We start from the raw sequence: 72,089 nt of genomic DNA, 5'->3' as shown, positions 1-72,089 counted from the left end.
AAGTGGAAGAGATTCTGCCATTGGTGTGTGGCAGCCAATGTCCATCCCATCCATTCCACTCCAGAGCAGCTTCTTCCATTCTTCCTAAGCCTTGCTCAGTCAGGACTCTCTCATTCTACCCTGAGAGTTTTCTTAGTTGCAATAGCTCGTTTCCGACACGATGGCTCTTCTTCCTTCTGTTCATCCAGAATCATACGTCAATTCTTCAAAGGGCTTTTGCGCAAGTTCCCACCTGTTCGGCGCCCTCCTCCATCTTGGCACCTCAATATTGTACTATCTCAACTTATGAAGTCACCATTTGAACCTATCCATAAAACAGATATTATATTCCTCACCCGGAAGGTTGCGCTTCTTTTGGCTTTGACCTCATCTCGTCACGTGAGCGACCTTCACGCTTTCACTATCAAACCACCTTATCTTCAGTTCAGGCCTAACGGAGTGGCGCTGCGCACCAACCCCTCTTTCCTACCTAAAGTACCTACAGACTTTCATTTGAATGAGCCTGTGTTCCTGAGAACTTTCTTTCCGGATCCTAAGTCTCCGGAGGAGCAGCGCTTGCACTCTTTGGACATCAAACGATGCCTTAAATTTTACAGTGCCAGAACTGCCTCCTTCCGCAAGTCCGACCAGCTGTTCATTGCCTACGGACGACTTCGTAAGGGACATCCAGTTTCCAAGCCAACTATTGCTCGATGGCTTTCCTCAGCCATTGCCTTCTGCCACCAACAAGCTGGTAAACCATTGCAGTCTTCATTGAGGGCTCATTCTACGAGGGCGATGTCTTCATCCACCGCCTTGTTTGCTGGTGTGCCTCTTCATCAGATTTGCCGTGCAGCGACATGGTCCAGCAGGCACACTTTCACCAAGCATTACTGTTTGGATGCCATCAATGAAGCGGATACCGCAGTGGGACAGGCAGTGCTTCGCCATCTTTTTCATCAAGGTGAGCCTCTGTTCCCCCCTGCTTGATGTTTTACTGTGATTGCTATGATGTGTAACATGTCTGTATTATTCTAGTACTGTCTTGGTTTTCTTCCATACATTTGCCTAGCAATCTCAGTTCTCGGAGGTTACTGCTTTCTATTCTATTCAAGCATGTGAATCTATGGAAGACACCCCTAATACTGGAGAAGAACAATTGTTACTTACCTGTAAACAGGTGGTTCTCCAGTATTGGTGTCTTTCATAGATTCACATGCAACCCACCCTCCTCCCCTCAGAGGCTCTCTTCTCCTCATGCACTCTTTGTTACTTGTGCTACGAAAATCTGAGGGCTTGAGCTTCTGAGGAGAAGGTTCTAGAGGGTGCTGACGCCTGGTTGGCTGTAATTTGGACTAACATAATGACACTTATGTGTTACAAGTAGTTTTTTCTCTTTTCCATGCATTCCTATGTAGGAATAGTTTTTTGAGTTTTCTGTTATGTTTTCCTCTTCTTTATCATGTAGTATGGGTACATATATATATTTATATATATTTAGCATTATTGCTATTTTATTTACCGTGGGACTCCCACTTCGACAACGGGGAATATTCAAGCATGTGAATCTATGAAAGACACCAATACTGGAGAACCACCTGTTTACAGGTAAGTAACAATTGTTCATACAGGGCCTCATTCATGAGGCCATGCGTCACTTTTACGACGCTGGTGCGTCACTTTTGTGACGCACTAGTGGCATAAAAAATGCACCTTGTTGCGCCATATTTACAAAGTGACGCATCTAGGTAGATGCGTCACTTTGTAAACCCCTGTGCCGTATTATACCTGCGCCAGGTATAATGTATGCAAGGAGGGGGGCGTTTTGACGCAAGAAAGGGTCATGGAAGTGACGCATTGAAATCTATAAGATTTCACTGCGCCATTTCTTAGCCGCTAATGCCTCAAAATCTTACGCCTGCTTCATGGCAGGCGTAAGACTGGCACAGGCACTAACAACATGGGACTTGCCCATTTGAAAGTACACATTGCTGGAGTTGCGTCACTTTTGTGACACACTCCAGCAATGCGTCACTTTTGCACCGACAGATACGTCAGAAATACTGACGTATCTGTAACTCCTTGTGCCATGATGCATCATATTATTAATATGACGCATCAATCATGACGCAAGGAGTGCGCACTGAGAAGTGACACATCGCTGCTTTCACGCAGCATTGCGTCGTTTCTCATAAATTAGGCCCACAGTGTCCGGTTTAGTATTAGGTACGTCTACTGTCTACTAATGTTGGTAGATAGGGTTTAGCATCAAAAAGAATGGGTAGTTGCATGGGAACACCTATGTACCACCCATGTAACGCACTCTTGACGCAAAACAATGCAAAGCAATATTTCACGCTGCTTTGTGTTACTTTTCCATAAAAACCAATGATAATACCAATTAGTGTTGGTTTTTTAATCCCCAGAAAGGTTTAGCATTACGTTAGCATTAAAAAAGTAACTTTAACCCTACGCTGAACATTTGTGAATCTGGGCATTGGTATAAATGTGAAGCCTGGGAAATTATGAGACCTCCTTTGAATAATGTGAACTTGACTTTTGCACTTGTTTATCTCTCGTCTTTGGCCTGATAGTGTAATTTATCACTCCTCAATGCACTGTTTTGTACATACACACGCACCCTGTAATAAAGAAGGAATGTATCTTTTTATGGTCTAGCTTGACAGTGCAGCTCAGCTGTCGCCTAACAATTATGTGAGAATCCCTAGGAGAAGTTTTTTTTGTCTCAACCTAAAAATGGGGAGGCAGGAGTACACGTTTGTTAACACGTGTTTATGTGTTTTTCCTTTGGCAGCAGCACAGATGGAAGAAGGGCAGTCACTAACCTATGGATTATATGATTTTTTAGGTTTTGTTTGACTGTGCAGCTGTCATTTGACCTTTTGCCTACACAAATATTATTCTTTAGTTCTTTGGTTCCACATACCTAAATATCCATTCACACGCTATCTACTTGTAATGCTTCATATTACCAGAAAGCATTCCTTTAAAGACAGACCTGTTGGCATTGCCAATGCTTTTATAATCATTGTATTGCTCTGTCACTCTTCGTAGTGTGCCTGTTTTTTGCCTCTCCTCTCTGCTGCCACATCGTGACTTTGGGTCTGAAGTCAGGACCACAAGACCCAGGCCCCCAAGCGCCTGCTCTGCCAACGTAATCTTTAGCCCCAGGAGGCTCTTTAACCCCTTCACTGAGGAGGCAATTCCGCCGCAGTCCTAGGGGGGAGGGGGGGCCGTGCGGTGTTCCCATGCTCGTGACAGAATCGCTCCGTCACGAGCCTCGGTCGCGCTGTGAAAAAATCATCATATGTTCCCGGGCGGGAAGTCCATTCTTTGCATCGCCTCTCTGCTGCCACATCGGCACGCTGGGACTGAGGTCAGGACCACAAGACCCAGGCCCCAAAGCAACCTGCTGCTGTCAACGCCATCTTTAGCGCGGATCACTGACAGAATATCGACCTCCAAAATATCGACCTACAGGAATATCGAGTCAAAAATATCGAAGGCAAGAATATCTACATCCTATCTGCAACATGGTAAGTACAAATATATCGAAAAAATAATATAGATGTTAAAAATATTGTTTTTTTTTCTTTTAAAATATAAATGTAAAATAAAGTATATAACACTAATAAATAAAATCTACATAGTTAAAAGTATCTAATAATGTTTAAAATTAATAAATAATACATATATAATAATAATACATTAATTAAATATATACAGTAAATATATAATATATATGTACTGAACAATAAGGTGTAATAATTATTTTACTAATTTATAAATTAATAAAGTATATTCTAAATTACAAATACATTTACAAACATAAAACAATAACATAAATAAAAAATTAAATATACTTTTAATATTTTTACAATTAATTATATAAAACGTTGGATAGCGTAAGGGTAAAAATTACTATTCCCACTCCAGAGAGTCCAACAGTAGGGAAAGAGTTGGATACCGTAGGAGTATAAATTACTATTCCAACTCCAGAGAGTGCAACAGTAGGGAGAGCGTTGGACAGCGTAGGAGTATAAATTACTATTCCCACTCCAGAGAGTGCAACAGTAGGGAAAGCGTTGGATAGCGTAGGAGTATAAATTTATATTCCCACTCCAGAGACTGCAACAGTAGGGAAAGCGTTGGATAGCGTAGGAGTAAAAATTACTATTCCCACTTCAGAGAGTGCAACAGCAGTGAAAGCATTGGATAGCGTAGGGGTAAAAATTGCTATTCCCACTCCAGAGAGTGCAACAGTAGGGAAAGCGTTGGATAGCATAGGGGTAAAAATTACTATATCCACTCCTGAGAGTGCAACAGTAGGGAAAGCGTTGGATACCGTAGGAGTAAAAATTACTATTCCCACTCCAGAGTGTGCAACAGTTGGGAAAGCGTTGGATAGCGTAGGAGTAAAAATTACTATTCCCACTCCAGAGAGTGCAACAGTAGGGAAAGCGTTGGATAGCGTACGGGTAAAAATTACTATTTCCACTCCTGAGAGTGCAACAGTAGGGAAAGTGTTGGATAGCGTAGGGGTAACAATTACTATTCCTACTCCAGAGAGTGCAACAGTAGGGAAAGTGTTGGATAGCGTAGGGGTAAAAATTACTATTCCCACTCCAGAGAGTGCAACAGTAGGGAAAGCTTTGGATAGCGTAGGGGTAAAAATTACTATTCCCAGTCCAGAGAGTGCAACAGTAGGGAAAGCGTTGGATAGCATAGGGGTAACAATTACTATTCCAACTCCAGAGAGTGCAACAGTAGGGAAAGTGTTGGATAGCGTAGGGGTTAAAATAATATACTTATAAATAAAAGCTTTTTTAATTATAAAAATATAAACTATTAAATAAATATGAACCATATACAATACCTACACATAATTATAAAAGATATGATTAGCTAAATATATTTAACCAAAAATAAATATAAAAAAATACCATTTTATAATATTTAATTACCAATTAATAATTAATAAACAATTATATTATTAACAAAAAAATAATTTAAAAACATTATTACTTAATTAAATTAAAATTACTTCCCACCCTATTCCCCTATAAACCCACTACCCACAACAGAACACATTTATCTATTTATGAATTAATTAAAATTATTTACCAATCAATTAAAATTAATTACCAATTAATTAAAATTTATTACCAATTAATTAAAATTATTTTATACTTCCTACTAATTAATAATTAATTAAACATAATTAAATAACTTCCCACCCTATTCCCCTATAAACTCACAACCCTCTACAGAACATATATATCTATTAATCAATTTATTAAAATTAAATACAAATTAATTACATTTATTTACCAAATATTTAAAATTATTTAATAATAACTACTAATTACTTTTTAATTTAACATAATTAAATTACTTCCCACCTATTCCCCTATAAACCCACAACCCGCTACAGAACATATTTATCAATTAATCAATTAATTAATTAAAATGAATTACCAATTAATTAAATGTAATTACCAATTATTTTAAATTAATTAATATTAACTACTAAATGTTAATTAATTTATCCTAATTATATTACTTCCCAGCCTATTTCCCTATAAACCCATAACCCGCTAGAGAACATATTTATCAATTAATCAATTAATTAAAATAAATTTCCAATTAATTAAAAATAATTACCAATTAATTACAATTTATTAATAAATCCTACTAATTAATAATCAATTTAACATAATTAAATTACTTCCCACCCTATTCCCCTATAAACCCACAACCCGCTCTAGTACTAAAACATATAATTTGCTTATAAATAAAATTATTAATATATCAAATTAATACACTTATAATATTAAGTAAAACATATAACACATACATAATAAAAAACAAAAAATTAATCCAAATATCGATATTAGTATCATCGAAATTAGTAACATCGATATATATGCTATCGATATTACTAACTTCGATATTACTTACATCGATATAAAGAATTTCGATATTACTTACCTTAGGGTCGATATTCTGTCCAACGATATTCTTGACATCGATATTCTGCACCTTCGAAATTTCTAACACAATATTTTGGTAGGTCGATATTTACTACTCAATACTTTTTTTTAAAAAAAAATCTTTATTGTCAGGAAGGCAAAAGATATATTCATAATAACACATGTAGATCGCATTTGCATATCAATAGTATGTGTAAGCAGGAAAAATTAACAAAACAGATCGTGTTCCCACAAATATCATTCGCTACCATGTTCACTGCACGGAGTAGTCAGGAGTGATCAATATACACAGATTGTGGCACATCTTCGCTTCATATCCATATGTCATTCCTTGACAGTACATTCCTGGTACATTTATCCGTTTCTAACAAAGTTAACTTTTATAAAAAGCAAAAACAATAAAACCCAACTAAGGTCATCACTTAGCAATTGAGTGTTTCCATCCACAGTCAGTCTTCGGCCATTACACATGTTCAGCACTATGTCCAAAGTAATGTTGCTTTCCCGCACCCTCCCAGCACCCACCAGCACTCTGCATGTAAACCCATTTCGTCTAGTCCTCATCTTCCTCTGAGTCCGAGTCCTCGCCCTCCGGCAGGGGTTCAAATGGTTCTCCCCTATATATGTTCCATGGCGTCCACACCTTATTCCACTTGCGGGGGCATGCCCGTAGCACATAGACTGCCCTCTCTTTTACCATTAGGAGGTCCATATTCCTGATCCACCCTGCTACCGTAGGCAACTCCGGAACACCCCACCTCTGCGCAATGTCTCGTTTGGCCACTGTCACCGCCAGCGTGACCCACAGTTGTCCATACCTGTCCAGGTCAGTAGGATCCCAAATGTTCAACAGGCACTTACGGGGTTCAGGCAGGACTGATACTTCGATGGCCTGGGAGACTGTGCGCATAATCTGCTTCCAGACGTCCCGGACCTGAGGGCAGTCCCACAACGTGTGGAGCAGAGTCCCCTCTTCCCCGCAGCCCCTGAGGCAGTATGGGTGTGGTGCCCTCTATATTCTGTGAAGTAGTGTTTGGGTGTAGTAAGTGCGATGTAAAATCTTGAGCTGCACTAAGCGGAACCTGGCCGATATGCCTACCTCTCGTGGCGAAGCAAGCGCCTCGTTCCATTCTGTATCATCCATCTCACCTAGTTCTCCCACCCATTTCTCTTTAAGTTTCTGTGTGGGGTCTGGCAGGTTGTTAATCAGTTTTTTATATGTGAGAGAGGTTGCTACTACTCGATACTTTGACTGTGTACCCTTTAGCGCCAGGAGGTGCTTTAAAAATCTTCGTGCGTTCCTGCAGCGTAGGATGCGCGTAGGCAAAGCCTGGACCTAGTGCGGCCCGTCTGCGCCCATCAGAGCCTGGAGGAGGCCGGGCCGGGCCATCTCCCTAATCTCAGCACTCCAGCATTCATCGTTGGACGGGGGCATTTTGTCCACATTCGTGGTGGAGCTACTGTTGGACAGTCTGCTGAAAAGAAATGGGTAAGAGAAAGCAAACTACACCAGGGTCTGGTGGTGGGGCAGTTGTAACATCTCTTGACTCATTTCTGGCCAGGGCAGCAAATGTTCTATCTAATGAAATTGCCCTGACGGAAAGAAGACTCTCTTTATAACTAACTGATCTGCCCCAGAGCATCATCAAATGGCGTGGCACCAACTATCGTGCAAAGTGAGACCATGCCAATTGCCAGCTGCCTTTGTTTTGCCTGAAGAAACCGAGGGTAACCAAGGGGAGGGAAAATCCATGCTGGAACCACCAGTGAAAAAGAAAAGCGAGGTAACAAAATATACAGCCAACTTCACAGACAGCCAAAAAATAAGCGGAACCAGCTGTTTCTGATCCCATTAATGGGGGCTTGAGTCAAACTATGAACATTTTTTCTAAAAAAAATAGAGGACATTTTAAAGTCATATCTAACCCCAATCATTGCATGATTGGACAAGCTGGGATTACTTTTGGACCAGTCTAATGAATGTCTCTCCAGACTTGAAGCAGATAGTACAGGAGGGAAGCAAGTTGGATCAATGGGAGGGTCGGGTCTCACTCAGTTGGACGGCCATGACGCTACAGGGCCCACATCTACCTTGGGTACGCAAACTGGTAGCAGTATGCACTTGGTTCACAGGACAAGTCACCAGTCAGCACCCAGGTTAAATAATCAACCTCTAGACAGGATGGGCCCTCAGGGAAGTGTAGGATGCTTCAAAGGCAACAGAGATGATGGATTTGCCCGAGATGGAGTCTTGAACAGACCACAGGAGACAGATCTAAAAGCTGTCTGGACAATCCTGGGGACTGAGCTATACGGCCCTAAAACCCCTAATTCCTCTAGACAGCCGGAAAAGAGAATTTATATTTTACATCCACCCCCGAATCACCCCCTCCAGTGACCGTTTGCAGGGGAACTCCAAGGAGATGACAATAGACCTAATACATAAGGTGACACATTGGCTGGATAGATCACTAATAAATGGTTGTTCCGTTGCCCCCTATGTCAACATATCTAGAAGAGTAGTATGGGTGGGGAAAGCTACAACAGATAGATCTGGGGACTGCATTGTGGTCAATGTGACACACCCGCTACATGCAAGTGCTAAGTTACGTTGCCAGCTGAGATAAGATTCTCATACTGGAATTCAGATTTTTCCAATCTCTTTTTTATCCAGGGGGGCCAACATCTTAGTACTAGAGGCATTACATTTTGTCGGCCAAAAAAATGCATACCTCATCAGTCCAAATGACTTCTCCTGATTTGGCTTGATTGTGATCATAAAGTGATAGACCCTTCCATTTTTACTTTTATGTCCTGGAATATTGCGGGTAGGGAGCAAAAAAGGATGAGGAGCAGTGGATCGCAATAATACAATCTGGCCTCGTTATCGCATTACAAGAAACATGGGACACATCGGATTCGTTTGTTATGGATGGCTATGCCTCCTTTTTTAAGTCTGCATCTTCCTCCACTTTAGTACTAGTAAAGGGGGGTCTGCTAATTTTAATATCACTTAAATTGACTTGTACTATTAAGGGTTTTCCCAGCTCATCCCCACACTTACTAGCAGTTGAATTAATTTTCCCTGGTGATCATAAACGTCTATAATTTCTTCTGCAGGGAAAACGATAGCGAGCATATAGTTGCCCTTGAAAGTTTTATTGAGGACATTGCAGAGGATAGATATATCCCCTACTGGTTGGAAGAAAGTAATGTGCTCTCAGACTTGCAATTTGGTTTTAAAAAAGTTATAGGAACGGTGGACCAATGCATGAACCTAGTTATGTTGACTAGTTATTATACTTTAGGCTAAAAAGGACGTATGTATATGGCTTTTATGGACTTAACGTCTGCCTTTGACAGAATGAATAGATCTAAATTATAAGCAAGAATGATAGGAGATGGCGGCACTCGTGGTAGACAATGTTCATCAAGGTAATGAGGTAAATGGATGATAAGTATTTTTGGGTGCCGGGAAATGGTCCCTTCCGGCCGGTAGGGATTGGAACTTGAACGAAAATTGTAGAGTGCAAGGATGGCTTGCACTGTTTCCAAGGGCACTCCGATTGGAGGAAAACTCCTAAGTTATATTTTCATCAGTGAGTGTCATGCAATTCAAGCGAGTATAGTCGTAGTAATCTTTTATTCAGAGGTCCTTTATTTGGTAGGTCACATATTACATCTTCATAGGGACACCTTTAGGTAACGATGTGTTTAGGGTAAACAATTAACCAACATCCATAGATCTAAGCTTCATCCTTATGCATTTCGGGCTGGGGCCCTTCATCAGGGGATAGCAGAGAATCTGTAAGTGAATGAAACGATGTCAAGAAGGGGAGCTCTCAGCCACGAGTAAACATAAACAGTTCGGTGTGTGCGAAGAAATGATAACATACATGCGTGTGTTAACAATGGTGGGAAAGAACCAGAGGTGCAAAAACTGAAAATAAAAAATAAATCAATGTCGATAAGATCGTGTAGTCCAAATATAAATGAAGCCTCAGAGTGCGTAGGAAATAACCACCGTGATATGGATAGAAAACGGATAGGACCTGATGGACCCGAATACCATTCCGTGCGTTTAAAACTGATAACAGAAAGAAGTGCTAATGTATAAAATAATAGAGTAAACGTGACACAAGTAAAAGGAAAAGCCGTCCCGGCACCCAAAAATACTTATCATCCATTTACCTCATTACCTTGATGAACATTGTCTACCACGAGTGCCGCCATCTCCTATCATTCTTGCTTATCAACGTACCTCTGGCCACGTTCGGCGGGCACCGATTGTTGAACCATGTCTTATGAAGAAATTGCAAGCACTACAGCCAATCGGGCTGAAACTTTTGGGTTTTCCCAAGATGAAACCACCCGCATTTACTCCTTGATTCAAGAAGCAGACCCCTCATCCACGAGCGCTTTCTCCAACCCAAGTATGTTGAGACAACTTTTATATACCTCTAAGAGAATAATCAACCAACGCTTACACGCCGGAACTCTTATCAGATACCACAAAGATCAACGTATCCCTAGAGGATTACGAATTGCATTGAAGCCTACCCTCTGTCGGAACAACCCGAAATTCACGGAACGATGGTACGCCATCCTTAACCGTTGTTCACTTGATTTGATTCTTCTTATAGTTGAAGAACTCTCAAAAGTCATCGATGATTTAGACAAAGAAATTACACAAATCTCACGTAACCTTGAGAACAACATGTCCAAAGAAGATCTCGATAAATCTCTCGCCGACATCAACATTCAATTGGACATGTACACGAAAGAGATAAACGATAGAAAAATTAGAAAATATAGACGTGACACCATGGACTATAAACTGGGTGAGGTCTACAGTTGGGCAGAAGTTTATGCCCAACGCAGACAACAAAGACCGTACAGTAATCCGTCCTCGGATGAAGGGAGTTCTACAGATGGTTCGACTTCTCAAAGAGGGAACACTAATTATGGGAGACCATCTAGGAGCACCACACCACCGAAAACATCTGAAAATGTTCCCCAAACCGCAGCCTCAACCTCTTTTTTAGAAACAGGCCAAACTGTCAACGTCGAACCAGGCGGAGCAGAAGCTCCAAGAGAAAAAACAACTCCAATCGCTCAAGCAACCAGGAGCAAAAAACCCTCGTGATTAACATCTCTAAAATGACTTTATCTCAATCACAATTGTCCACCCTTGAACGTGGGACGTCTTTTGTCCCAACTTACAATTCCACTGAATTGGAAACCGAGATAAGTTTATACAAATTCATGCGTACTTTGAGACTTCGACACTTTTTTTCTAATGTGTGTCCTCCAACCAGCACACCCACACGACATGCGTGTAAAGAATTAAGAAGTAAAAGCTCCTTCTTGGCTCCTGTGAGTCACAAAATACTTGACTCCTTTGAAACCATCACCTTGAATTCCATCAGGGAGAACTTCAAAAAACCCCACTCTAAGCAAAACAATTTCCACCTTAAGGAATCCAGAGCACTCAACCAAATTGTCAACAATTCGGAAATCACGTGTTGTAAGGCTGACAAAGGTGGCGCACTAGTTGTCATGGACAGTGATTTCTACCACACCAGTGTAAGTGAACATGTCAATGATAAGAACCTTTACATGAAATTACCCAATGATCCAACTGGAGTTTTCGCCAATACGCTCAAAGTCATCCTGGATAAAGCTCTCACAATGGGAACAATCACTGATAAGGACCACAAATATCTCATGCAACCTCATCCCAAAAGCCCCAGCATACACATGCTTCCTAAAATCCACAAGGATTTACACAAGCCACCGTTTCGTCCCATCGTGTCAACGAGAAATTCTATCCATGAGCCCACGGGCAAGTTCATTGACCTCTATCTACAAGATATTGTCACAACAATGTCCACGTACCTGCGCGATACTACCGATTTTCTGAACCGCCTTCAACAGGTCACCATTGAACCGGATAAAACACACACTTTGGTAACCATTGATGTATGTGCCCTGTACACATCGATTCCGCACAACAGGGGCTTGGAAGCCATAGAATCCTTTCTACTACATCATCCCATCGATGACACTTTGAAAGTTCTGATACTTGAACTTCTACAGTTCACATTGTATCATAGTTACTTTTCGTATAACAATGAATACTATCTTCAACTCGTCGGAACATCAATGGGAAATTGTGCTGCTCCCAGCTATGCCAACCTATTTATGCACCGGATGGAACTAGACCACATCTTGAGTCACAACAGATGGATCAACAACATCCTTACCCTATGGAGGTACATAGACGACATTTTCTTAATTTGGATTGGTCAACCGGATGAGATATTGGAATTTCTGAAACACATAAACTCTCTGGATGATCATATTAAGTTCACTCACACCATCAGTCCACAAAGTTTGCCATATCTGGATGTCCAGGTTTCATTACAAGACAACAAACTGAGTACCAACCTATTCGTTAAAGCCACGGATAGGAACAACGCCTTAATGTTCACCAGTTGTCATCCCACACCACTCAAGACACACTTGCCGTACTCGCAGCTTCTAAGGGCTAAGAGAATATGTTCAGAATCAGAAGCCTATGAAAGATCGGAAGAAAAGATACTACAGAAGTACAGAGACAGAAAATATCCTGAGGTCACATTACAAGCAGCTAAAATCCGAGTGGCCACCAAAACTCGGGAAGAGCTCCTAAGAACCAATATCAAACTAACCAGTGAACAGAGACCGGTTTTTGTCTCCAAGTACTCGACCAGAAGCAAGGCTATCAAGAATATCATCCTTAAGAGTTGGGACATGATTCGCCTTGAACCAGACTTTCAGGGCATATTTAACACCAAGCCACTTTTTGCATACCAGAGAGCCAGAAATATCAAGAATATCCTTGAGACCGAACCCATTGACATTTCCACCAACTACTATGGCACCAGACCGTGCCACAATTGCGGTCATTGTCATAACATAATCCCTGGCAATACCTTCAACCATCCATCATCAGGAAAAGCCATCAAATTGAAAACTAATGCTACTTGTGACTCGATGAATCTCGTGTATCTACTCAAATGTCCCTGCGGATTGCCTTATGTAGGCAAAACCGAACGAAAGATTAAAGTTCGCTTGACCGAACACAAAAGCACCATCAGGAATAGATCAACAAAGGCGCCTTTGGCTGCTCACTTCATGACACACCAGCACAATGTGAGCCAACTAAAGTTCCTTGTTTTGGAGGTTGTCCCACTGAAAGCAGGCGTTGACAACAAGAAACTACTACTCCAAAGGGAAACAGTGTGGATCAAGAGACTTGATGCCTGCCAGCCCAAGGGGCTTAATGACAGACTTGAATACAGTTGTTTCTTATAGATAATTGTTGTTTCTACATACACACGTCGTCCTTAACTTTGTCTGATGCTACTATGTTCATATCCTGTTTTCCCACGTCTTCACTATCCACCCTCCGTTCACTTTTTCTATCCACGAGGTTTCCTACTGCAATTCCTTGCTTTGATTCTTAAACTGATTTTTTTCATTCTACTCCCTTTTGATTATTTCCAGTTTACTCTCTTTTGGCTCATATATTTTCTGACACCACCTTCCCAACCTTTATCACTTTGATCTTCGACTCATTTTTCCATCCGTTTTTCCCTCTGTCCATCTATTTCACCCCTTTGTCTTTCTTATTCCGTTTTGGTTATATTTGTAAAGTTACCTTCGTTTACTCACACCATCTTGAGCCCAATCGAAGATGGCTGCCACTTTCGTGTATGAGTGTTTTTTATGCTATCCCATATATTCTATTTTACTGTTTACTTGTAGCGCATGTCTATTATTGTTTTATCATTCATTCCTGTATACATTATGAGGTGTTTCACACGATTGAGTTTTTACCGTCACGACATCTTTTTCCTTCTCCACACACACGCTAGTCCGTCGTTTACCTTTATGGTTGTTATTTACTTCCGCGTTAGCCTCGGCGGTTCACTAACCTTCGGCAACACGGCGTTTGGCGCGTTGCTACACTAACCCATCGGTAAGCTTCACCTTCACTCGCACGGCTTTTCCTTTTACTTGTGTCACGTTTACTCTATTATTTTATACATTAGCACTTCTTTCTGTTATCAGTTTTAAACGCACGGAATGGTATTCGGGTCCATCAGGTCCTATCCGTTTTCTATCCATATCACGGTGGTTCTTTCCTACGCACTCTGAGGCTTCATTTATATTTGGACTACACGATCTTATCGACATTGATTTATTTTTTATTTTCAGTTTTTGCACCTCTGGTTCTTTCCCACCATTGTTAACACACGCATGTATGTTATCATTTCTTCGCACACACCGAACTGTTTATGTTTACTCGTGGCTGAGAGCTCCCCTTCTTGACATCGTTTCATTCACTTACAGATTCTCTGCTATCCCCTGATGAAGGGCCCCAGCCCGAAATGCATAGGGATGAAGCTTAGATCTATGGATGTTGGTTAATTGTTTACCCTAAACACATCGTTACCTAAAGGTGTCACTATGAAGATGTAATATGTGACCTACCAAATAAAGGACCTCTGAATAAAAGATTACTACGACTATACTTGCTTGAATTGCATGACACTCACTGATGAAAATATAACTTAGGAGTTTTCCTCCAATCGGAGTGCCCTTGGAAACAGTGCAAGCCATCCTTGCACTCTACAATTTTAGATCTAAATTATGGCATCTATTAGTAGAAATAGGTATGGACGTAAACCAGGTATCTTTTTTACACTGGTCTGACTCTAATTTAACTGCAACAGCAAGATATAACAAGTCTCCTTAACTAAGTCAAGGAAGGTAAAAAGAGGATTGAGGCAGGGATTTATCCATGCGCCGGTCCTATTTACACGAAGGGCTCGATTCCGATCTGGTAAAATGCGCTCCGAATCGTCGTACGGAGCAATTTTCCCCGTACGAATCGTACCCGTACACGTCCCCGTACGTACGACGAAGTACGATCCGTACCAGGAGCCAAAGACCGTACGAGTCGTACAGGACTCTGTACGACTAAAATGTCCGTACGAGTCTCACTCGGAACCCGCTGTACGTGATGTCGCAACGGTTCGCGGCTGGTTTTTACAACCCAGCAAGTACGAATCGTGTCGGGTATGCAACGTACGACCCTTTTTTTACGGGAGCTGGAAACAGCCGTAAACGCATAGTTTGGGCCCAAACAAGTACAGAAGGCCCCCCCCCGGGGACGCCGGGTACCCCCCATGATCGCCGGGGTACGCGCCGTACCCCTGCGATCATGTGGGGTACGTGGCGTACACCCAGCGTACAAGGGGTACGCACTGTACCCCATGTACGGTGGGTGTCCGGTGCACACGCGGCGTACGGTGTGTATGTGATTGAGCGCTTTTCCATACGAATCGCCCTTACCTGACGCAGACCGTACGTATAGCGTTCTGATCACCCGGTCCGGATCGTACTCGCCGGGTCGTACGGTGTGTTTACGAATCGTACGGATTCGGCTACGAATACGATTCGTACGGGGGATTTTTTTTAACGGATCGGAATCCAGCCCTTTATATAAATAGCCAACGAAAAGCACACAGTGGATTTGCTATGTTTAGTCCGCACATCTGTGAACACGTATTCCCCTTAGTAATGGTTGCAATATATTGTATTTAGTACACTCTATTGGAGTGCTCTCTGGTATCGTGCTTATCCACCTAGAAGCAACAATCCACGATCTCGTACTCACTCAAGGCGAGACGGAATCTCGTACACAAATTAGAAAAAGTACCAAGGCACATCCCTCTTAGTTACTATTCTCCAAATAGCATTTAGCCATTACAACTCTGAAGAAAGGTGATTTCACAAGCTCCTCGTAGTCCTCAAAAAGACATGTACAATGTTCAATGTTATTCCAAGTCCATTTATTAACAATTCCTTTCTTTTGCCACACCGTCACAGCCGACGCGCGTTTCGCCCTCCGCGGGCTTTTTCAAGGCTGAAATTCATACATAAAACAGTATGTCACAAAAAGGAATGAGATAAAAGCCAGCTATATGCGTACTCATATTCGCATATCGTGCTATAGATTCATAAACTTTTCTCTTTGTTTTTATGCATCCTATTCATATCTTATTAATGCTTGCTTGTCACAATACATACATAAATAACATGAAAAGCCCATGATAATAAAAACACCATCATTGTTGTTAGTCCATTTCATTAATCTCTCCTATGTACACTCCCAATGTGCCATCTTCACATCCATATTGGATTTACTGGTAATCCCATATCGCATTAAAAAACACACAAATCTTAGCATATATAAGCACCAGAAACCAATCCCGTGTCCTGCATCCTAAAGTTTTGCACAATTTTTTGGGTAGTTTATAAAAAATATGTCACCGCTCAGAATAACTGTCTATTTCATTGGCAGGTATGCCACAACCACTTTCTCCAACCAAATCCATCTTCTGAAATGCCATTGTTTCTGCGTAACTGACTTGATAATTTCACTTACCTAACAAATTATGTGGTGAGCATAGAACTTTTGCAGTCAACAAGAAATCGTATAGCCTGAAAGTGCATGGGTCCTGTAAGTGCGTAGAAATATATAATTAGTACTTTTTGTCCCCATGTGTCACTTAAATCAAATGTTGCTAAAGTGACTAGCCAAAGCACAAAGTGCCGGGCTTACCTTTAAGACTTTTATTTTGTACACCGGGAATTTGGCTTATGGAGTATGGAGTCAATCCTTCCGTTCTTTGGTCAGTAACAAGTTATTACAAATTTGATGGAGCCATGATAAGTACCATCTGTAATAGAGTATCATATTATAGATATTTATTGTGCTATTTGGTCAGATGTCAAGTCACTATTTAAATGAAAACATATTGGAGAGACTATATTTAAAATCACCCAGTATTTGTATCAAGAGTAAAATCACTCGTCGATGCTCTTTGTGCACCCATTATGTTTAAAAACATGCCATCCGCATTAGCTGCTATATTTCAGAATGAAAGTTACAAACGAGAGGACGGTCATATGCGTGTATATTTCCCCCCAAGAGGCACACTCAGTTGTCCCGCACATTATCCGTAATTCATTTATTCCATAACAGCACGCTCTGCAAGTGGACACTACGTGTCTCTATTCTTCCAAACGTTATGTTTGAAATGATCCAGAGCGTCTAAGTTAAACATTTTTATTCCATAACAGCACGCTCAGCAAGTGGACACGACGTGCCTTTATGCTTCTATGTGTATTCTACAAAGACTCTACTTTTTTACCCATACCAGTTTGGGAAGATAACGTATGTCACAGACACTAACTGCACAACAAACTAAACGTTTACGACAACTGCGGTCCAAACCGGCGCCTGTAAGCATACCGTCACGTTTAAAAACACAGCGGACACACGCAGAATCTACTGATTTTAAACTTACCGCCATTGCGTGTTCTCACGTCTTTCGTGTGGGGTCCCGTTCGTTTGGTCTGACAGCAACCCTTACGTCTCCCTTCCGGTTTATAAAAAATAGTCAGTGAGGAAGGACTACCCGAAACATTATGTTGACCGTCTCCCATTTACACGGTGGCCATTTTGGAGTGTCACAATTCACTTTTTAGTGCCATAAGGATGTGAACGACCAAATTTTAAAGAATCGTAATCGTAACGGGTGCAAGTGTGTTTCCCCAAAAATTATCGCACTCAATTATTTGTATTTTACCCTCATATATTTGGGTTTTATCAACAGCGAAACAAGCCATATGTTTGATCCTTTGATTAAACAGTAGTTGCATATGTCCTATTAACCATTAGTAGAAATTTAAAAAGGACATTATGAACATCTTATTACTCAATGGTATGCTATTCAATGCAGTGTGATTAAGACCATAGAACACTACTACACGTGTGTATGTGTTCACCTAAAACAGGTTATACCATTTACCAATATTTCCTTTCCAACGGCACATTGTAACAGAGAGTTGTAACATAGGTTAAACTTTTAGTTTCCATAACACATTCTTCGATCATCTCAACATTCCATTCAGGTATTTGATTCAGAAACATCTTTGTCTACAGAAACTCATACATCTCTTTATCAATATTAGCCCCCTTTTCCACTGCTCTAAGTGAGATTATCCATTTACTCTCTAATTGTCGCAGTTTACGTTCGCGATTACCTCCTCTGTTCCCTGCTGTTGCAACATCAATACCATGGAATCTAATCCTATGTAGCTCATTAGGCTCATGTTTCGTGTTGAAATGTACTGCGAGAGGATATTGCGTATTGTTGTTACGGATCGCACGAATGTGCTCCTGTATTCTTTCCTTTAAGGGTCTTATTGAGCTACCAATGTATATCCAGTCACATATACATTTGATACAGTACACTGTATGGGTAGTGTTACAATTGATAAATTGATGAATCACATGTAGTTTTTGGCTGTTATATTTGAAACTAGTTGTCTTGTTTAATGCAAAGCAGCAGATGCAGCAGCTGCCACATCTATAAAATCCTTTAGGGGCCCTAGGTAACCAATCCTGTGTTTTTAGGGGCGCAATGTAACTTGGACACAGCTCCTGTCTCAATGTTCTACCTCTGCTGAAAGTAATAGAAGGTTTTAGTCCAACTTTCTCATGCAAACTATTGTCTTCCATCAGCAGATGCCAGTGCTTGTTAAGTATCTTATATAGATCTGTGCTCACTGTGCTATAAGGTGTTATGAACCTTATGTTTCTTTAGTGCTTCGCTGATTTTTGTTGTTTATACTTCAGCAGTGAGTTTCTGTTAGTCTTATCAATTCTATTTCTTGCACCAATTACTGTTTCTTTCTTACAGCCTCTAGATAGGAATCTCATTTCTACGGCTCTCAGTTCTGTATCTATTCTATCCTCATCACTGCAGTTTCTCTTGGTTCTCACCATTTCCCCATAGGGGATAGCTTTTATTTGTGAGATAGGATGCGCACTTTGTGCATGCAATAGAGAATTACATGCGGTATCCTTTCTATAAGGAACAGTGTGTAATTTGTTATTTTTGACGATAATAGTGATGTCCAAAAAATTGATTTTTGACACACTTTGCTCTTTTGTGAATTGAAGGTTATAGGGATTGTCATTTAGATGATCAAAAAACATCTCCAATTCCTCTCTATTGCCAGTCCAGAACATGAGTAAATCATCAATGTATCTGCCTAGATACAAGATGTTTTCAGTTAGGTTTGTTGGACCTTTTCTCCATATGTGGGTTAGTTCAAAATGTCCCATATATAAATTGGCCAATGAGGGTGAAAATTTCGCCCCCATTGCCACACCCTTTATCTGACGGTACCATTCCCCATTATGTAAAAAGATGTTATTCGCAAGTACCAGTTGGATCATTGATATCAGCATATTTGAATGTGCATATGTCTCAATGGGTCTGCTGTCTAAGAAGTGACGTACCGCCATTAATCCTTTGTCACAAGGTATGCTCGTATATAACAAGCATACATCTAACGTGACTAACCAGTGTCCATCCACCCAATCTATATCCCCAATTTTGTTTAGAACATCCCCAGTATCCTTAATTTACGTGGGGAGATTCACCACAAGTGGTTGCAAGAAAAGGTCTATGTATTCAGATATTTTTTCAGTGGGCGATCCTATACCTGCTATGATGGGCCTGCCTGGGGGAAAATCGCTTTTTTTATGTACCTTAGGCAGGCACTATATGCAGGGATATGTCAGTGTGTCATTGTACGAATATTTCATTTCTGTTTCAGAAATCAGACACTGTTCCTTCCAAGTTTTGAGATGATCGAAAATGACTGCCTTTGTTTCCTTTATGGGGTTGACTTTCAACTTGGTATATGTATTAATGTCTGCAAGTTGTTTGTCAATTTCCCCCATGTAATCACTACGGTTCATCAGAACTATATTTCCTCCCTTGTCAGCCTCCCGGATGACAAGGGAGTCTCTCTTTTTTAGATTTGCCCTCCGTTCTTCATATGTGATGTTCTGTGTTTTATACTTGGATGTTTTCAAAAATTTATCCTCTAAGAGGTAGAGATCTTGTACTACATTTTGCTGAAATCTATCTATATTATTATTACCTTGTAGTTGAGGGGTGAATCTTGATTTCATTCTAAGACCACTGTTTATTTCAGTAAAAGTATCTAGATATAGGTTAGCTGCCACTGATTCCACGCTTTCTGTTCCTTCCTCATCATTAATACTTAAGAGTAAATGGGTGTCTCTCACTTCTCTGATTGTGGGATTGGAGCTGTTCATAAATACATTTGCTGCCTCACACTGTGTACTAGGTTTATCCGCAAAGAATTTAAACAATTTATTGTTTCTGACAAATTTGAAACAGCTTATATGAAAAGACGTAAAATCCGGAACATTACTAAAACAGAAACCCAATCCTTGGCTCAATATATTTATTTCTGATTCAGTCAACACATGGTCTGAAAGATTCACAATGTCAATGTCATTACAGGCTTCAGCACATTCATTTACATTTTTTGATTGCGTGTCACTGATCTTGTTGCCACACCTGTCCTTCCTCTTTGATCCTGATCTCTTAAGCCCCCTCCTTGTCCTTTTGTGTTGGCATCTTTCTTGAATGTTTCTTTGTTCCCCTTTCGGAAACGCTGTAGCTCTAAAAAAAAATGGGTCTGGCACAGGGCCCTGCGCCCCTCCTTCTGCACCTGCTGATTCTATACTGGTCACACTGCTTATACTGGAAATATCGGACATACTGGAAGTCCCCGCTGTCTGCGAAGTCATGTCTGAGCCATTTCTATTACTGTTGGGGGGATTGATGTTATCAAATTTTCTTGCGAAAGTATATACCCTTCCGCATTTATAATCCCGTTCATCCCGTTTAATTTTTGGGGATTTTTTATCTCTTAGATATATCTGATGTTTTTGAAGTTGATCTTTTAATATGGCCCAATTTTTATCAGCTACCTCAGGCATGCCCATGTCCTTGATCTCCTTTTCCAAATTTGTAATCTCCAGTAATAGTTTTTCTCTTTTCAGGTCAGCATCCCTGATGAGGATATCCATCATACCCATGGAGGAATGTAACAGTAGTTTTTCCCATTCCTTTAGGTGTCCCCTATCCAAATCTTCAAAAGAAGGGAAAATTAGCACTCGTAGTCCTCTTGGGACCTGTTGTTTGTCAATATATTTACGTAAGACAGTGGCATCCACACATCGTGAGAGTTCCTGTTTTTTTATTCTCTCTAGCCTCATAAATTTTTGTCTCATACCCTCATTTGCACTTGTTCTAGGTAGAGATGTACTACCAGGGTTCTCATTGACCAGGTCACCAAGTAAAGCATCCCTGTTAACATCAAAGGTGGCCATGTTTGTCTTGACTATATATACTTTCTCTAGTCCTCACAATCTTCTTTCAGACTTTCATCAAAACTTCAGTACAGCATAAATGAACAATCACATATAATGTATATTAGGGACAGAGTGCTGGAACAGCAAAATTAATTCAGACAACGAAAAGCACACGGTGGATTTGCTATGTTTAGTCTGCACATCTGTGAATACGTATTCCCCTTAGTAATGGTTGCAATATAATGTATTTAGTACACTCTATTGGAGTGCTCTCTGGTATCGTGCTTATCCACCTAGAAGCAACAATCCACGATCTCCTTCTCACTCAAGGCGAGACGGAATCTCGTACACAAATTAGAAAAAGTACCAAGGCACATCCCTCTTAGTTACTATTCTCCAAATAGCATTTAGCCATTACAACTCTGAAGAAAGGTGATTTCACAAGCTCCTCGTAGTCCTCAAAAAGACATGTACAATGTTCAATGTTATTCCAAGTCCATTTATTAACAATTCCTTTCTTTTGCCACACCGTCACAGCCGACGCGCGTTTCGCCCTCCGCGGGCTTTTTCAAGGCTGAAATTCATACATAAAACAGTATGTCACAAAAAGGAATGAGATAAAAGCCACCTATATGCGTACTCATATTCGCATATCGTGCTATAGATTCATAAACTTTTCTCTTTGTTTTTATGCATCCTATTCATATCTTATTAATGCTTGCTTGTCACAATACATACATAAATAACATGAAAAGCACATGATAATAAAAACACCATCATTGTTGTTAGTCCATTTCATTAATCTCTCCTATGTACACTCCCAATGTGCCGTCTTCACATCCAGATTGGATTTACTGGTAATCCCATATCGCATTAAAAAAACACAAATCTTAGCATATATAAGCACCACAAACCAATCCCGTGTCCTGCATCCTAAAGTTTTGCACAATTTTTTGGGTAGTTTATAAAAAATATGTCACCGCTCAGAATAACTGTCTATTTCATTGGCAGGTATGCCACAACCACTTTCTCCAACCAAACCCATCTTCTGAAATGCCATTGTTTCTGCGTAACTGACTTGATAATTTCACTTACCTAACAAATTATGTGGTGAGCATAGAACTTTTGCAGTCAACAAGAAATCGTATAGCCTGAAAGTGCATGGGTCCTGTAAGTGCGTAGAAATATATAATTAGTACTTTTTGTCCCCATGTGTCACTTAAATCAAATGTTGCCAAAGTGACTAGCCAAAGCACAAAGTGCCGGGCTTACCTTTAAGACTTTTATTTTGTAAACCGGGAATTTGGCTTATGGAGTATGGAGTCAATCCTTCCGTTCTTTGGTCAGTAACAAGTTATTACACATTTGATGGAGCCATGATAAGTCCCATCTGTAATAGAGTATCATATTATAGATATTTATTGTGCTATTTGGTCAGATGTCAAGTCACTATTTAAATGAAAACATATTGGAGAGACTATATTTAAAATCACCCAGTATTTGTATCAAGAGTAAAATCACTCGTCGATACTCTTTGTGCACCCATTATGTTTAAAAACATGTCATCCGCATTAGTTGCTATATTTCAGAATGAAAGTTACAAACGAGAGGACGGTCATATGCGTGTATATTTCCCCCCAAGAGGCACACTCAGTTGTCCCGCACATTATCCGTAATTCATTTATTCCATAACAGCACGCTCTGCAAGTGGACACTACGTGTCTCTATTCTTCCAAACGTTTTGTTTGAAATGATCCAGAGCGTCTAAGTTAAACATTTTTATTCCATAACAGCATGCTTAGCAAGTGGACACGACGTGCCTTTATGCTTCTATGTGTATTCTACAAAGACTCTACTTTTTTACCCATACCAGTTTGGGAAGATAACGTATGTCACAGACACTAACTGCACAACAAACTAAACGTTTACGACAACTGCGGTCCAAACCGGCGCCTGTAAGCATACCGTCACGTTTAAAAACACAGCGGACACACGCAGAATCTACTGATTTTAAACTTACCGCCATTGCGTGTTCTCACGTCTTTCGTGTGGGGTCCCGTTCGTTTGGTCTGACAGCAACCCTTACGTCTCCCTTCCGGTTTATAAAAAATAGTCAGTGAGGAAGGACTACCCGAAACATTATGTTGACCGTCTCCCATTTACACGGTGGCCATTTTGGAGTGTCACAATTCACTTTTTAGTGCCATAAGGATGTGAACGACCAAATTTTAAAGAATCCTAATCGTAACGGGTGCAAGTGTGTTTCCCCAAAAATTATCGCACTCAATTATTTGTATTTTACCCTCATATATTTGGGTTTTATCAACAGCGAAACAAGCCATATGTTTGATCCTTTGATTAAACAGTAGTTGCATATGTCCTATTAACCATTAGTAGAAATTTAAAAAGGACATTATGTACATCTTATTACTCAATGGTATGCTATTCAATGCAGTGTGATTAAGACCATAGAACACTACTACACGTGTGTATGTGTTCACCTAAAACAGGTTATACCATTTACCAATATTTCCTTTCCAACGGCACATTGTAACAGAGAGTTGTAACATAGGTTAAACTTTTAGTTTCCATAACACATTCTTCGATCATCTCAACATTCCATTCAGGTATTTGATTCAGAAACATCTTTGTCTACAGAAACTCATACATCTCTTTATCAATATTAGCCCCCTTTTCCACTGCTCTAAGTGAGATTATCCATTTACTCTCTAATTGTCGCAGTTTACGTTCGCGATTACCTCCTCTGTTCCCTGCTGTTGCAACATCAATACCATGGAATCTAATCCTATGTAGCTCATTAGGCTCATGTTTCGTGTTGAAATGTACTGCGAGAGGATATTGCGTATTGTTGTTACGGATCGCACGAATGTGCTCCTGTATTCTTTCCTTTAAGGGTCTTATTGAGCTACCGATGTATATCCAGTCACATATACATTTGATACAGTACACTGTATGGGTAGTGTTACAATTGATAAATTGATGAATCACATGTAGTTTTTGGCTGTTATATTTGAAACTAGTTGTCTTGTTTAATGCAAAGCAGCAGATGCAGCAGCTGCCACATCTATAAAATCCTTTAGGGGCCCTAGGTAACCAATCCTGTGTTTTTAGGGGCGCAATGTAACTTGGACACAGCTCCTGTCTCAATGTTCTACCTCTGCTGAAAGTAATAGAAGGTTTTAGTCCAACTTTCTCATGCAAACTATTGTCTTCCATCAGCAGATGCCAGTGCTTGTTAAGTATCTTATATAGATCTGTGCTCACTGTGCTATAAGGTGTTATGAATCTTATGTTTCTTTTGTGCTTCGCTGATTTTTGTTGTTTATACTTCAGCAGTGAGTTTCTGTTAGTCTTATCAATTCTTTTTCTTGCACCAATTACTGTTTCTTTCTTATAGCCTCTAGATAGGAATCTCTTTTTTTACGGCTCTCAGTTCTGTATCTATTCTATCCTCATCACTGCAGTTTCTCTTGGTTCTCACCATTTCCCCATAGGGGATAGCTTTTATTTGTGAGATAGGATGCGCACTTTGTGCATGCAATAGAGAATTACATGCGGTATCCTTTCTATAAGGAACAGTGTGTAATTTGTTATTTTTGACGATAATAGTGATGTCCAAAAAATTGATTTTTGACACACTTTGCTCTTTTGTGAATTGAAGGTTATAGGGATTGTCATTTAGATGATCAAAAAACATCTCCAATTCCTCTCTATTGCCAGTCCAGAACATGAGTAAATCATCAATGTATCTGCCTAGATACAAGATGTTTTCAGTTAGGTTTGTTGGACCTTTTCTCCATATGTGGGTTAGTTCAAAATGTCCCATATATAAATTGGCCAATGAGGGCGAAAATTTCGCCCCCATTGCCACACCCTTTATCTGACGGTACCATTCCCCATTATGTAAAAAGATGTTATTCGCAAGTACCAGTTGGATCATTGATATCAGCATATTTGAATGTGCATATGTCTCAATGGGTCTGCTGTCTAAGAAGTGACGTACCGCCATTAATCCTTTGTCACAAGGTATGCTCGTATATAACAAACATACATATAACGTGACTAACCAGTGTCCAACCACCCAATCTATATCCCCAATTTTGTTTAGAACATCCCCAGTATCCTTAATTTACGTGGGGAGATTCACCACAAGTGGTTGCAAGAAAAGGTCTATGTATTCAGATATTTTTTCAGTGGGCGATCCTATACCTGCTATGATGGGCCTGCCTGGGGGAAAATCGCTTTTTTTATGTACCTTAGGCAGGCACTATATGCAGGGATATGTCGGTGTGTCATTGTACGAATATTTCATTTCTGTTTCAGAAATCAGACACTGTTCCTTCCAAGTTTTGAGATGATCGAAAATGACTGCCTTTGTTTCCTTTATGGGGTTGACTTTCAACTTGGTATATGTATTAATGTCTGCAAGTTGTTTGTCAATTTCCCCCATGTAATCACTACGGTTCATCAGAACTATATTTCCTCCCTTGTCAGCCTCCCGGATGACAAGGGAGTCTCTCTTTTTTAGATTTGCCACTGCCCTCCGTTCTTCATATGTGATGTTCTGTGTTTTATACTTAGATGTTTTCAAACATTTATCCTCTAAGAGGTAGAGATCTTGTACTACATTTTGCTGAAATCTATCTATATTATTATTACCTTGTAGTTGAGGGGTGAATCTTGATTTCATTCTAAGACCACTGTTTATTTCAGTAAAAGTATCTAGATATAGGTTAGCTGCCACTGATTCCACGCTTTCTGTTCCTTCCTCATCATTAATACTTAAGAGTAAATGGGTGTCTCTCACTTCTCTGATTGTGGGATTGGAGCTGTTCATAAATACATTTGCTGCCTCACACTGTGTACTAGGTTTATCCGCAAAGAATTTAAACAATTTATTGTTTCTGACAAATTTGAAACAGCTTATATGAAAAGACGTAAAATGCGGAACATTACTAAAACAGAAACCCAATCCTTTGCTCAATATATTTATTTCTGATTCAGTCAACACATGGTCTGAAAGATTCACAATGTAATGTCATTACAGGCTTCAGCACATTCATTTACATTTTTTGATTGCGTGTCACTGATCTTGTTGCCACACCTGTCCTTCCTCTTTGATCCTGATCTCTTAAGCCCCCTCCTTGTCCTTTTGTGTTGGCATCTTTCTTGAATGTTTCTTTGTTCCCCTTTCGGAAACGCTGTAGCTCTAAAAAAAATTGGGTCTGGCACAGGGCCCTGCGCCCCTCCTTCTGCACCTGCTGATTCTATACTGGTCACACTGCTTATACTGGAAATATCGGACATACTGGCAGTCCCCGCTGTCTGCGAAGTCATGTCTGAGCCATTTCTATTACTGTTGGGGGGATTGATGTTATCAAATTTTCTTGCGAAAGTATATTCCCTTCCCCACTTATAATCCCGTTCATCCCGTTTAATTTTTGGGGATTTTTTATCTCTTAAATATATCTGATGTTTTTGAAGTTGATCTTTTAATATGGCCCAATTTTTATCAGCTACCTCAGGCATGCCCATGTCCTTGATCTCCTTTTCCAAATTTGTAATCTCCAGTAATAGTTTTTCTCTTTTCAGGTCAGCATCCCTGATGAGGATATCCATCATACCCATGGAGGAATGTAACAGTAGTTTTTCCCATTCCTTTAGGTGTCCCCTATCCAAATCTTCAAAAGAAGGGAAAATTAGCACTCGTAGTCCTCTTGGGACCTGTTGTTTGTCAATATATTTACGTAAGACAGTGGCATCCACACATCGTGAGAGTTCCTGTTTTTTTATTCTCTCTAGCCTCATAAATTTTTGTCTCATACCCTCATTTGCACTTGTTCTAGGTAGAGATGTACTACCAGGGTTCTCATTGACCAGGTCACCAAGTAAAGCATCCCTGTTATCATCAAAGGTGGCCATGTTTGTCTTGACTATATATACTTTCTCTAGTCCTCACAATCTTCTTTCAGACTTTCATCAAAACTTCAGTACAGCATAAATGAACAATCACATATAATGTATATTAGGGACAGAGTGCTGGAACAGCAAAATTAATTCAGACAACGAAAAGCACACAGTGGATTTGCTATGTTTAGTCCGCACATCTGTGAACACGTATTCCCCTTAGTAATGGTTGCAATATAATGTATTTAGTACACTCTATTGGAGTGCTCTCTGGTATCGTGCTTATCCACCTAGAAGCAACAATCCATGATCTCCTACTCACTCAAGGCGAGACGGAATCTCGTACACAAATTAGAAAAAGTACCAAGGCACATCCCTCTTAGTTACTATTCTCCAAATAGCATTTAGCCATTACAACTCTGAAGAAAGGTGATTTCACAAGCTCCTCGTAGTCCTCAAAAAGACATGTACAATGTTCAATGTTATTCCAAGTCCATTTATTAACAATTCCTTTCTTTTGCCACACCGTCACAGCCGACGCGCGTTTCGCCCTCCTCGGGCTTTTTCAAGACTGAAATTCATACATAAAACAGTATGTCACAAAAAGGAATGAGATAAAAGCCACCTATATGCGTACTCATATTCGCATATCGTGCTATAGATTCATAAACTTTTCTCTTTGTTTTTATGCATCCTATTCATATCTTATTATTATTATTATTATTATTATTATTGGGACATTTGTAGAGCGCTGCGTTACGCACACCGGCGTGTTCACGCGCTGAAAGTGGGAGAGGCAGCAAGCAGGGGACACAAAAACTGAGCGGACAATTATTTAGTGTAGAGGAATGTTTTAAGTTTCGCTCGGAACCTAGCCTCCTCCGGTTCCAGGCGCAAGTCCGCTGGCAGTTTATTCCAATTAGTTGCCGCTAGGCATCTAAAGGACCTACCTCCCATGCGGGCTTTCTTGATTCTCGGGATCCTCAGTAGGCCGCCCCCTGTGGATCTAAGCGCACGTGTTGGTTGGTACACTTCGATCAATTTTTTCAGAGGGTCAGGTGCCCTGCCATTCAGGATACGATGACAGGTGCAGAGAGCTTTGTATTCCACTCTTCTCCTCACAGGGAGCCAGTGTAACTGCTGGAGGGCCGCCTTAGAAGGCGCCCTTTTGGGCAGTCTGAGAATCAGACGCGCTGCCGCATTCTGCAGCACTTGCAGGCGTGCCATGCTTTTTTCTGGAGCCCCCAGGTACAGCAGGTTTCCGTAGTCCGACCTAGCTGTCCCCAGAGCATGAACCAGGGTTTGACGGGCATCAATCGGGAGTAAGTCAAGGACCTTTCTCAATTTCTTCAGAATCCCAAAACAGACTCCCACCACCCGATTTATCTGGGGGCCAAAAGTAAGACCCGCATCAAACCACACCCCCAGATTACGTGCCTCCTGGCAGGGGGTTGGGGTTGGTCCAAGGCAAGATGGCCACCATGCCGACGACCAAGCAGACTGGGCTCTCCCCACCACCAGCACCTCTGTCTTGCTGCCATTAAGCTTCAAACAATTGATGGCCATCCATTCGGCAAGATCTTTCATGCACGAACGGAAGCCATCGGCAGCAAGACAGGGCGCGTGCGATAGGGAGATCACCAGCTGCGTATCGTCGGCATATGAAACCAGTTGGAGGCCATGACTCTCCACAATCGAGGCAACAGGCGCGACATACATATTAAAGAGGGTCGGGCTCAATGACGAGCCCTGCGGCACGCCTTGGCCCAGAGACACCCCCTTTGAATAGCAGTCTCCTTGCCTGACTCGAAAGCTTCTCCCCTTGAGGAAATCCTGGATCCATCTCAGCGCGGTGCCAGAGATGCCACCTCTGTTCAGACACTGTAGCAAGATGTTATGCGCTACAGTGTCGAACGCCGCGCTGAGGTCCAACAGGATCAAAGCCATAGTTTGGCCTGCATCCACACCCTCTCTCAGATGCTCCGTAGCCATAAGAAGGGCGGACTCGGTAGAATGTCGTGGCCTAAAGCCAAACTGCGTCGCATGGTGCAGTCCCCTCTCTTCCACGTGCTTCATAATTTGGGTATTAACCACCTTTTCTGCCACTTTGGACAGAAAAGGTAGGAGGGAGATGGGCCTCAGATTCTCTAATACCTCGAAGCCTAAGTGGGGTTTCTTCCGGAGCGGGAGCACCACCGCCTGTTTCCACCCCTCATGCAACTTTCCCGATCCGAAAGAGATGTCAAGGACGTGCCTTATATAAGGCTCCAGAACTTCCAGACTATCTGCCAAGCGTTTAGGTGACACCGGGTCCCACGGGGACCCTGATTTGACAGAGCGACACACCACTACTAGTTCCTCGAGAGGAGGGGTGCGGAAGTATGTAAGATGCCCTTCCGTCTCCGTGTCCCCCAATGCTACCTCAAGGTCAGACCCTGTCGGCGGATTAGGGAAGGTCGAGTAGATCTTCTCTACTTTAGCGGAGAAATATTCGGCAATCCGGTCACATGACTCCGTTGAACAACTCTCCAGGTGCATTTACCGAGGTCAAAGATTTGTAGATGCCGAAGAGTTCTTTGGCCGAATTTTCCGCCCCCTGGATTTGTCCTGCATAGTAGGCTGCCTTAGATTTTTTTATCAGCCTATGGTGAAGGCGCCTTTTTTCCAGAAACATTTCCCTGGCCTGGTTATCATAAGACACCCTCCAGACTCTTTCTGCCCGCCTACAGTCCGCCTTTGTTAGCCTCAGCTCAGCACTAAACCATGGGGCTGATCGTTCTTTCCGAGCACATGTAGATGTGCGGCAGAGTGAGGCTGTCTGGTCAAGCGCTTCAGTGATGCGCTGATTCAGGTTAGAGACCGCTGTTTCTATGTCTTCGCCCCCATTAATGCTTGCTTGTCACAATACATACATAAATAACATGAAAAGCACATGATAATAAAAACACCATCATTGTTGTTAGTCCATTTCATTAATCTCTCCTATGTACACTCCCAATGTGCCGTCTTCACATCCATATTGGATTTACTGGTAATCCCATATCGCATTAAAAAAACACAAATCTTAGCATATATAAGCACCACAAACCAATCCCGTGTCCTGCATCCTAAAGTTTTGCACAATTTTTTGGGTAGTTTATAAAAAATATGTCACCGCTCAGAATAACTGTCTATTTCATTGGCAGGTATGCCACAACCACTTTCTCCAACCAAACACATCTTCTGAAATGCCAATGTTTCTGCGTAACTGACTTGATAATTTCACTTACCTAACAAATTATGTGGTGAGCATAGAACTTTTGCAGTCAACAAGAAATCGTATAGCCTGAAAGTGCATGGGTCCTGTAAGTGCGTAGAAATATATAATTAGTACTTTTTGTCCCCATGTGTCACTTAAATCAAATGTTGCCAAAGTGACTAGCCAAAGCACAAAGTGCCGGGCTTACCTTTAAGACTTTTATTTTGTAAACCGGGAATTTGGCTTATGGAGTATGGAGTCAATCCTTCCGTTCTTTGGTCAGTAACAAGTTATTACACATTTGATGGAGCCATGATAAGTCCCATCTGTAATAGAGTATCATATTATAGATATTTATTGTGCTATTTGGTCAGATGTCAAGTCACTATTTAAATGAAAACATATTGGAGAGACTATATTTAAAATCACCCAGTATTTGTATCAAGAGTAAAATCACTCGTCGATACTCTTTGTGCACCCATTATGTTTAAAAACATGCCATCCGCATTAGTTGCTATATTTCAGAATGAAAGTTACAAACGAGAGGACGGTCATATGCGTGTATATTTCCCCCCAAGAGGCACACTCAGTTGTCCCGCACATTATCCGTAATTCATTTATTCCATAACAGCACGCTCTGCAAGTGGACACTACGTGTCTCTATTCTTCCAAATGTTATGTTTGAAATGATCCAGAGCGTCTAAGTTAAACATTTTTATTCCATAACAGCACGCTCAGCAAGTGGACACGACGTTCCTTTATGTTTCCATGTGTATTCTACAAAGACTCTACTTTTTTACCCATACCAGTTTGGGAAGATAACGTATGTCACAGACACTAACTGCACAACAAACTAAACGTTTACGACAACTGCGGTCCAAACTGGCGCCTGTAAGCATACCGTCACGTTTAAAAACACAGCGGACACACGCAGAATCTACTGATTTTAAACTTACCGCCATTGCGTGTTCTCACGTCTTTCGTGTGGGGTCCCGTTCGTTTGGTCTGACAGCAACCCTTACGTCTCCCTTCCGGTTTATAAAAAATAGTCAGTGAGGAAGGACTACCCGAAACATTATGTTGACAGTCTCCCATTTACACGGTGGCCATTTTGGAGTGTCACAATTCACTTTTTAGTGCCATAAGGATGTGAACGACCACATTTTAAAGAATCCTAATCGTAACGGGTGCAAGTGTGTTTCCCCAAAAATTATCGCACTCAATTATTTATATTTTACCCTCATATATTTGGGTTTTCTCAACAGCGAAACAAGCCATATGTTTGATCCTTTGATTAAACAGTAGTTGCATATGTCCTATTAACCATTAGTAGAAATTTAAAAAGGACATTATGTACATCTAATTACTCAATGGTATGCTATTCAATGCAGTGCGATTAAGACCATAGAACACTACTACACGTGTGTATGTGTTCACCTAAAACAGGTTATACCATTTACCAATATTTCCTTTCCAACGGCACATTGTAACAGAGAGTTGTAACATAGGTTAAACTTTTAGTTTCCATAACACATTCTTCGATCATCTCAACATTCCATTCAGGTATTTGATTCAGAAACATCTTTGTCTACAGAAACTCATACATCTCTTTATCAATATTAGCCCCCTTTTCCACTGCTCTAAGTGAGATTATCCATTTACTCTCTAATTGTCGCAGTTTACGTTCGCGATTACCTCCTCTGTTCCCTGCTGTTGCAACATCAATACCATGGAATCTAATCCTATGCAGCTCCTTAGGCTGATGTTTCGTGTTGAAATGTACTGCGAGAGGATATTGTGTATTGTTGTTACGGATCGCACAAATGTGCTCCTGTATTCTTTCCTTTAAGGGTCTTATTGAGCTACCGATGTATATCCAGTCACATATACATTTGATACAGTACACTGTATGGGTGGTGTTACAATTGATAAATTGATGAATCACATGTAGTTTTTGGCTGTTATATTTGAAACTAGTTGTCTTGTTTAATGCAAAGCAGCAGATGCAGCAGCCGCCACATCTATAAAATCCTTTAGGGGCCCTAGGTAACCAATCCTGTGTTTTTAGGGGCGCAATGTAACTTGGACACAGCTCCTGTCTCAATGTTCTACCTCTGCTGAAAGTAATAGAAGGTTTTAGTCCAACTTTCTCATGCAAACTATTGTCTTCCATCAGCAGATGCCAGTGCTTGTTAAGTATCTTATATAGATCTGTGCTCACTGTGCTATAAGGTGTTATGAATCTTATGTTTCTTTTGTGCATCGCTGATTTTTGTTGTTTATACTTCAGCAGTGAGTTTCTGTTAGTCTTATCAATTCTATTTCTTGCACCAATTACTGTTTCTTTCTTATAGCCTCTAGATAGGAATCTCATTTCTACGGCTCTCAGTTCTGTATCTATTCTATCCTCATCACTGCAGTTTCTCTTGGTTCTCACCATTTCCCCATAGGGGATAGCTTTTATTTGTGAGATAGGATGCGCACTTTGTGCATGCAATAGAGAATTACATGCGGTATCCTTTCTATAAGGAACAGTGTGTAATTTGTTATTTTTGACGATAATAGTGATGTCCAAAAAATTGATTTTTGACACACTTTGCTCTTTTGTGAATTGAAGGTTATAGGGATTGTCATTTAGATGATCAAAAACATCTCCAATTCCTCTCTATTGCCAGTCCAGAACATGAGTAAATCATCAATGTATCTGCCTAGATACAAGATGTTTTCAGTTAGGTTTGTTGGACCTTTTCTCCATAAATGGTTCAACTCAGCCCTGAAACAACAACATCTTGAGCTGCGTCAACTGGAGCGTAGGTGGAGGCGTAACTATCTCAGCACTGATAGGGAGGCGTACGTGTCCGCACGCAAAGATTATAAAAAAGCCATTACTACAACTAAGTCTGCTTTCGTCTCCGAGAGAATATTAACAGCCACCAACAAATCTAAAGAGATATTTAAGGTCCTCGGCGAATTAACATCGGACGCCAGGACACTCCCGAACTTGCCCCCTTCCGCAGAGTCATGCAATGCCTTAAACTCCTTCTTTATCGACAAGATCTCGGCAATTAAAAATTCCATTCCCTATTCCCTCCCCTCAGTTGCAGCTGTAGCCCCCCCTGCTAACATCTCCACTTTGTCCTGTTTCCCCACACTCGATTCTGACTCCCTTGCCAAGTTGGCCACCCGAGTGAAATCCGGTTCCCCCAAGGACTGTTGTCCTCCTTCAGTACTTCGCGACCTTTGTCACACACTTCCGCACTGTATCCTACCCTTACTCAACACCTCCCTTAACTCTGGCACAGTCCCCAGGTCGTTTAAGGAGGCTGTACTGGTGCCTCTGCTAAAAAAACCTGGCGCGGACCCAGCGGTCCTCACCAACTACCGGCCCATCTCCCTCTTGCCTTTCCTGTCTAAAATCCTGGAGGCACATGTTACTACTTGCCTCTCGCAATTTATCGAGGAGTCCAACTTCCTGGAAATAAACCAGGCCGGCTTTAGACCAGCCCATTCCACTGAGGCTGTGATTCTCGCCGTGCTGGACAACCTCAGAAGCAATGCTGACAGAGGACTCCCCCAGGCATTAGTCCTACTAGACTTATCGGCGGCATTCGACACGGTGGATCATAACATCTTACTCCACCGTGTCGAGGCCGCCGGAGTCTGTGGGCCTGCCTTGTCCTGGGTCAAATCTTTCCTAGAGGGTAGATCTCAAGCAGTGAGCTTGGGTCCCTTTAGCGCCACCAGTGTTCCTTCATCCTGCGGGGTTCCCCAGGGATCTTCTCTGTCCCCCCTCCTTTTTAATTTATACCTTCAACCTCTCCTTCACTCCCTAGGTAGGTGGGATGTCACAGTGTTCAATTACGCGGACGATTTACAAATTATTTTCCCCCTCACCTCCCCTGACGCTGTCACCAACTTCCAGGCGGTCATGACACACATCCAACACTGGATGAACCAAAATCAATTAAAGCTCAATCCTGGCAAAACTGAGCTTCTCCTCCCTGGGAGAAGTGCCCCCCATTGGGGCCCTCAGTACTGGCCAACTGAGCTTGGGTCACCTCCCTCTCCCGCTTGCTGCGTAAAGAGTCTCGGGGTCATTATTGACTCTGAGCTCACTCTCAAGGCCCAGGTGAGTGCTGTAACATCCTCCTGTATGTTCCAGCTATACAGGATACGGAAAGTTGCCCATCTTCTGACTTCCGAAGCCCTGCTACAAGTCTTAATAGCTTTGGTGATGTCCCGTTTGGACTTCTCTAACGCCCTATACCATGGCCTCCCCAAATCCCAGCTGGCTAGGCTACAGATCATCCAGAACCAGGCTGCCAGACTGGCATTTAAAATCCCTAGATGGCAGTCGGCCAAACCTCTGTTACATCAACTACACTGGCTACCTGTCAGTGAAAGAATAGCCTTCAAGGTCTGTTGCCTGGTCTTCAAAGCCTTAACTGGTCCCTTCCCTGCTCTCCTGAAGTCCCTGATCACCCCTTACCGTCCTCCCCGCACCTTGAGGTCCACCCACCTTCAGCTTCTAGTTATCCCCCGGTTTAAACTCACTAAATCTGGCGGCCGCAGCTTCTCTCACCTGGCTCCCAAGCTATGGAATTCTCTTCCACTGTCACTCAAGACCTCTTGCTCCCTCCTATCTTTTAGGAAATCTTTAAAAACACTGCTCTTTTCACATCCCCACTAAACTCCTCTTGCTCAACCTCAGTGTCCTATCAGCGCCAGGAAACTCATGGTGACAGTGCGCTCAATAAATTTCCCTTAACATTAACATTAACATTAACATTAACATTATGTGGGTTAGTTCAAAATGTCCCATATATAAATTGGCCAATGAGGGCGAAAATTTTGCCCCCATTGCCACACCCTTTATCTGACGGTACCATTCCCCATTATGTAAAAAGATGTTATTCGCAAGTACCAGTTGGATCATTGATATCAGCATATTTGAATGTGCATATGTCTCAATGGGTCTGCTGTCTAAGAAGTGACGTACCGCCATTAATCCTTTGTCACAAGGTATGCTCGTATATAACGAGCATACATCTAATGTGACTAACCAGTGTCCATCCACCCAATCTATATCCCCAATTTTGTTTAGAACATCCCCAGTATCCTTAATATACGTGGGGAGATTCACCACAAGTGGTTGCTAGAAAAGGTCTATGTATTCAGATATTTTTTCAGTGGGCGATCCTATACCTGCTATGATGGGCCTGCCTGGGGGAAAATCGCTTTTTTTATGTACCTTAGGCAGGCAATATATGCAGGGATATGTTGGTGTGTCATTGTACAAATATTTCATTTCTGTTTCAGAAATCAGACACTGTTCCTTCCAAGTTTTGAGATGATCGAAAATAACTGCCTTTGTTTCCTTACTGGGGTTGACTTTCAACTTGGTATATGTATTAATGTCTGCAAGTTGTTTGTCAATTTCCCCCATGTAATCACTACGGTTCATCAGAACTATATTTCCTCCCTTGTCAGCCTCCCGGATGACAAGGGAGTCTCTCTTTTTTAGATTTGCCACTGCCCTCCGTTCTTCATATGTGATGTTCTGTGTTTTATACTTGGATGTTTTCAAAAATGTATCCTCTAAGAGGTAGAGATCTTGTACTACATTTTGCTGAAATCTATCTATATTATTATTACCTTGTAGTTGAGGGGTGAATCTTGATTTCATTCTAAGACCACTGTTTATTTCAGTAAAAGTATCTAGATATAGGTTAGCTGCCACTGATTCCACGCTTTCTGTTCCTTACTCATCATTAATACTTAAGAGTAAATGGGTGTCTCTCACTTCTCTGATTGTGGGATTGGAGCTATTCATAAATACATTTGCTGCCTCACACTGTGTACTAGGTTTATCCGCAAAGAATTTAAACAATTTAATGTTTCTGACAAATTTGAAACAGCTTATATGAAAAGACGTAAAATCCGGAACATTACTAGGACAGAAACCCAATCCTTTGCTCAATATATTTATTTCTGATTCAGTCAACACATGGTCTGAAAGATTCACAATGTCAATGTCATTACAGGTTTCAGCACATTCATTTACATTTTTTGATTGCGTGTCACTGATCTTGTTGCCACACCTGTCCTTCCTCTTTGATCCTGATCTCTTAAGCCCCCTCCTTGTCCTTTTGTGTTGGCATCTTTCTTGAATGTTTCTTTGTTCCCCTTTCGGAAACGCTGTAGCTCTAAAAAAAAATGGGTCTGGCACAGGGCCCTGCGCCCCTCCTTCTGCACCTGCTGATTCTATACTGGTCACACTGCTTATACTGGAAATATCGGACATACTGGCAGTCCCCGCTGTCTGCGAAGTCATGTCTGAGCCATTTCTATTACTGTTGGGGGGATTGATGTTATCAAATTTTCTTGCGAAAGTATATACCCTTCCGCACTTATAATCCCGTTCATCCCGTTTAATTTTTTGGGATTTTTTATCTCTTAAATATATCTGATGTTTTTGAAGTTGATCTTTTAATATGGCCCAATTTTTATCAGCTACCTCAGGCATGCCCATATCCTTGATCTCCTTTTCCAAATTTGTAATCTCCAGTAATAGATTTTCTCTTTTCAGGTCAGCATCCCTGATGAGGATATCCATCATACCCATGGAGGAATGTAAAAGTAGTTTTTCCCATTCCTTTAGGTGTCCCCTATCCAAATCTTCAAAAGAAGGGAAAATTAGCACTCGTAGTCGTCTTGGGACCTGTTGTTTGTCAATATATTTACGTAAGACAGTGGCATCCCACCATCGTGAGAGTTCCTGTTTTTTTATTCTCTCTAGCCTCATAACTTTTTGTCTCATACCCTCATTTGCACTTGTTCTAGGTAGAGATGTACTACCAGGGTTCTCATTGAACAGGTCACCAAGTAAAGCATCCCTGTTATCATCAAAGGTGGCCATGTTTGTCTTGACTATATATACTTTCTCTAGTCCTCACAACCTTCTTTCAGACTTTCATCAAAACTTCAGTACAGCATAAATGAACAATCACATATAATGTATATTAGGGACAGAGTGCTGGAACAGCAAAATTAATTCAGACAACGAAAAGCACACAGTGGATTTGCTATGTTTAGTCCGCACATCTGTGAACACGTATTCCCCTTAGTAATGGTTGCAATATAATGTATTTAGTACACTCTATTGTAGTGCTCTCTGGTATCGTGCTTATCCACCTAGAAGCAACAATCCACGATCTCCTACTCACTCAAGGCGAGACAGAATCTCGTACACAAATTAGAAAAAGTACCAAGGCACATCCCTCTTAGTTACTATTCTCCAAATAGCATTTAGCCATTACAACTCTGAAGAAAGGTGATTTCACAAGCTCCTCGTAGTCCTCAAAAAGACATGTACAATGTTCAATGTTATTCCAAGTCCATTTAGTAACAATTCCTTTCTTTTGCCACACCGTCACAGCCGACGCGCGTTTCGCCCTCCGCGGGCTTTTTCAAGGCTGAAATTTATACATAAAACAGTATGTCACAAAAAGGAATGAGATAAAAGCCAGCTATATGCGTACTCATATTCGCATATCGTGCTATAGATTCATAAACTTTTCTCTTTGTTTTTATGCATCCTATTCATATCTTATTAATGCTTGCTTGTCACAATACATACATAAATAACATGAAAAGCACATGATAATAAAAACACCATCATTGTTGTTAGTCCATTTCATTAATCTCTCCTATGTACACTCCCAATGTGCCGTCTTCACATCCATATTGGATTTACTGGTAATCCCATATCGCATTAAAAAAACACAAATCTTAGCATATATAAGCACCACAAACCAATCCCGTGTCCTGCATCCTAAAGTTTTGCACAATTTTTTGAGCAGTTTATAAAAAATATGTCACCGCTCAGAATAACTGTCTATTTCATTGGCAGGTATGCCACAACCACTTTCTCCAACCAAACCCATCTTCTGAAATGCCATTGTTTCTGCGTAACTGACTTGATAATTTCACTTACCTAACAAATTATGTGGTGAGCATAGAACTTTTGCAGTCAACAAGAAATCGTATAGCCTGAAAGTGCATGGGTCCTGTAAGTGCGTAGAAATATATAATTAGTACTTTTTGTCACCATGTGTCACTTAAATCAAATGTTGCCAAAGTGACTAGCCAAAGCACAAAGTGCCGAGCTTACCTTTAAGACTTTTATTTTGTACACCGGGAATTTGGCTTATGGAGTATGGAGTCAATCCTTCCATTCTTTGGTCAGTAACAAGTTATTACACATTTGATGGAGCCATGATAAGTCCCATCTGTAATAGAGTATCATATTATAGATATTTATTGTGCTATTTGGTCAGATGTCAAGTCACTATTTAAATGAAAACATATTGGAGAGACTATATTTAAAATCACCCAGTATTTGTATCAAGAGTAAAATCACTCGTCGATACTCTTTGTGCACCCATTATGTTTAAAAACATGCCATCCGCATTAGTTGCTATATTTCAGAATGAAAGTTACAAACGAGAGGACGGTCAGATGCGTGTATATTTCCCCCCAAGAGGCACACTCAGTTGTCCCGCACATTATCCGTAATTCATTTATTCCATAACAGCACGCTCTGCAAGTGGACACTACGTGTCTCTATTCTTCCAAACGTTATGTTTGAAATGATCCAGAGCGTCTAAGTTAAACATTTTTATTCCATAACAGCACGCTCAGCAAGTGGACACGACGTGCCTTTATGCTTCCATGTGTATTCTACAAAGAGTAATAAGATGTACATAATGTCCTTTTTAAATTTCTACTAATGGTTAATAGGACTTATGCAACTACTGTTTAATCAAAGGATCAAACATATGGCTTGTTTCGCTGTTGATAAAACCCAAATATATGAGGGTAAAATACAAATAATTGAGTGTGATAATTTTTGGGGAAACACACTTGCACCCGTTACGATTAGGATTCTTTAAAATGTGGTCGTTCACATCCTTATGGCACTAAAAAGTGAATTGTGACACTCCAAAATGGCCACTGTGTAAATGGGAGACGGTCAACATAATGTTTCGGGTAGTCCTTCCTCACTGACTATTTTTTATAAACCGGAAGGGAGACGTAAGGGTTGCTGTCAGACCAAACGAACGGGACCCCACACGAAAGACGTGAGAACACGCAATGGCGGTAAGTTTAAAATCAGTAGATTCTGCGTGTGTCCGCTGTGTTTTTAAACGTGACGGTATGCTTACAGGCGCCGGTTTGGACCGCAGTTGTCGTAAACGTTTAGTTTGTTGTGCAGTTAGTGTCTGTGACATACGTTATCTTCCCAAACTGGTATGGGTAAAAAAGTAGAGTCTTTGTAGAATACACATGGAAGCATAAAGGCACGTTGTGTCCACTTGCTGAGCGTGCTGTTATGGAATAAAAATGTTTAACTTAGACGCTCTGGATCATTTCAAACATAACGTTTGGAAGAATAGAGACACGTAGTGTCCACTTGCAGAGCGTGCTGTTATGGAATAAATGAATTACGGATAATGTGCGGGACAACTGAGTGTGCCTCTTGGGGGGAAATATACACGCATATGACCGTCCTCTCGTTTGTAACTTTCATTCTGAAATATAGCAACTAATGCGGATGGCATGTTTTTAAACATAATGGGTGCACAAAGAGTATCGACGAGTGATTTTACTCTTGATACAAATACTGGGTGATTTTAAATATAGTCTCTCCAATATGTTTTCATTTAAATAGTGACTTGACATCCGACCAAATAGCACAATAAATATCTATAATATGATACTCTATTACAGATGGGACTTATCATGGCTCCATCAAATGTGTAATAACTTGTTACTGACCAAAGAACGGAAGGATTGACTCCATACTCCATAAGCCAAATTCCCGGTGTACAAAATAAAAGTCTTAAAGGTAAGCCCGGCACTTTGTGCTTTGGCTAGTCACTTTGGCAACATTTGATTTAAGTGACACATGGGGACAAAAAGTACTAATTATATATTTCTACGCACTTACAGGACTCATGCACTTTCAGGCTATACGATTTCTTGTTGACTGCAAAAGTTCTATGCTCACCACATAATTTGTTAGGTAAGTGAAATTATCAAGTCAGTTACGCAGAAACAATGGCATTTCAGAAGATGTGTTTGGTTGGAGAAAGTGGTTGTGGCATACCTGCCAATGAAATAGACAGTTATTCTGAGCGGTGACATATTTTTTATAAACTACCCAAAAAATTGTGCAAAACTTTAGGATGCAGGACACGGGATTGGTTTGTGGTGCTTATATATGCTAAGATTTGTGTTTTTTTAATGCGATATGGGATTACCAGTAAATCCAATATGGATGTGAAGACGGCACATTGGGAGTGTACATAGGAGAGATTAATGAAATGGACTAACAACAATGATGGTGTTTTTATTATCATGTGCTTTTCATGTTATTTATGTATGAATTGTGACAAGCAAGCATTAATAAGATATGAATAGGATGCATAAAAACAAAGAGAAAAGTTTATGAATCTATAGCACGATATGCGAATATGAGTACGCATATAGCTGGCTTTTATCTCATTCCTTTTTGTGACATACTGTTTTATGTATGAATTTCAGCCTTGAAAAAGCCCGCGGAGGGCGAAACTCGCGTCGGCTGTGACGGTGTGGCAAAAGAAAGGAATTGTTAATAAATGGACTTGGAATAACATTGAACATTGTACATGTCTTTTTGAGGACTACGAGGAGCTTGTGAAATCACCTTTCTTCAGAGTTGTAATGGCTAAATGCTATTTGGAGAATAGTAACTAAGAGGGATGTGCCTTGGTACTTTTTCCCCTTTATATAAATAAGTTGGGGGCGGTGTTATTGGACGCATGCACGGATACCCCGAGAATAGGTTTTAAGCCCATTCCTGCCCTGTTATATGCAGATGTTGCAGTTTTATTTGCCAGGACACCAATAGCACTGAAAAGTCTTGTCAATACTTTTATTGATTTTATAGTTGCTCTAGACCTTTCTGTTAATTTTACAAAATCGCACATCATGTCATCTGGCTACTCAAAACGTGAGAAGAAATCCCTCATATGTAAAGGTGGGGTGTTGTCCAATGTAGCAACCTACCCATACCTTCTGTGACGCAGCGGCATGGTAAACAATCCGCCACTATGCAACATCGTTACAACCTGATGCATCTAGTGAGATGCATCAAGTTGTAAAGCCCTGCGTTCTGACGTAGGAAAGCCTCAAAACAGAGACGCAGTGAAATCTAAGATTTTGCGGAGTCACTTTTATGACCCCACTGCGTCAAAACCTCACGCCTGCTTAAAGCAGGCGTAAGGAGTGATGCAGCATGTTAGGAAAAGGCATTCCAAACCATTGCTGGAGTTGCGTCGTGCTTGCAACACGGCTCCAGCAATGCGCTGCCTTTAAGTCAGAAGATGCGTCACACATCTTTCCATCCTTGCGTCATGGTGCACCACATTGTAAATGCGGTGCATCCATGGGGGCGCAAGGCTATTTTTCCACAACGCAACATAACTGGTTCAGCTCTGCTAATATGCAGAGATGCACCAGTTATTGTAAATCTGCCCCTAAATATTTACGATAACTTTTAGCCATTCCTTCAAGTATTCCCACCTTCACGGTGCACAAAGAATTAAGGCAGGGTTACATTATTAACAGTTTTGCATTGGCCCCTTGATACAGTGGTTAAAAATATGGTCCAGATCCCAGCCCAACCTAAATCAATTTATTTGGATTGCATGAAGTTCGATAGAGCTAGAGACGTCTGTTGGCTAAGCTATGCCTTTCAACAGCTCTCAGTCCTAGGGCGCCCCAAGCCTTATAATCAACCCAGGACGTTCCATCCTAATGAGGTGAAAGATATTAAAATTCAATTTTTAACTAGGAGAAGCATGGAAAGGGGACTTAGAAATGAATTTAGAAAACCCACTTGTAGACATGTGATTATAAACCCTGGGATTTTAGATAATCTGCATCATCGTTTTCTTTTATCCAGATTTAGATTCACTTGTATTCACTGGTCCCTTACAATACCTAATAGTTTTTCAAAGGCAGGGACTCTACAGCCCTGTTATGTGATAATTTTTCAGAATAAGATTTGTTACATTTTATATTTTTCTGTGATTTTAACAATGAATTATGATTTAAACACATATTACTTGTTTTAAAAAATTGCCAATTTGCAAAAGTAAGACCAGCCCTGATCTATTTGCAAATGGTCTCTTCACTATTGATATGTTATGGGGTTGCGAGGTTTTTAAGTGGGGCGTTACGGAGAAGGAAAGATATGGACTGCCTATTGAACTGACTTAGGTTTTGATACATAGTTGGAAGTGCATGTGTTCCATAAGTGCAGTAGGTTTTCCACTGTGTTATTCATGTGTTATATATGGTTCTCAATGAGACTCAGTAGGGTGAATACCATATTCAGAATTTGTTTACTCACTGCTACTATGTCATAATAGTTGGTGATGCTGCTATATGCATTTTATTCCAAATCTGCATTATTGATAGTATGCTGAGCAATTGATCTACACTTGAAATAATCAGTGCATACTAATATTGAGGTAATGGAGTTGAAACTAATTTGCTTGCACTCGATAAAGTGTATTTTTCTGCTTTATGCGATATCAGTTAAGTCTCAATGCCATTTTGATAACCCCTTTGCTGCCAGGCCCACTCTCCCCATGTGCTATGCCCTTTTTTGGGCTATTTGGGGTAGTTTGCGCTTAGACCATCATGACTTTTTGTTTACATAAGATATACAAGCCAAATTTGCATCCTTTTTTCCAAAATAGTGAGGATTCTAAAGATACCCAGGGATTTGTGGATTCCTCTGGCGGGGGGTGGGGGGGGAATATGAAGAAAGTGCTGCAGAAGAAAGCTTCTGTTTTTTCTCCCTGCAAATGGGATCAATGAAGGGATTATGGTTCTAAAATCACCTTCTTCCCAGCTTTCAGGAACAGACAAACTTTTGTCAGGACACCAACATTTTCTACACAGTTTTGACATTTTACTGGGACATAGCCTATTTTCCCTATTGTTTGTGCTTTCAACCTCCTTCCAGTTAGTGGTAGAAATGGGTCCTCAAAGCTATACATTTCTTTCTTTTATTTTTAATCTCTCTTCATTAAACACGCTCAGTGGACAGCACAATAACATTTCCCAAAGCACGCGCATTGTAGATGCTCTTACAGGGATTAGGATGGCTCATGGCCGGGTGGGGCTAAACCCAGCTTCCCAATAATAAAGAAACATTGTTAAAGGAGTACCATTCTCTAGCCATCTAGGGCCTCTCCAGTGGCCACCTGGCTCTCCAGCAATCCCCTGTAAGCATGCCACAGGCCCACACCTTTTCCCATTTCTTGACACACCCTCTGCTCTTGTGTACCATTTCTTCTGCTCTCTGACACCAGTCGATGTTCTTCCCCCAGTCTGTCACTGTAGGGCAGAGGTCTTCAAACTTTTTGATGCCGAGACCCCCTTGTAAAACCTTTTTAGGCGTAAGGACCCCCTTCCGACAAAAGTTTCTAGAAACTGGTACTCCTCATCATCAACTTTTGACAACCATAAATGCGCGTGTTAGACCTCATCGCATCCATCCATCATTCATCCACCCGCACTTTCACACATCCATCCATCCTTTCATCCTTACATCCATCCTTCCATCCATACATCCATCCACCCTTTCATCCTTCCATCCATACATCCATCCTTTACCCATCCACCCTTCCATCCATCTACCCATCATTCATCCACCCACCTTTTCACACATCCATCCATCATTCATCCATGCAACCTTTTATCCATCCATACATCCATCCACCCTTTCATCCTCCCATCCATACATCCATCCTTGCTCCATCCACCCTTTCATCCATACATCCATCCACCCACCCTTTCCTCCATCCATCCTCCCATCATTCACCCCCCACCTTTTCACACATCCATCCATGCATCATTCATCCATGCAACCTTTTATCCATCCATACATCCATCCACCCTTTCTTTTATCCATCCATCCATCATCCATCTACCCTTTCATCCTTCCATCCATACATCTATCCTTCATCCATCCACCCTTTCATCCTTCCATCCATACATCCATCCTTCATCCATCCACCCTTGCATCTTTCCATCCATACATCCATCCTTTACCCATCCACCCTTCCATCCATCCACCCATCATTCATCCACCCACCTTTTCACACATCCATCCATCCTTCATCCATCCACCCTTTCATCCTTACATCCATACATCTATCCTTCATCCATCTATCCTTCACCCATTCACCCTTTCATCCTTCCATCTATACATCCATCCACCCTTTCATCCATCCATTCACCCATCATTCATCCACCCATCTTTTTACACATCCATCCATCCACCATTCATCCATGCAACCTTTTATCCATTCATACATCCTTCATCCATTTACCCTTCCATCCTTCCATCCATCCACCCTTTCATCCATCCATCCACCCTTTCATCCTTCTATCCATCCACCCTTTCATCCTTCCATCCATCCACCCTTTCATCGATCCATCCACCCTTTCATCCATCCACTCATCATTCATCCACCCACCTTTTCACACATCCATCCATCCTTCATCCATCCACCCTTTCATCCTTACATCCATACATCTATCCTTCATCCATCTATCCTTCACCCATTCACCCTTTCATCCTTCCATCCATACATCCATCCACCCTTTCATCCATCTATTTACCCATCATTCATCCACCCATCTTTTTACACATCCATCCATCCACCATTCATCCATGCAACCTTTTATCCATTCATACATCCTTCATCCATCTACCCTTCCATCCTTCCATCCATCCACCCTTTCATCCATCCATCCACCCTTTCATCCTTCCATCCATCCGCCCTTTCATCCTTCCATCCATCCACCCTTTCATCCATCCATCCACCCTTTCATCCATCCACTCATCATTCATCCACCCACCTTTTCACATATCCATCCATCCTTCATCCTTACATCCATCCATCCACCCATCATTCATCCACCCACCTTTTCTGTGACTCTCTCATGGGGGTAGGGAGGGTCAGTATCTTTGTGTCTTCTTCCTTCTTTCCCGCTCATGGGAGGGCATCTCTGTGCCTCCCTGCTGGGGGCGGGAGGGGGGACGTGTCACGGGACCCACAGCTCCAGGCACGCAACATTCATTATACTCTAAGGGCTACACTACAGCCTGCTCCCCCAGACCCCACCCACTTTCCCCCCTCCCCCAGGTCCTGTGTATAAGCCCGGCTGAAACCGTTTAAGGGACACACAGAGCCACACCTGAGTACTTGACAGCTCTTTAAAAGACCTTCTACTTGTTAATGAGCCTTTGATGTTTTTCACACCTCGGTGTGAATTAGGCCTCCGCCATGAGCACCCTCGATCAGCCCAACGCCAGGAATTGCATGCCCCTGACAGAATCTGCGACCCCCTTCCAAGGACTCCACGACCCCCCTGGGGGTCGCGCCCCACAGATTGAAGACCTCTGCTGTAGGGTGAATTGGCGCCCCCTAGCAATATTACGTTTTGCGATTCCCGATGCCAGCGTAAGCCATAAGTGACATATTTGGGCCAGGCCATCTCCCCCCTGATTATAAGCAGATGCCATTTTGCGTCCAGTGGCAAGTCAGTACCCACCACCCTGGCCATTATTGTCGTAACCCTACGCCAGAATTGCAATATATTAGGACATTCCCACAGGATATGAAGGAACGTGCCTTCATTCTGGCAACCTCGGATGCACTGCGGTGATTGTGCCCTACCAATCTTGTGTATTAGCATCAAGGGGTAATAGGAGCGATGCAAAATCCAGAGCTGGATCAGTCGGAAACGCACTCATATTGCTATCTCTCGCGGGCGTTGGAGCGCCTCCTGCAACTCATCATCATCTATGTTGCCCAGGTCATCCATCCAGGCAGTCCTTAAGGCTATCAACTGGTTAGGCAGATTATTCAAAAGCTTTAGGTATATTGTTGAAATTGCTTTCTCGGGGAGAGGGTCAATTAGAAGTCTGTCTTCAATGGGAGAATAATCAGGAAGGGAGGTGTCACCCCATAGCTGTGTCAACAGTGCATGTCTGGGTCTGAGGTAATGGAACCTCTGGGTCTCTGCCAGTCCCAAATCCTGTTGGAGTTCCTCAACCGAAAGTGGGGACCCTTCCCTCCACACGTCCCCCAGTCTCTCTATGCCTATGGTCCTCCAACCGGAGAGCCCTTAAAAAGAGGAGACCTCTCTTAACTCAGCACTATGCCAAAGAGGCGTTCTTGTATTGTAGCATATCAAAAGACACGCCCCAGATGTCATAATGATCCAGAAGATGTACATTAAGGGGAACAAATACAAGGCACTGGATCACTTTGGCTACAAGCTGGTGGCCCACTTGGGTTACACCACCGACGCCAGGGAGGTGGGCATCCTGAAGCGGCCTGCGTGCCTGTTCATTGTAGAGGGGGTCTGGTCCGACAACGCGGGCTGTTGTCTGGGTGAGGCGGGGAGGTGGGAGGGATGATGTGTTAAACTTCTGCTTGTTCTATGTCCCCCCGAGGCTGCAGAAAATCATCTTTCCAACGATCAGTAAAATCCATATAGGGCTGCCAGTGGGCACACTTCTGTCTGGGGGCGAAGAAAATGCAGTTCTAGATCCGGAGCTGGATCGTTCGAGTGCTTCAGTGGGACAGAGAGACGAGGAGCTTCTCATCGGCTTCCTGTCTGCCCTGGGCTTGGTGGACATCTGGAGGGCGCACCACACAAATGCCAGCCCTAAATCTCTTGGATGCCCAAAGTCGCCTCACCACAACCCTTACGACCGAGCTGCCAGGGCAGTGTTACAGGTTGCTTATTTCAGAGCGTGTTTCCTTTACAGGCCGGCCAGCTCTCTTCCCCTGGGCGCACATTGACCTTCTCTAAACCCGAGGCTGTTGTGCATTCCAAAGTATCAGAGGTGGAGGGAGCAAGGTAGGCGGAGGAGAGCCCCCTCCTGTGTCACCGCAGTCCAGGTCACGCGCAACTCACCGGATTGCCGCCTCAGGCCGCAGCGGGGCGCACACGAACCCTCGGGTATCTGCTGGTTCCACCGCTTGTGTAGCTCTGCCACTGCACGTTGTGTGCTTTTTAATCCTCTGCACTGGCGGGTAATTGCGCATGGAAATCTTCGTTGCTGCCACTCCACACGCCGACAATCATCTCGTTGTGGCCGTCATGGTCCGCTGCGTATCTCTGGCCTCAAAGTCAGGCTCCTCGCAGGTCAGGCCTGACGGGGTAGTACCATGTTGTCTGCACCTGCTCCCGGGGCCGCCGCTCGATTTCCAAGGCTGGTACACCTCTGGCAGCCGGAAACCCGCACAGGAGATTGCCCCAAGCTCCCAGTGCTCTCCTCTCTGCAGGGTGAACTCCAACAATATGGATTGTGCTGGATTTTACGGGGCTCTCTCTACATGGCTAGCGGAGCTCTCCTACTTTGCGGCCATCTTATCCGGTTGCTGGCCACGCCCCCAAGCTATACATTTCTGAAACATAGATACATTCTAAATTCAGCAATGAGTCATTTGTGCAGATCCTTTAAGGTTTTCCTATAAAAAGTACATTTGAAATGAAAAGAATATTGAAATTGAGTTGAAAAAAACAGCCATTTGTGCCTACATTTTCACCTGTAACATCTTCTAACTATACTATATTTTTAAAAGCAATATATGGTTACGTCCATGGGACCCTTCTGGTATTGGAGATATATAGGGCTTGTAGGTTCACCAAGAATCCGAGGTACCCAGAGCCAATAACAGAGCTTCACTTTGCAATGGTTTTTCATTGTGTACTGGGTATACAGCAATTCATTTGCTACAATATAAAAAGTGAAAAACAGTAATCAAGGAAACCTATGTATTTTCAAAATGGGAACAAGATATGGAGTTTAAAAGCTGTTGTCATTTGCACATCTCTGAATTTGTGGGTAACCATATTAGCATGTGAATTAGACGACATTTTTCTAAATTACTTCTTATTTACACACAGTCTGACATTTGGAAGGCAGAAATGCATAGAAAAAAACAACTAATAGCAACACGTGTTCTACTATTCTGCAATCCTCTAAGACTCTTATTAAAAACTGAATTTCCCTTGTGTGGTATGCCTAATGCCCGCAACAGTAAACGGTCAAAAAGCAATGTGTACACATAACTTTTTTTTTCTCACTGAAAACTGATCCTTTTTTGCAATGTGTCTAGCTGAGGATTTTGAGCCCTAGCTTAGCTGGCACCTAAAGAAACCTTGCAAACCTGTTCATTTTTGAAAAACAAATACCCAGGAAAATCAAAGATGGAGTGACTTGTGTGGCTGTCACCAGTTTCTGTTACCCCGAACCCCTTGCAAACCTCAAACTTTGTCAAAAGACAAACTTTCCTCAAATTTCTTTGATGGAAAGATCTGGACTCTGTGGGGAGCCATAAACTTCCATCCACTCGTACTGGATCACTTCCCCTGTCTAGATCTCGAAGTCTTGGAATCCGTGGCTCGCAAAGTAAAATCGGGGTCCCCAAGCGACCCGGCACCTCCTGACGTCATGATGTTAGCATATCAGGTCACTTTACCAACCATCATGGACCTCCTGAATGCATCCATCACCTCTGGCACTGTCCCTCCTGCCTGGAAACGGGCCATGGTCCGAGCCCTGCTAAAAAAACCTAATCTGGATCCATCGGATTTTAGCAACTATCGGCCCATCTCCCTGCTCCCCTGGGTGAGCACAATCCTGGACAGGTACATCAACCTCCAGCTGGTGAATTTTCTTGAAGATAACCAGTTGTTGGATGCCACCCAGATGGGTTTTAGACCCAGACATGGAACAGAGTCCGCCCTTCTAGTGGTTACCGAGGAGTCCAGAAAAATCCTAGATCAGGGAGGATCAGTGACAGTGATCCTCCTTGATCTCAGCACGGTATTCGATACGGTCAGCCACGACACCTTGCTGAGCCGTCTCTCGAATGTCGGTATAGTGGACAAGACCTGGCTCTGGCTCAAATCCTTCCTGAGCGACAGGTCATGTCAAGTGCTTGATGTAGAGACAGCATCCACCAGTAGGCCTTTGAAGTGTGGAGTCCCTCAAGGCTCCTCCTTAAGCCCTGCGCTTTTTAACATCTATATGAGACCACTGGCTGAGGTTGTTCGTCCATTCGGGGTTAAGATCATCTCTTACGCGGACGACACACAGCTGGTGGTCCCACTGGCGCAGGAGGCTGATCGGCCACTATCAGGTGGGCTAATAAAATGCTTTGAGGAGGTAAAGGCCTAGATGACTTCGTCATCCCTCAAACTCAACGGAGATAAAACGGAGCTGATGCTCCTGGGCCCCTCGAACCCCATCTTCTTCAACTCACTGTGGCCCTTCTGTCTAGGCATCCCCCCGGTACCCAAGGACAACATCAAAAGCCTTGGGGTGTGGCTGGACAGGAGCCGTTCATTCAACACCCAGGCCACAAAGCTCTCGGCTACCTGCTTTGGCCTTCTTAGGATGTTGAAGAAAGTCCTCCCTCTTCTACCCGTGGAGGCAAAGCAGGTAGCCATACAGGGCCTGATACAGTCACGCCTAGACTCCAACAATGTCCTCTACCTTGGCGCCCCGGAGTACACCCTGCATAGACTGCAGATAGTGCAGAACTGTGCCGCCCACACACTGCTACAGCTTCCACGCAGACTGTCAGTCAAAGCTGGACTGATTAGCCTGCATTGGTTGCCAGTGCATCAGAGAGTCTCCTTCAAGGCCATGTGTATCGCCCATCAGGCTTTCTGGGACACAGGGCCTATGATTATTCGCGGTCTAGTAAACCAGTACCGACCAAGCAGAGATCTCCGATCTAGCCAGGCTTTCATGGCTACAGCCCCGAGAATAAAAAAGGCAAGGTCCGGAGGAAGGACGTTTGCCCACAATGCCGCCAAGACCTGAAACTCACTCCCCTTTCACCTCAGATCCAACCCCAACCTCTCCTCTTTTCGTAAACAATTAAAAACGTATCTGTTGAACTCCCCTCAGTAAAATTTTTAAGCCTGCTATCCCGGCTCGCTACCTCTTTTCTTCTTCAGGTTCCTAGCGCTTGGACACCTCCGGGCAGCAATCGCACTGTTATAAATCTACTTTTCATTTCATTTCATTTCATTTCACTCGGCATTCCCCTAAATCTCCCGATACAAATGGTACATCACTTTTGTGGGTAATCCTAGTGCCTGTGACAGGAAATGGCCCAAAATATAACATGAACCCATCACTTTTTTCCACACAAAACTGACCTTTCTCTTTTGCAATGTGCCTAGCTGTTAATTTTGGGTCCCAGCTCAGCCTGCTGGTTCAGTTACCCAAAATCCCTTGCAAACCTCAAACTTTGTAAAAAAAACACATTTTCCTCACACATCTGTGATGGTAAGTTCTGGAATCTGTGGGGAGCCACAAACTTCCACCCACCCAGCATTCCCCCAAGTCTCCCAATAAAATTGGTGTCACACATGTGTGGGTAGGCCTAGTGCCCATGACAGGCAATGGCCCAGATCGCAACGTGGACACATCACATTTTTCCACTGAAAACTGACCCTTTTTTTGCACTGTGAGTAGCTGTGGATAGAGGGCACTAGCTCAGCTTGCTCCTAAGGAAACCCAGCAAACCTGTACATTGTTTAAAACTATGCACCCAGGGGTATCCAGGATGAGGAGACTTGTGGGGCTCTCACCAAGTTCTGTTAGCCATAATCGCTTGCAAACCGCAAACTTTGTAAAAAAAACACATTTCCCTAACATTTCTGATGGAAAGTTAAGTAATCTACGGGGAGCCATAAACTTCCTCCCACCCAGCGTTTCTCCAAGTCTCCTAATAAAAATGGTGCCATACTTGTGTGGGTAGGTCTTGTGCCTGCAACAGGGCACAGCTCAAATGTGGACATATCACATTTTCCCCTGAAAACTGGCCCTTTTTTTGCAATGTGCCTAGTAGTGGATTTTAGGCCCTAGCTCAGCCAGCACCTAGGGACCGTTAACAAAGCTTTTCATTTTTTAGAACTAGATAACAATAGAAATCCAGGATCCAGGTTCCATTACCCAGAATCTCCTAAAAATCTCAAATTGTATTTTAGAAAAACACAATTTCCTCACAAGTCTGTGATGGAAATTTCTGGGAGCCACAAATTTCCACCCACCAGCATTCCCCCAAGTCTCCCATCAAAAATGGGGCCACACTTGTGTGGGCAGGCCTAGTGCCAGCAACAAGAAACGGCCCAAAACGCAAAGTGGGCACATCACATTTTTCCAAAGAAAACTGACCATTTTTTTTTAAATGTGACTAGCTGTGGATTTTGGGCCCTACCTCAGCCTGCTCCTGAGGAAACCTAGCAAACCTGTAAATTTTTGAAAACTAGACACCCAGTGAAATCCAGGTTGGGGTTATTTTGTGGCTCTCACCAGATTCTGTTACCCAGAATACCTTGTAGAGCTCAAACTTTGTAAAACAAAACTAAAACTTTTCTCTCACCTTTCTGTGAGGGAAAGTTCTGGAATCTGCGGGGAGCCATAAACTTCCTCCCACCCAGCATTTTCCCAAGTCTGCCGATGAAAATGGTACCACACTTGCATGGATAGGCCTGGTGCCTGCAACAGGGCACAGCCCAAAACGCAATGTGGACACATCACATTTTTCCACTGAAAATTGACCCTTTTTTTGGAATGTGCCTCACTGTGGATTTTAGGTCTAGCTCAACTAGCACCTAGGGAAACCTAGCAAACCTTTACATTTTATATAAAACTAGATAACAAGGGACATCAGGATGGAGTGGCTTATGTGGCTCTCACCAGGTTCTGTTACCCAGAATCCTTTTCAAACCTTAAAACTTGTCAAAAAATCATATTTCTGTGATGGGAAGTTCTGGAATCTGTGAGAAGTCACAACCTTCCACCCACCCAGCATTGCCCCAAGTCTCGAATTAAAAATAGTACCTCACTTGTGTGGGTAGGGCCGGTGCCCGTGAAAGCAAGCGACTCGAAATGCAACATGGACGTATCACATTTTTCCACTGAAAAGTTACGCTTTTTTTTGCAGTGTGCCTAGCTGTGGATTTTGGGCCCTACCTCAGCTGGCATCTAGGAAAACCTAGCAAACCTGTACATTAATAAAACACAGAAACATAGGGGAATCGAGGATGGGGGGCCTTTGTGGCTTTCACCAGTTTCTCATACCCAGAATCCCTTGCAAACATTAAACGTTGCCAAAAAAAACACAATTTCCTCACATTTCTATGATGAAAAGTTTTTGAATCTGTGGGTAGCCACAAACATCCACCCACCCTGCATTTCCCCAAGTCTCATGATATCAAGGGTACCTCACTTGTGTGGGTTAGGTTTAGTGCCCACAACAGGATATTGCCCAAAACATAACGTGGACACATCACATTTTTCTACAGAAACTGACCCTTTAATTGAAGTGTGCCTAGCTGTGGATTTTGGGCTATAGCTCAGCTGGCACCTAGGGAAAACTAGCAAACCTGTACATGTTTGAAAACTAGACACCCAGGGAAATCCAGGATGGGGTGACTTGTGTGTATCTCACCAGGTTCTGTTACCCAAAATCCCTTGCAAACTGCAAACTTTGCAAAAAAAAAAACATTTCCCGCAAAGTTCTATGATGGAAAATTCTGCAAACTGCGGGAAGCCACAAGCTTCTACCCGTTCAGCATCGCCCCAAGTCTCTTGATAAAAATGTTACCTAACTTGTTTGGTTAGGTCTAGTGCCCGTGACAGGAAAAGGTATTGTGAAGATGTGAAAATTATCGATCACAAAAATACCTCGTTTTGCAAGGAAGTCGCCTGCATTTTTGGTCCTGGGCTCGGTGGCCATGTAGGGTAACCTACCAAACCCAGACAATTCTGAAAACTAGACACCAGAGGAGTACAAGGATGTGTGGCTTGCATGGATCCCCCAACGTTTTCCTACCCAGAATCCCCTGCAAGCCTCAAATTTAGCAAAATAAATCTAATTTGCCCTATATTTCTGTCTGAGATCACCATGCCAGCATAAATTTCCAACCATCCAGACTTCTTCTTGGTATCCCAATAAAAATGATATCTTACTTGTGGGTGTCCAATGCAGTGTTAGCCTTAAAATGTATTTGAAAATATATATAGAACTTAGAGCTTGCTGTGCCATCCCCTCAATCATTTATGGCTTTTCCCAATTGCAGGCCCTTGGCCCACCCAAACAAGTCTAGTATAATTTTACTTGGGAGTCCAAGGGGAACCCTGGGTGGTAGGAAATTTGTGCTGGCACGGTGATCCCAGATAGAAATGTGAGAAAAATGTGAGTTTATAGCTACATTTAAAGGGTTAAAGGGGATGCTGGGTAAGAAAACATCAGGGGATCCACGCAGGGCACACATCTTTGGACTCTCCCTAGTGTTTCGTTTCAGAAATATCTGAGGTTTGGTTGGTTTCCTGCCTGGAACAAAAAACACAGGTGCCCTCTTTGCAAAACCAGGTCATTTTGAGAAAGATAATTTTGATCCGTTTGCAGCCCTTCCCTGTAGCAGGCACCTGGCCCACCCACACAAGTGATGTACTATTTTTATCTGGGGACCCATAGAATGGTGGATGGTAGGAAATATGTGTCACCCAGTGAGCCGTCAACATTCCTACACAGAAATGTGTGAAAAATGTGTTCTTTTAGCTAAATGTGAGGTTTTCAGGGGATTCTGGCTAAGAACATTTTGGTGTATCCATGCAAGCCACACCTCCCTGGAATCCTCCGTTTGTGTAGTTTTCAGAAATGTCTGGATTTGGTAGGTTTCCCTACATAGCCGCCAAGTCTGGGATCAAAATAACGCAGGCGACCCATTTGCAAAACCAGGTTGTTTTATGATCGATAATTTTTTATGTCTCCACAATATGTTTTGGGGCCTTCCCTGTCGCGGGCACTTTGCCCACCCGCACAAGGAAGGTAGTATTTTTATTGGGAGACCTGGGGGAAAGCTGGGTGGTAGGAAATTTGTATCGACCCAGTGATCCTATCACTTTCCCTTACAGAAATGTGAGGTAAACATGATTTGTTTTAGCTAAAATTGAGGATGGCAGGGGATTCTGGGTAAAAAACGTTGGGGGATCCAAGAAAACCACGCCTCCCTCGACTCCCTCTGATGTCTAATTTTCAGAAATGTCTGGGTTTGGTAGGTTTCCCTTGAAGGCTGCCGAGCACGGGGCCAAAAATGTAGCTACCTCACTTGTGTGGGTGTCCAATGCAGAGTCAGCCTAAAAATGTATATTAAAAAATATAGCGCTTACAGCTGTGCTATCCACTCAATCTCTAAATGTTTTGGCTTATCTCAGTCATAGGCCCTTGGTCCACCTACGCATGTGAGGTATAATTTTACTTGGGAGACCAAGGCGAACGCTGGGCGGTGGGATTTTTTTTTAGCTACATTTGAGGTTTAAAGGGAATTTACCCAAGCCACACATCCTTGGAGTCCCCCAGGTGTCTAGTTTTCAGAAATGTCTCAGTGCGGTAGGGTTCCCTAGAAGGCTGCCTCGCCCAAACCAAAAACGCAGGTGCCACTTTTGCAAAGCCATATAATTTTGTGAGACATCATTTTGATCCCTTTAGCTTGCACATAGCCCACCCACATAAGTGAGGTACTATTTTTATAGGAGGAACTTGGGGAACACTGGGTGGTAGGAAATTTGTGTCTGCCCTGTTATCCCACAACTTTCCCACTTAGAAATGTGAGGATAATGTGATTTTTTTTTGGAGGTTTTCAGGGGATTCTGGGTAACAAAACTTTGGGGTAGCCATGCAAGGCACACCTCCTTGGACTCCTCTGGGTGTCTAGTTGTCAGAAATGTCTAGATTTGGTAGGTTTCCCTACATAGCCGCCAAGTCCGGGACCAAAAACGCAGGTGACCCACGTGCAAAACCAGGTCCTTCCTTTTCTTCCTCCTAATTCTGGTAAAACTTTGGTTACCTCATTTGTCATGTCCTCAGTAGACTATTGTAATGGACTCCTGGTTAATGCCCGAAGCAAGGTCATTAAAAGGTTGCAGTCCATACAAAATGCGGCGGCTAGATTGCTTTCAGGTGCCCCTAAATTCCAACCAATTGCCCATACCATCAAAAACTATCACTGGCTGGCAGTGAAAAATAGAATAAAGTTTAACACTCTCTGTATCGCCTATAAAGCCTCTCACATACAGGGCCCGCGATTTCTTCTCAACCCTTTCGCATTCCATGTCCCCAAACGACCACTTTGCTCAATGAATACATTCATCATGACAGTCCCACGCACTAGAACTGTTGCCTGGGGTGACCGCAGTTTCCATGTATCAATGGCCAAGCTCTGGAACTCCCTTGAACCCGACGTTAGGTCGGCTCCCACTCTGACCATTTTTAGAAGAGAAATAAAGACATGACTTTTCAACCAATAACTCTTTCTCCTCCCCCCCTCAGTCTGCTTCATCCACAGCGCCGAAACGCCCTTGGGCAATTGTTCGCGCTATACAAGTTGCAAAAATAAATAAATAAATACATTTTGTGATCGATAATTTTTGATGCCTCTACAATAAGTTTTGGGCCCTTCCCTGCCACAGGCATTTGGCCCACCACACAAGTGAGATAGCATTTTCATTGGGAGACATGGGGGAACACTGGGAACTTGTGTTGACCCAGTGATCCCACCACTTTCCAGCACAGACATGGGTGGAAAAGCAATTTTTATAGCAAAGTTTGCAGGAAATTCTGGGCAAAAAAACATTGGGAAATCCAAGCAAGCCACACATCCCTGGACTTTCCTGGGTGTCTAGTTTTCAGAAATGTCAGGATTTGGTAAGTTTCCTTAACTGGGGGACGAGTCAGGGACCTTAAAACGTAGGTGAGCCCCTTGCAAAACCAGCTCGCTTAGTGGTCCCTACATTTTTGATGCCTCTGCAATATGTTTTTGGCCCTTCCCAGGAGACCTGAGGGAATGCTGGGTGGTAGGAAGTTTGTGTCGCCCCGGTGGTCCCACCACTTTCCCGCAAAGAAATGTGAGTGAAAGTGATTTACATACACTGCCAGGTTTGCGCAGGTCCCCACACACCGCCAGCAAAATGCAGGTTCACACACAGCCAGTCAAACACCTGTACACACAGACCATCAGCAGAACGCCCGCCAGTGCACACACACACAGAAGCTTTCGCTACTGTCTAGGGGTTTTCTGCCCCTAGAGCCTAGTAAATTTGCTGATCTGCCCCCCCCCCAGGGGGCAGAATCAGCCAAAATGTGTGCACAGAAAAAAGGGAAGCGAACCTTGCATAAGGGGCCACTCCCTGACATTCTCATAAACATATATCTGGTGCCTAGTGGGCTAATACCCCATCTGCCCCCCGGGACGGGCCGAAAGACTGTTGCCAGGGGAGGTAGGAGCATTAAAATTCCCATTCTGGGCAGCCCCCCACCTCTGAACTACTGAAAAATAAATAGTCCCTGCCTTTCTAGTGGGCTTTCCTACCCCCTGGGAGGGCTGATAGGGGGCTATTCCCCCATCTCCCCAGGGGGGGCAGACAGACTGTGGGTATTTTTTGGGGGATGACAGCATGGTCCTCACCACCTTTTAATAAAAGAAAAAAAAACGGTGTCTAGTGGGATTTCTGCCCCGCCCAGATGATCAGGGGTAATAACTCTCATTCGCCCCCAGGGCGGGCAGAAAGACTGCCCCTTTTTAATCTGGGAGGTCGGGGCATTGGCATGCCCATTTTGGGCAGCCCCTACCACTATATATATATATATTTTCAATTCTATTAAAAATTAAAAAATCCCTGGTTTCTAGTGGGCTTTCTGTTCCTCTGGGGGCAGATCAGGAGTAATAAACGACAACTGTCCCCCCCCCCAGGGAGGGGCAGAAAGACTGTCACTTTTGTTTTTGGGGATGGGGGCATTGGCATGCCCATTTTGGGCTGCCCCAAACACTATGTTTTGAAAAGAATATAATCCCAGGTGCCTAGTGTACTTTCAGGCCCCCCATGTGTGCCGATCGGGGGCTATTGCCCCCATCTTCCCCCAGGGGGGACAGAAAGACTGAATATGCACAAATTAATATGGGAGAGCAAAGGCCCTTGCCCAAGGGGCTGCTCCCCCCTCCCTGGGGTCTAGTGAGGGATCCCTACTTGGGAATCGCCCTCTGACGTACCTCTCCCGTCTGCCTCGGTGCTCGGGGCTGAGATCGCCCCGCGTGCCTGTAGGTAGTGAGAGTGAAATGAGCTGATTGAATCATTTAGCTTTCACTTTCACTTTAACGCAGCTGGTGCGCAATGTGCGCCGATCATCATTGCACTGGAAAAAAAGCGCTTCAGGCAGATAGGGAAGCTGCTCCCGAGGCTGAATAAAAGAAAAGAAAAGTTCTCACTGGTGTGCAGAGGACGTAACAGTTAGGTCCTCGACACATCAGCGCCACGGCTAAATATGTTACCATTATGTCCTCGGCACCGAAAGGGTTTGTTTATTTTTAACTAATACTGTTCTGGAAGATGGGCTTCCAGTTTTGTAACTGTTTTTCACGGACATTCCACTTGCATGCGGTATTGCATTAATTCACAGTGATTCGCTGTTGTTTGCTAAGACACCTGCAGATGACATTTTTTCAAAGGGCTGAATCAATATTCATGTAGTGGGTTAGTGCTAAGATGGTAGGGTAACATGACAATTATAAAACATGTAATTTGATTTGTTGAAAATTTAGGGGCATATTTACAGGGAAAGAGTTGAAGCGTGTCACAAGAAGGCCATCAACATGCTCTGTCTCTTTAGAAACGCAGGGCTGCACCATATTTGCAAGAATATGGTGCAATCCTGCGTTTCCCCCTGCCTGCACTAAGTTTAGCTGCCTAGTGCCAACGCAGGCACACTTGCACCTTAGTGCAAGGGTGCCTGCGTTGACAGGACTGATTGTTTATGTGCAGGAAGGTTTTCCTTCCTGCCCATAGACAATCTTTAAATGGTATTTTGTAAATTGTATGTGTGCTGCTTAATGAAGCACACATAGAAGTTGCAAAAATTCATTTTTTAAATTATTATTATTAATGTGGAGAACGGGACATCTTCCTGCACATAAACAATCATTGACGTTTTGCTGTTTCCATGTGTGCTGCACAATGGAAATTAAGACCAGGTCTTCCATGGTGTTAATTTTGGCACTGCCCCATATTTACGCTACCCTTGTAAAAATGGGGCAGCGCAAAATCAATGAGTGTTGCGGTAGAAACCATTGCTCTCCCCTTTCACGCTAAGTATAGCGTGAAAGGGTGTCTTATTTGCAAGGCAGCGTTAAGCCATGTTAAGTGGAATAACACTATCTTTTATTTTATTTTTTATTTTTTATTGAGAGTTCATAAAGATAGAATATACTTGACAAGACACATATAGTAATAGAATTAATACAGTACAGGACAAAAAAATTACAAAAACGTGTTCAAATTTCATCGATTCAGAAACTTACTTATAAAGTGCAATGTGAATAAATATAAACAATCTGGCAGACTAATATTAAAAAGATGTGGTTACAATTAAGTATCGACAGAGAACAAACTAAGATTCAAATATACTCCAAAACTTTTCATATTTCTTAAGGGCCCCAGATCTCAGTGCATATTTTCTTCCCCTGCCCTGGATTCGTAATAGTTTTACCTTCTATGCCTGAAAGGTTGGCACAAGATCTGTTTTCCAGGAATGCAAAATTAGGGATTTCCCTATTAAAGAGGCAATAAAAAGGGGCTCATCATATGGAGTGTAACTCGAAGAGCAGCCTAGGACAGGAATTAAATCATCAAAGATTATAGTGGCTTTGAGCTCAATGAAGAGGTATTTTTCTATTTCCTTCCAGAATAGCTGAATTTTTGGGCACTCCCAGACAATATGTTTCCAGGTGCCTTTTTCTTCACATCGAAAACATTTGTCGGCGACGTGTGGAAAGATACTGTGGAGGAAAGAGGGGGTTCTGTAGATTAACCATTTATTATAAAATTGCATGCGTTTAACATTAGCGCCGCGAAAGATGGTTTTATTAAATGTATTTATCTTATCCCGTATCTGCTGGCTAATTTCAATGTCTTCCCTCTTTTTCCACCTCTCAATGATCTTACTAGAGAGTTCCTGCCCTTTACTTTCTTTTAATATTTTAATCCACATACTCAACTTCTTTTGTGTTTGATTATTAAGAGCTGTAGAGATATTTACTTTATGGAATACATTTCCTATATCGAGCTCTCTGAGTTTTGGATTGAGCATAAGAAATGACCAGTTCAGAATTGTATGGGAGTGGTGTATCTGTCTAGAAATTTCATCCCAAGACTTCCGCCTGTTACCTATAAGGAAGTCTTCGATTTTCTCAAGGCCGTTCTCCTTCCAGACATTTATTATACTATTGTCCATGCAGCCCTCTTCCCCTAAACTGAAGTTAATTAGATGCATTGTGTTACCTATTTTGGGGATACAATAAAAATTAAAAAATTGAGTTTTCTGTTTAAAAGTCCACTGTAAGGACTTGTAACAAACTTTTTTGGATCTTTCGTATTTCTAACCGGGTCAGTGATTTTTGAGTCTGACAGCATCTTCTTCATAAAAAAATTGTCTACCTCTTGTGTTTCTGAGGAAAAAAAACTAAAACTATGGTGTGCAAAAGATGCAAAATAATATTCTCTAATATTTGGGAGGGACAGCCCCCCTTGTGCAGATGGAAGATATAAAGTACTAAGTGCGAGTCTAGAAGATTCTTTTGCCCAGAGAAAAGAGGAGATCAAAGCATCTCCTCTTTTAAAAAAGGAGGCCTGGATTGCACAGAGTACGGCGCTGAAAAGAAAATTAAAAAGAGGTAAAATTGGCATACGTACTAATGCTGCCCGTCCTATTAAAGACAAGGGTAATAAATTCCAACGATCAAGAAGAGACCCCACCTTTTTTAACAGAGGTAAAAAATTTAGCGAATGCAGGTCTTCCAGATTGTCCGATATAAATATTCCCAGATATCTTTTTGGGCATGTGTTGTAAATCTGCCGGTATTAAAGTGTCTAAAGTGCAGTTAGTTAAAATAATTTCTGTTTTGTTACCATTAATCTTATAGCCCCCTAATTTTTGGAAGTCAGAGAAAATTTTTAACATTTTCAATTGACTTAGGGTTTAGAATCTAAAAAAAGGGCAATATCATCTGCGTATAATTTTATATTTGTCATTCCAAATACTGGGGCAGTGTTGGTCCTTGTGTCCCTAATTGCAATCGCCAACGGTTCAATAAATAACGCAAATAAAATTGGCGATACGGGGCATCCTTGCCGCATGCCCCTAGTGACCTGACATGTCCCAATATTGGTATTATTAATGATAATCTGTGCCCTAGAATTCATATAAAGTTGTTTTAAAAGAGAAATAAAACAATCGGGAAATTGAAACTGTGCAAAATAGCAAAAAGGCAATCCCATGACACTAGATCGAAGGCTTTCTCCGCGTCTAAAAGCCAGATTTGAGCCTTCACCTTATTAATCTTAAAATAATCTAGTGCCTCCAATAAAAATTTTGTATTTGAATGAAGGTGCTTACCAGCAATTAAACCGCACTGATCATGGGATACTAGAGACCCCACTATTTTATTTAATCCGTTTGCTAAAAGTTTTGTAAAAATGTTATAGTCTGTATTTAAAATACTTATGGGTCTGTACGAATTAACATTTTCCTTGTCCTTTCCTTTTTTAAAATGCTAACCACCACAGCTGAATGAAAAGAGTCCGGTGGAAGACCTCCTTGAAGTAAGTAGTTAACTAAAAACAGAAGCTCTTTACGCAGGGTGCCTCCAAATTTTTTTTAAAATTCAATAGGAAGACCATCATCGGCATTGGCCTTACCATTGGGGGTGGAGCCAATCACCTCCTCTAGTTCAAGCATTGAGAAGTCCTCTTTGAGGTATTTCTTGCCCTCATCATCTAGTTTAGATATTGCGAGTGACTCTAAAAATACCCCAATGGAATGAGATATAGCCCCTTCAGTTGCTTGATAGATTCCCTCGTAATGTTTCAAAAACAACTCGCCAATAGAGGCAGTGGGAATAACACTATCTTGTAAACACCTTGTTTACAAGATAGTGTTACAAGAGAATAACACTATCTTGTAAACAAGGTGAAGCCCCTATCGCTGCCACAACGTCCTGGAAAGTGACATTGTGGTTGCGATAGGGCCTAATAAATATGCCCCTTAATTCCTTGCTCACTTCACAATGAGTATGCAGTCCTAATACTTTTCTATAAAGAAATAGGCTATAAATCAATCAATTTGATAATGAGCTAAAACTCTTTAAAGATCTTGCCTGTGCTACTAGTGATGATTTCTGATAGATTACAGATTTTGAGGCATATTTGAGACTAGGCCTATTAATGATTTTGCTTCTTATTTTGCATTAATGATATTACTGAGAGCTTTCATGTCAATGATTTTAAATATTTAAATGAAATTTGCTGGATCCGCACTTGTCTGAATGGTATTCTTTTGAATTTAGTAATAAACCTTCATGGTTTTCCAAAATTCCCCTCCCAAACTCACTTTTTAGGTCAGACCTTTCTTTAATCGGCTGTATTTTGAAATGCTGTTTTCTATCTTTTCTATAGGATACATTGCCTTGTAAATGGATGTTAATACTGTACTTGAACCACCCAATACCAGTTAGCTGTAATATTTAGGGATGGAGTGTTTTCTACAGTTTTGCAGTTGCAGAAAATGGTTTCAGAGGTAAGAGTGCTTTCTGAAACAATTATAGCCCCTGTCCCTAGAATGATTTTGTCTGAATTGCCGAGTTCACCTTTGGATTATTTGTTGAATCCTAAACTGCTCAAGTTTGTTGCTGGGCAAAAGGATTGTTAGCATCAGTAGAATGGAATGATTCTTTAGATTGAGAGTTTTCAGTGTGCTAGTGGCACGGTAGGATTTGTAGTTCAAAGTACGATTGATGTTGAGTCATGAATTGTTGCACTGTCTCTGAGGAGTTTGGTGTTGCTGTTGATTCTTGGGTCAGTTTTTGGTTTGATTAATGTGATTTTGATGTATTTGTCATATTTGTGATTTGCTTTAAAAATAGAATAGTTTTGTTATTTATTAGTTATGATAATCGGGTATGCCATAATCCAGAATCTCGAGATATTGTTGAACTTGTCTGCAAAGTGGTAGTGTGATTTGCGTGGCACCGGGTAGACACAGATTAGGGATTTTTTCTGAATTAGCAAGTTTTCCTTTCAGGTTTTGTGTGCTTAATCTTGGTTATAGTAACTTCTTCTTTGGTGCTCAAAAGAAAGCACGCTATGCAGAGGTGAAATACCGCTGGACGTGAGTCTGTTTGAGTGTGAATTTGTGATTGGCAAGTACTGAAAAGGTACTAGTCTTGTACCTTTTGATTGTGAGATTCTTTTAATTTAATCTACTGATTTTTGCCTTTTCAGGCTAAGCAGAAAAGATTTTGCGGCAGATTTACTACTTCTGGCGCATCTCTGCTAATCAGCAGGGATGCGTCAGAAGAGTTGCAATGCATCTGCCCACCCGTGCCCACCACTGATGCGCCGCATTTACGGCGCACGTATGGGAGGATGCATGTCGCATCCCCTACGGGAAAGGCGGCGCATTGCTGGAGTTGCTCCGCAAGCGCGATGCAGCTCCAGCAAGGGTCGGGGGTGCCCTATCCCTAACAGAGTCAAATCAAATCAAATCGAGCTTTATTCGATCATATACATATAATCATAAAAGCAAACATCAAAATCTATAAAAAGATAAATCACAATATAAAAATACAAATCTCAAGGGAATGATAAAACTGAGTCAATCCTTACGCCTGCTTCAAGCAGGCATAGGGTTTTGACCCAGCATGGCCTTAAGTGACTGAGTGAAATCTTGTAGATTTCACTCAGCCACTTTTAGGAGGCGTGCCTGCGCCGGAACGCCCCCCTGTGCCAGAACGCCTATATGTGGCGCAGGGCTTTACAACGTGACGCATCTCCCAGATGCGTCACGTTGTAAATACCCCACAGCATGGAGCTGGCTTTGCACAGCCGCTGCGTCACAAAAGTGACGCAACAGCGGCGCAAAAGCGGCATAAATCTGCCCCTCTATTTGTTTATTTTGTGTATGTATTGTGGTGAATGGCTTTGGATTGTTGTTTTTATTCACAGTGATGTTGAACTGCAATTGGCTGGCTGATGTTGAGAATCACACCAGGATAGGTGAGTCGTCACCACAGATTTAGTCTATCATTGGTTGCTGCTGTAGCTACACTGTGATTGGTTAACCGTTGCCATAGCTGCACTAGGATTGATTATTGCTCATTTCTTATATTAATGAGGTTTTACATTATTTTCTGTAAAAATAATGGATATTGTATTGCAAAAGCCTCAAGCTTCTACTGAGACAGTTATGACGGGACAGAAGATTCTCCTGAAGCTTTGCCTGCATTAGAAATGATGATGGACATTAGATTTTATATGTGTGCCTGGTTGAAATACTGACATGTATATACTTCCAGAGAAAAGGCCATGCCATTTCCTTTATAGGATACCTATAATACTAGAAAGCTTTATTTCCTAAGACACCCAATGTGTGAGAGAAAGCTGAAACCCAGACCTACACAGTTGAAAGCACCGAACCAGATTAGAAACGTTGTAGAGCACATGAACAATTGGACTGATTTGGGAAAATGCAAGAATAAGTGTAAGAAGAAAGCTAGTCATAAACAGAATAATATTGACTTAGCAAAGAAAGCAAGTGTGATTATGAGTGCTCAAGAATCAGAGCCAATGACAGAACTTCTGTTATGGGAAATACATGGAGGGAATTATGTGCAAGTGGTATAAAGGAGGTTCACAGATTGGGGAACATTTCAAAGGTTTTGGACTGATTTGGCTACATTATTTGACGTTGTTGTTGCTTCTAGGAATTTTTGGGAAGAATGCAAAGAGTCTGTTGTTTGACTGACCCAAGAACCATCAAGGTTTCCCACCTTATTATGCTCAAGCTGATTTAGGTAAGGAGAGGTATAGAGTAGTGTTAGATCATTTGTAAATGGTGCATGAGAAGGAAGTGAACTGGGCAAAGATTATTAGACCCACAAAATAGAGCATTTGTAGAAAGGTGTCTGAGAGCGAAGTCAACTGGGAAAAGATAATGCCAGCCACACAACAGCCAGAGAGGTAAATACATGCTTATTATGAGAGGATTATGCAACTTTAAAGAAAATACAGTGGAGTTGAAGAGCCCAAAAGGGAAGGTGTTACTGGTATCGGGTTCTGTTTTTGCGCATGCATCCGAAACTTATCTCTCAGATTCAGCAGAGTGTAATGTGTTGGCAGACTACGAGTATTAACACGATATTGAAACATGTCAAGTAGTATAGCAACTGTTTTGATTCAAAGCAGAAAAGGTCAAAAAGATGTTGACGTCGCGCAGACGGAAAAGATTAAAAGAAACAGTAGAAATCAGTTGATGATTTCTGATTCAGATTGAGTGCCATCTGTAAATTCTGGTGTGAATGGCATACAAGGAATATAAATGAGGTGTGAGATGGTACAAGTGCAGCATAGATCGAGGGTTTGTGAACAGTTCTAGAACAAATGTTAATGTTAGCTTGCTGAAGAAGAACACTCCTTGTCAAATCTGTGAGAAATATGGACGCTGGAAGCACAAATGCAGACAGAACCCAGGTGAAATTCAAACATTTTTTGTTCCCCCAAGTGAAGTGAAATGCAAATTAGATGCAGACGCAGCTTATTATCCAAGCCAATAAAAAAGTATGTGAATGTTCAAAATCAGGAGCAGTGCTATATGAATGTTCCCAAAAGGCAGGAAGAAAGGATAAACAAGATGCCATACAACCTATGATATCAACAGAATCCATTGTTTCTGAACACTCATTGTCCCCTGTTTTCACAACATGCAACAAAGTTGCGATGATGTTCCGGAATGGCAGAAGGAGGATTGCATGCTTGTCCAACCTACAGTTAGACCAGAATGAGCCATATGTAAGTGGGGAGGAGTATAGCCACCCTATACCATTTTTAATCAACACTAATGCTACCAGGTTCACAGTTTGTTCCCTGGAGGTTCCAAACCTATTAATCACAGCAAAAGAAGTCCAAGCTGTAGGACTACCTAATAAACAGATTACTATTCAGATCATAGCATGTGTTCCAGTTAAAATAGGGATAATAGAGAGCAATAATCAATTCATATTACTTGATTCAAGTACTGTCACTTTATTTAGCAGGGACTTGCTATGCAAAATGGATTACAAGATTATTGCACACTGGAAGCTGTTGCAATTAAAACTGAAGCGGAAGATTGAGTTTTTAGAATAAAATCACAAGAGTCAAGAATTCAGTAAAGATGACCTGCCTCTTGGTTTAAGACAAAGGGGCATCTTCTCAAGGAGCTATCACTGAGTTAACTGCACTTTATTGCAGCCAAATTTGTGATATATTCATCACCCAATTCCCAAGCTGGTTCTAATAGCCCATAGCAACAGTTTACCCGCAATAGCAGCCACAAAAAACATCGGCGCAGACAACCCCAGCAACTATCGCTAATGATATGCAGAGTAGACGTTCCCGTGCAAAACGCCGCAATATTCACAACGAGCAGCCAGATCGGGGGTAAGATCCCAAAACATGCAATAAGGTGCATTAGCAGCAGGAAACTAACACCTGCTCTGACCTGGTGTAAAGTCAGACCACAGCCTGCACCACAAATGGGAGGCCAGCCCAGAGCCACACCCGAAGAACAACAGATGCCATGGAGCCACTGAACATGCGGGCTGGACACCCAAGATGGCCACAATTCCCACATCCACCACCTCCCAGTACAACCCCCCACCACCGGGCCCCCTACCCCCTGGATTGACACTGAGGCAGCGCAAACAAAGACAGTGACCCTCCGAAAATGCACGAACCTCACAGACCCAACACCAGAGAATGTCATTGCCCACCACAGGCACAAAAGGTCATCCATACTCCGCATCCTGACCGCCATTGTACACAGGCTGACGGTACCATCACAGCGCACAACCAACATCCCACCTCAGTCTAAGCTGCTGGCCTTGATGCACCTGTTTTCCACTGGTACCCTCTAACCAACATGTGCACGAGTAGGAGGAGTCACACAGCCAGCCCAATCCAACCGAAAGCACAGATATTCCATCAATGTGCAGACAATAGTGGACCACCGGGGAATCTACACCAACATCCCTGCCACCCCCCCAAGCAGTGTGCATGAGCCCTACACCTTCCGACAGTCCATCATCAACCTGCGCTACCAGGATGGCACCCACGGAAATGCACTGCTCGTTGGCCAATACCAAATGAACACACCACACATCTCAACTCCACAATCATGCAACTCACAACACAGGAATTGCACATGTCACAAGCTCACATACAACATGCACACCCACCAGACACGACAGAACAACTTTCTGTGGGAACCTGGGCCAGCCATGTACATTAGCCATCCACGGCATGGTGGCACCTCAGCCACACAATAGCAGGAAGTGGGAAGAGGTGGGGTCCAGGTATTTGCAAAGGAGGCTAGTGACACATGAATGAGAATGTACACAATGCCAAGTGTGGCGTGGATGTGCTGGACAGACTGCAGTATGCAGACCAAACACATATTCATGCCGACACACACCGCTGCTGTTTGGAGTGTAGTGGACCGTGAACGCGGAAAAGCTACTTGTTACGTCCCCCGTAAGCTTGAGCGGAGTGGGCTGGCCGACATATGTCAGGCCAGCGTAGAGGTGTGAATAAAAGGCAGGTCACTCTGGGTGTGGTCCCCTTCCAGGATCCCCAACGTGTCTGCCAGGGCGGTGCCTCTCACCCCGCCATGAGGATGATGCAGTGAGCAGAGTTGCCAGTGATCCCGTGCGCCTGCTGCACCCCGGGACACTGGTCCCCGAACCAGTCCTGCCCGCCCCTGCGCACCCAGGCCTCAATGCCCACCTGCCGACACCGGCATGTGTCGAAGAGGGCCCACCACGTGATGGTGCTATCTCCAAGCCCAAGGCCTGTGACCTTGGCAGCCACCTCAGACCATCACGGACTCCGCAACACAGGCCTGCAGTACCCCTTACTCATTGACATACTCCACCGGCATGCACAGCGGACAAGTAGGTCACACATTTGGAACTGAGTCTTGATTACACCATGGCAGAGCACATTAATTATGGCTGAGTGTATGTCACCATACACCCTTCGACTTGGTGCCACCAGGCCTTAGTAGTACATCACAAGATTCTGTGGGCCCACGCGGACTACTGCTCCCGGCCTATGCTGCGCTCAAGTAGGTCACAGAATGGAGGTGATCGAACACTACAGACAACTGCCATGGTGTCACTAACTCTGTGCATCGCAAGCCAACGACACGTGGCTGTGGGTCACTGCTGACCGCTGACTCCGGCATACACTGTGGTCCAGTAGGTCATAGAATCTTGATTTAGCAATGGCAGTTTTCCGGCATCATCACAGACTACATACACTATCAGCCCCGGTGCCACTAAGTCTGCTCCCCAACATTCATGGACACTCTCTGGTCCTACATTGGTGGCGTCCAAGTCTATGGACCAGGGGGTAGTTTTCATCCTCATGTACCTGACTAGGATGTGGTAACGAGGCTGTCGCTTTCCACTCCACCATTTGCTGCTTCCGGATAACATCAGACCTTCCGCATCATGCCCTGGAGGACACTTTCCACTGTCCCCCGCAACCCTCTGCCACTTTCACCTTCGACATCGATGAGGACCCGTCCAGTCTGCGTGGCCCTACCTAAGTGCACTGCACTAACACTGTGCTGGTCAGGTCCGGGACCCCTTCATTTGAGATATTGGGTGGCCTCTGAGGAGATGGCCTTGGGGTCATCAACACCATGTGTCTGTGCTCTGTGCTGTCTGCTGCCTCCAGCCTCAACTGCAGCCCACCAGGGCTCACACATCAAATTGAGTCCTGACCGGCCCGGACGTTGCATCACCGCAGGAGGCACACACCACCACCGCCAGGACCAACTCCAACTGCCACCTGCCAGTGTTCAAACGGTCATACTGGCAGACTGACGGAGTTGCTCCCACCTGTCGTGGATGCCATCTTCTGCCAGATCCCCTGCTCAGCACTCCAGGTGTCACTGACTCAGTGCACCTCAATCCATGGACTGTTACTGATTGAGTTTTGTGCTGTGGGGAGGTTGCGCAGCAATGTCACCTCAAGCAGTGTGGGAGACCTGGGACGTTGATGGGGAAGATGATGCAGGTCTAACACACCCCACTGCATCTGCATCAGGAATATCTCGAAGGGACACAATCCTAGAATTTTTCTTCACATGAGCGTGCTCAGCTCAAGTGCCCAAATTTCAGTGCACTACAACTCACAGACACTTCTGTTTACATGTTGGGTGTACTCTGTACCTTCTCCGACTCCCTCCATGTTGCTCAGCAGTTCACCTTGTTATGCAGGTGTTTTCAGTTTCCGTTGCACTGGTTTCCACTGTTCATGTTGTTGCCAGCACAAAGCACTCCATGTGGGCTGGCTTACACTCACCCCACACACATCCAGCACAGGCATCACTGTACATGTGGCACTGTCAATAAAGGGGCCGAGCGCATGTGCCCTTAGCCAGTTCAATATAATATCTGCGTGCATCCCTGCGGCCTTGCTCTATGCATAAGGGCCCTGGGCCCACAACATTATAGTGTGCTGTGTACAGCGGGCGCAGACATGTCACCGCGGGTTGGCGCTTCGACGTGTAGCTTTGTCGTCACCCGCTCAATTTGTAAAGGGAGTGGCCTAAGCCGTCATACGCAGAGCCAACGTTGGTGTGTGACTGCTATTTGTGTGCCCCTGGACGTGGTTCTGTACTGTGAATGTGCATCTGCATGTGTCTCATTGGCAGTGCGGGTATCCTTTGTGGGGTTTAGGGTGTCCCTGAAGGATAATAGACACCAACGTATGTGATCTAGTTCACCTTCCATGGGTTCGGACCCCATCCATACCTGTTCAGCCACTTCCTTTTGGCGTTCTGACACCTGGCATTGGGGTGCCATGTGTGGGTGGGAGAAGTGTTGTGAGCCATCTGTGCTTGTGGGTGCTTCCTGCTGCGTGGTCTGTTGCAAGGTCTGTGTTCTCCTTTAAGTATCTTGGCTGCCCGGGTCCTGGTGGTGGGTTGCGTGGGATGTCCATGGGCTGTTGTAGGGTGTCAGTGTTGAAGGTGTGGTGGTCATCTCCGGCATCACAGATGTGTTGTCTTCTGTGCTCTGCTGTGCTCCTCTGCAATGTGAAGGGGAGATGCGTGTTGACATTGTGTTGACATGTATGTTGTTGCATTGTTCTTGTTTACATTCAGACTGTATGACAATGCACATTGTGACTGTTTTAGAGGTGCAGGATTTGGATGCGGGAAGGTGTACATTTGGACTACATGACGGATGCGAGGTTGTGCACGTCCATTTCCATTTCACAGTTTTCAGCTCTGTCAGATGTAGTAGGCATGTTTCTGTGTGTGTGCGGAGCCAGTTGTGTCCTCTGCTCTGCAGTGTCGACTTTGCACATTGTACCACGTTGTCGTCAATGTGGGATGCTCTTCTTGCTATGTGTTTATCTGCAGTGTGACTCGGGGATCAGGGACATGATCCAGGGTAATTGTGGGTGTGCAGTGTGCTACACATCATTGTGCATGTGTGCCATTGTGCCCATCTCCCCCGTCCCCCCAGTTCTTGGTTGTTACTCACCCTGTTGATGTTGTGTCAGGTCCTCTCGAGCTGTGTCCATGCTCCCTACTTCTTGCAGCATCTCCACACTGATGACTGTGGCCTCGGTTTTTTCCAGCTCGTCCTGTGGCGTAGGAATCCCACCTCCTGTCACCGTTGCAGCCTTCCTGTTGGCAGCGGGTTGGTGCCTAGTTTAGGTTGTCGCATCATGCCAGCGCCTCTTGGCCTCCTCGATTGGCCTCCTCGACACTCCGACTTCATTCCAGGTGGTCTACTTGTGGGTCAGTTGATGGTAGTGTTCTGTCACCTCCATGTCGCTGATATGGTTTTGCTGCGGACTGCACCCCATCTTCCTCTCCCTCTTCTCCTTGGCTGTCCCCGTCCCCGTTGTTCCATGCTGGTGGTCTTTGGGGGTTGTGGGGTTCTCTTTGGCCTCTGCGCTCGGTCAGGGTGCATCCATGTTGCTAAGCGCTTTGGATTGTTTCTGGTGTGTTGTTTCTGTACTTTTGATGGTGCATTTTCCCACCAGATGCGTGGGATTTGCAGGCCTGTTGCTGGTTTACGCTGCTTTTTGTACCGCGATTGGCCTCATCTCAAGATGTTTTGCATTCTTTTGGCATTTTTGCGGCGTGGCATTGATTTTAACGCAGACATTTGATGCTTTCTCTGTACACTATCGCATGGTACCACTCTGTTGAGAATGCTTGGTTATTTGCGTTAAGTTACTTTTGCAATGGTTATCACACGTTCTTGAGAATATGCCCTATACTGTGAAAGAAGAGAGATAGAACGGATACAATGTGCAAAGCCAGCCAGAATACAATTCAAATCAACACAATTTGCCTCAGAATTCAACAATATACATTTTTACAAGAAGAAGAAGGGGGAAAGAAGTCCATTATACATTTTTTTAGAGCAGGGCATTGTATGGGGAGGTGCTTGGAAGTCTGTGCAACTCTCCTGAGATGGGCATTAAAAAAACTAGAGGTAAGTGGAGGATAGTGTAGGACCTTTGATAACACATTCAAATTGTAGTCCCATGCTGTCCCATGGTACCAAATCCTCCTGAAATTTTTTCCAGATTAATTTGGAGGCAGAATGTTACAAAGTCATTAACTTGCACTGAGTGTTCTTTTCCATTACTCTACATGAGGATGTTTAATATCTTATCAGCACCAAACTAAAGTTCCTATTTGGTGTAACATCCCACAAAGGTATACAGAAAATAAGTCAGTTTTTGGAAAGTTTGTAGCTACCCTGTAACTCAGTGATAGTCTTATACATATTTGACTTACAAGTGACATCAAAGACCAAAGAAGTTTTCAAATTAGATACTATGGGCCCGATGTAGGTACCAAATACCGGTCGGAAACGGCCGATTTCGGCCGTTTCCGACCGGTATTTGGCCTACTGAGATGTAGGGGACCTTTTTTGTCCAATTCGGTATTTTACCGATTCGGTAAAATTACCGAATCGCAAAAATACCGAATCGGTAATTTTACCGATTTTTTAAATTTGGGATGTAGGTGGGACTACTTTCAGTCCCACAGGCCCTTCAGATTCGGTATTTTAACACCCAATCCAATTGGGTGTTAAAATACCGAATCCAGGTGTGCATGCACATGTGTGCATGCACACCTATGACATGTGACAGACAGACATGCCCTTAGGGCATGTCTGTGCGCCACATGGCTCACATGCCTGTTTTGGGGGTGCTAGAGGGTGTCAAAGTGACACCCCCTGCACCCTTGCACAAATCGGTAATTACCGAATCGGTAATTACCGATTCGGTAATGCCCATTGATTCCTATGG

The sequence above is a fragment of the Lissotriton vulgaris genome, chromosome 3_1 (assembly GCF_964263255.1).
Source record: "Lissotriton vulgaris chromosome 3_1, aLisVul1.2, whole genome shotgun sequence".
In the NCBI taxonomy this organism is placed as follows: domain Eukaryota; kingdom Metazoa; phylum Chordata; class Amphibia; order Caudata; family Salamandridae; genus Lissotriton; species Lissotriton vulgaris.
This window is presented reverse-complemented; position numbering follows the sequence as displayed.